This window comes from Cryptomeria japonica, chromosome 10 (genome assembly GCF_030272615.1).
Source record: "Cryptomeria japonica chromosome 10, Sugi_1.0, whole genome shotgun sequence".
Lineage (NCBI taxonomy): Eukaryota > Viridiplantae > Streptophyta > Pinopsida > Cupressales > Cupressaceae > Cryptomeria > Cryptomeria japonica.
In genome coordinates, this window is record NC_081414.1 from 729756342 (window position 1) to 729828430 (window position 72089).

The 72089-nt window shown below is 33.7% G+C and overlaps 4 protein-coding genes and 4 non-coding genes across 8 annotated transcripts; all 8 read left to right on the forward strand.

Annotated features, from left to right (window-relative positions):
• Window positions 1–2751: 2751 nt before the first annotated feature.
• LOC131045533 (protein LURP-one-related 5-like) lies at window positions 2752–4085 on the forward strand. The gene is made up of 3 exons (XM_057979127.2): window positions 2752–2997; window positions 3653–3874; window positions 3960–4085. The coding sequence occupies exons 1-3, from the start codon at window positions 2752–2754 to the stop codon at window positions 4083–4085; spliced, it is 594 nt and encodes a 197-aa protein (XP_057835110.2).
• A 5203-nt stretch (window positions 4086–9288) lies between these two features.
• On the forward strand, window positions 9289–20373 carry LOC131859157 (protein LURP-one-related 5-like). The gene is made up of 4 exons (XM_059212719.1): window positions 9289–9529; window positions 18784–18941; window positions 19936–20157; window positions 20248–20373. Exons 1-4 carry the CDS (start codon window positions 9289–9291, stop codon window positions 20371–20373), a joined length of 747 nt encoding a protein of 248 aa, XP_059068702.1.
• Window positions 10510–10705, forward strand: LOC131859683 (U2 spliceosomal RNA). Its single transcript, XR_009359295.1, has one exon. It is a non-coding gene; the product is annotated as a U2 spliceosomal RNA (small nuclear RNA).
• Window positions 20374–25737: 5364 nt separating the features above from the next.
• Window positions 25738–25931, forward strand: LOC131859688 (U2 spliceosomal RNA). The gene has a single exon (XR_009359301.1). It is a non-coding gene; the product is annotated as a U2 spliceosomal RNA (small nuclear RNA).
• A 13316-nt stretch (window positions 25932–39247) lies between these two features.
• Window positions 39248–40693, forward strand: LOC131045504 (protein LURP-one-related 11). Its single transcript, XM_057979088.2, has 3 exons — window positions 39248–39493; window positions 40117–40338; window positions 40424–40693. The coding sequence occupies exons 1-3, from the start codon at window positions 39248–39250 to the stop codon at window positions 40547–40549; spliced, it is 594 nt and encodes a 197-aa protein (XP_057835071.2). The 3' UTR covers window positions 40550–40693.
• A 10210-nt stretch (window positions 40694–50903) lies between these two features.
• Window positions 50904–51098, forward strand: LOC131045594 (U2 spliceosomal RNA). The gene has a single exon (XR_009105841.2). It is a non-coding gene; the product is annotated as a U2 spliceosomal RNA (small nuclear RNA).
• A 31-nt stretch (window positions 51099–51129) lies between these two features.
• LOC131859687 (U2 spliceosomal RNA) lies at window positions 51130–51326 on the forward strand. The gene has a single exon (XR_009359299.1). It is a non-coding gene; the product is annotated as a U2 spliceosomal RNA (small nuclear RNA).
• A 12967-nt stretch (window positions 51327–64293) lies between these two features.
• On the forward strand, window positions 64294–65844 carry LOC131859579 (protein LURP-one-related 12-like). Its single transcript, XM_059213504.1, has 3 exons — window positions 64294–64371; window positions 65200–65421; window positions 65512–65844. Exons 1-3 carry the CDS (start codon window positions 64330–64332, stop codon window positions 65662–65664), a joined length of 417 nt encoding a protein of 138 aa, XP_059069487.1. The 5' UTR covers window positions 64294–64329; the 3' UTR covers window positions 65665–65844.
• Window positions 65845–72089: the final 6245 nt, after the last annotated feature.

Below are 72089 nucleotides of genomic sequence, written 5' to 3' on the forward strand. Positions count from 1 at the left end.
AGTAGCATAGCAGAGTGTGATCATGTGTTTTGTGCTTAACCGAAACTATACTCGGGAATTTGTTGATGCTATTAAATAGTTCAAACTCTCTTGTATCTCTTATAATTATTTTGTAAGGCAGTGAGTCTTTCGAGTTGTAGCCCTTATTGTAAACTTTGAGCAATGAGCTCTAAGCAGTGTGCCTGAATGCATGTGCATTCCCCTTATGTAATATTGTTATACTTCTAACAAAGTATATTAATATTGTGGGTTTGAATCCCATCATGGTTTTTCCCTTGACCGGGTTTCCACGTAAAAATCTTGGTGTTATGGTGTTGTTGATATTAACTTTGTGATTCTGCACTTTATTTTTCTTCATTTGCATTAAGTGGTTAAAAAATCAGGTTATTAAAGTTAAAATTATTGAACACCGATTCACCCCCCCCTCTCAGTGTTTTCTTGATTCCAACAATTAGTATCAGAGCCTAGTTCTTCGGAAGGAGCCTAACAATTTGAGCACCCACGCTTGGTAGAGGTAATTTCTAATTCATATTCAATTGACTAAATTTGAATTGGGCATTGGGATTTTGTGCCTGGATATAGATGCTAAAACTATCTACTAGTTTCTAGAATATAATTTTTGGTTTTTCTCATGGCTAGCACTGATTTGAGAGGTAGTATATATATATTTAAAAGTTTTGTAGGTACCATTATGTTACCAAAATTTCTCCAACAATATATTATTTTTTTTATCTTTGAGATCTTGATAATACAACTAATTCTAATTTGAAGGCTAGTTTTTTTTCTAAAATTGTTTTCATTGGGCAATAATTTGACAATATGTTTTTGTGAGTTGTATGTCAATTGCATGTACTTCCATGTCAATGCTTGTGTTCTTTTATTATCTAGAATTGTTAGATATGTCTCCCTATATTATCTCCTCATATATTAGTGTAGGAAGCATTTACAACATCAAAACCTCCTTTCGATTTTTTTCAATCCTTGTTAATTTTAAACTATCTCTATTACTAGATGACACCTCTATATTCTCACATGCTAATATTTTTTAATTTCAAACACCTCGTTTTGATATTTAACTTCATGATAGACCTTGGGATTCTACCCCGAAAAATATAACATTGTTTGATTTAGAAATTCATAATTTTTTCACCTTTAGGCATGGAGGTTATGGTTTCACCAAAATGTAAAGAAATATATTGTTTATCTTAAAACTTGAGAATGCGGGCTAGTGTACAAAGTTGAAGGCTAAAAATGTGGAAGCATTTTTTTTAATGATAAATAGAAAAAACAAATATATAGCACATCTAAAAGATCTAAGACTTACCAAATATTTGTTCCTTTCTACATATATTTGAGAAACTAGATATTTCGTTGCAAGGGATTGGGTATCTGGTCCCTACAAGATATTTAGTACCAAGAAAACCAACAGATAGCTTGTGCGTAGGACTATAAATTTGGTCATGGTTCATTCTTCTTAGGACTAGGTTTTCAATCTTGGCCAAATATCTAATCTACGTAGATATCTAGTTCTACTCATACAACCATGCATTTCACATGTGGTATTATCTATTGCCTCTACTAATATGTGGGATACACTCACTTATGCTCATATATTTGTGAATGAGAATTTTGTTGTGCTAAAAATAATGTTTGGAGATTATAGGAAAAAGTTTGATGACCGTGAATACACATAGGCATACAATGGTTTGATATGCATAATTTTATATTCGATGCTTGCTAATTGAATAACATAATTTTCTTTGCATGTGTGATTCTTGATTTCCCTCAATAATGGTTGATACTTCAATCTAAAATGACCTAGGAAATGCATATGAATACAAGTTCTTGATCACTCAATTCGAAATATTTGATGTGTAGATCAAAAGAATAACAATCATATTTTAAAAATGTCAAATTTTAAAATAAAGTTTTAAATTAAAAAAAAAAACAGAATACAATGTATCATATAATTGAAAAGAAAAATACTATAAATGAAGATGATGACTTGACTTGAATACTAAGATTAATAAGAATATCAAATAGATTGAATTGAACATTATAATTACACAATTACACGATGTTTAAATAAGTAACCTATGGGCTGGAGATACTTTTTATGTAAATTGATCACCTGTCTCATACGTTTTCAAAATAAAAAATCACCATTCTTTATAGAGTTTGGACTATGGCGGACGATCAACGGTCAACATTCTTCAAAATTAAAGTTGCACTTTCTGAGTTGATCACTTGAACAGTTCAATGTATATGCACACATTTATTTTGCAGTTGTATCTTCAAAGCAAGCCCAAATGCGTTGTACTTACCAACAGGAAGTAAAATTGTATAGAACTTTCTTGTCCTCCTTCTATGGGTATAATTCTATATGGGTATAATTGTAAAGAAGAACTGTCTTATCCTATATGGGTCTCATTCTCTGTACGTAAATTAATTGTGCCAAAAGTTGGCTGTGACGTTGACCCACTTTAGACAAGGTATGACAGCCATATGTGAGCTTCAAGTTGCAGTAGCGTTTTCTGTTCCCAATGCTTAATCCACAATAATGAATCTATCCACATTCATGTAGGTTCCATGATTTTAATGATGATCAATAAGCCCAAATTACCAAAAAAAAATGAAAAACCCAAAATGCTGTCTCAGAGATATTTATAGAGGGAGGAGTAGGCTTTAGTTTTAACAAATTTATTGTACAGACAGTTCTCATTGTTGATAATTTTTCTTGATCTCAAAAAAATGAGTCAAGTTCATCCTGACTCTCCCTTGTCTCCCCATGTTCGTATTGATCATAAATTTTGTTCAACCTCAACTACTGTCTTCACGGTTTGGAAGAAATCTCTCTTACTAAATGGCAAAGGATTCACTGTGTTTGACTCGTTCGGACATCTGGTTTTCAGAGTGGATAATTATGCATCCAACACTAAAAATGAAGTATTTCTCATGGACGATGCAGGCCAGCTTCTTCTCACATTGAGGCGCAAGGTATCCTTTTACTTTATTTTTTTAATTTTTTGGTATTAGTTAATTTTCTGCTGTTTATGTAGTATTCAAAAGATTGTAAGATTATTTTTATAGTCAATCATTGATGTTTTAAATGATGTTTAAAATCTCATTCAATGGGTTGAATTCAAGCAACATATTTTAAGCTTTGATTTGTATATGTATGTGTCTCATCTAAATCATACTGATAGGTAGACCCTTTAAGAAAAGAAAATGTGATTTAAGTGAACCATCTAAATAAGTCAAAGCTTAGAATGTACTGTTTAAACCAAAATCACTTAGTGATTTAGAAAGAGGATGCAAAGATGTTTTTGATCATACTCAAATCTATCATCAAGAAGAGGATAGTGAATTTACATTTAAGAACAGACTCAGTGATCCATTATTAGAAAGAGGATGTAAAAATATTTTAGATCATACTCAGTGATCTATCATATGAATTTACATTTTGAATCACTTTCAGTGGTCCGTCGTCAGAAAGAAGATAGTGAACCTCTTCCTAATGATGAATTACTGCATGTCATCTGAAATGTCAATTAAAAATCATACACAACTGCAATATTTTGATTATTGATTTCTTTGTCAATACGATCAACATCATCTTCTATAATCTCTGATATCAAGATTTAATTCACAGAAATGGAGTGTTGGTAAAAGATGGGAAGCATTCAGAGGAGATCCCATGGAGTCTGAGAAGCCCGAATTTAGCCTTATAAAGTCGCTGGGATTCTCAAACAAAATTACTGCCAATGTATTTACAAATGGAAGTAGAAAAACCAAGGTTTGCGATTACCAGATCGAAGGGTCGTGCAAGTCATCCTGCACAATATTCAGTGCTTCAGGAGAGATCATTGCACAGGTATTTTCACGACACAATCTTTCTCCAATTTATTAGAATGGCTTTGGAGTGTGAGAAAGTGATAGAAAGTGTTTGCAAAGTGCAGGTTAAACGAAAGGAAGCCAAATCAGATGTAATGCTGGGGAATGATATTCTGAATCTGGTTGTGGAAGCGGGAGTAGATCAAGCCTTTGTAATGGGGTTGCTTATTATCTTTAATCAGATTAGTTGATTAATTAGAATTTTGAGGATAGGATGATCAATGGTGAGAAGCAAGCTGGCATCTTATGGCGCTAGGTATTCTGTCAGAGAGGAAGAACTTACGCAATATGTGCATTGTAATTGTATATATATTAAATATTTTTTGTAAGTTACAATTAATTATCAAAGCCCCACTTGGGCGCACCATTTTGTGCATTGGGTGGGGAGTAGCAACAAGTGGCCAACTTTTTAAGTCACTCTTCACTTTAGTTAGGAAAGTTGAACTTTCTATGTTGATTCACTTTTTATTAAATTAATTATTAGTTTATAAAATTAAAATATAATATTTGGAAAAGAAATAAGGCTAATATGAATCGGTAATTTCTTTTTTTCAAAGAATTAAACTAATATATTGTTAATAACAACAATAGTTATAGTGTATTTTCAAGCTTAAAACTTCACCTAAGATCGACACTCTAAACACTAGAAGAATTATAGTAACATGATGACATAAAAAATATGACATATATGATCTACATCCCATGCCCTTAATAGACAGGGCAAGAAGACTTAGGAAACCACCAATGGTTTCTCACAGACCATCAACAAAAATGTAACAACTGCCATTAGTTGCTACTAATTTTTTCTTTTCTTTATTTCATAAGTACCAAATTAATCGACCAAGCTTCTTGTTCTAACTTAGAAGTGTAGACTTCATAATTTCTTCATTCACCATAGACGAGACAACTCTACACCACCACCTATGCTTGTGCTCAAAGGTGGTAAGATCTTGAGATCAAAATCTCCATTAGACCTAGATCTACGTCTCAAGGGTTCATTCTAGATGACCCTGCTTGCATATTCCTTCGAGGGATAGTTTGCCCTTGAAGTTTAGAGGAATTTCACCCTCTCCTCTTTTATGAGTTCTTTGATCTCTCTTTGATCTAGATCTATTTATTAAAATTAGCACAACAATAATAAAGAAATTTCTAATTGTCTTCAAATAATATACATACATACACAATTACATAGGGGGTCATATCCTTCCAAATAATACCGAATTCTATAGAGAGTGACTTGAGCACACATCACATATACACAAGACGACTAGCTCATTCATGTTACAAATACACTATGAGTAGCTCCAACATACATCACATGTACACAATGACTAGCTCCAATATACATCACATATATTTAGTGATTAGCATTTACATAGTGAGAGATTGAAACATCCACAATGGATAACTATCACTTGCTCATAGTGCATCCCAAATAAACATAATGTTGGTGCATTGTGCACTACATCGTGGGTCACATCATTTTCCTTGGTCTTCTGCACCAACATGAGCAAGTGGGAACATGATTCAATGCATCCCATGCTACATCAAGTCTCTATCCTCATCCTAACAAGGTCAAGTATACCATTTTCACATCAAGACATGCTAATTATATAATGTGATTGGTCTAATTATTACCTACCTATTCTTCATTAGAAACTCTCTTCCCTACAGTCCATCGACATCCATCACCAACATGCAACTAGCCTCGAGGCCTACATGCTACTGGAAAAATATGCCCAATACCCTAGATCAATGTGAGGTATCCTTTGCCTGTAGGCAACTTGCGTTAACCATCCACTAACTAGGTGGTATGATTGACAGTGTACCGACATGGTGCACTCCTTGACTACTGTCAATCTTGAGCAGATAAGCTTATCTTATGCAAGCCATAAGATTTATTCTTCGTTGATCACCTCGAATAGAGATGACTAGTCTACGTGCTAGAGGAATACAATCCTCTGTCTATGCTCTCGTAAGAACATATCTCTATTTGTTGTCGTAAAATTCAATACATGTACATGGCTTACAACTATAACTGGACGAGAGGTTCCTAATTCAGAACACGTAGATTATAATTGAGACACGTCTAAGAGTATTTTCATAAATTCTTATAGGTCTAGGATTTAATTTCACTTGGATCCAACTCAAGATGGCCTCTACTCAATACATAAACAAACCAAGTATAAGGTGGTCTACCCTTTCAATTTATCAACTCATCATTAAAAAACACAATATATATTAAATATGAGTTATAAGGCATTCTTAACTCTTCCATAATCTTCTAATGCCTTTTCAGCCTCATTTGAAGCCTACTAAAGAGGAAAGTCAACACATTAGGAACAACCCTATACCTTGGAGTTATCCGCCCTAGTCCCTTCCCTTGCGGACTTGAGGTCACATGGGCATCCTTCACCCAAGCACCACCTATGTTCCCAATTTCAAATGGTTCAAAGGCACACATATTTCTCTCGATGTGGTCTCTTTGAAGGACCTTCACACTAGTTTTCTCATAAACAAGATTTCATTATTCAATAACACAACACTAGATGAAACATCATAACTTAGTCCCTATTTTACTACCCCATACTACAACACTTCACTTTAAAGATACTGAGGTTTTTGACTCAAGTCCTTTTATTATTATTCATAAACCAATTTGAATGTCCCTAGATTGGTTTTATCAACCTAAGGGCTAAACTTATTAATTAACCTAAAACTGACATAGTCCCCACAACCCCTAAGAAGACTTCCATCGAAAATTCACATAATATATTTAATTGAGAGGTTCTTCTACCTTTGGAGTCAATATATATCTTGTAGTCATATAAAGTCTTTCCCCCAATATCCAAATACCATTGTAAATTTATATAGGTTATATTATCATTACCCTAAATGAGGATAAAATGGCATTAAAGTAACTTAATTCACCTATTGCCCACTACTATAGAATTTCCCCAAATGACCCATTAACACATGTATCTTGGAATATTCTCAATATAACCCTATCTCTAATATCTTCAATATTACAAGTATCCAAAACTTCACGGGTCTTACAACATAAGTGAAGCCTTGCCTTAGTCATTAATCCTACCCAATAATCGATCACCCAACACAAACATTAGTACCCCTTTTATTTGAATTAATAAAGGACTCATATTTTAATTAATTTATTAAAATGCATATGGAAGTCCTATAATGCATAATATAATGAGACACACTAAAATGAGTGCTAACTAAGCATGGAATTGGACACCCTAATTAAAGGTGTACAATTTACAACACTACAATAAGAAAACCTAAAAAATAATTGAAGAAACACTATGAAAATTCTCATAGAGTATAATCAACATCACTATTATGAACAAACCATCCATGAAACCCCAATGCTATAAAAAGACATAAGTTGGATAACCCCCCATCTATAGAAGAACCAAAACTTGAGAACATACCTCACAAAATGGCTCCCTATATTCCTAGGTGTGAATCATATAGTTTCCATATTTTCCATATCAAATAGGTAGCATCAAAGAGATAGAGAGCTCTAACCATCCATTAAGAGTGATTCACCATTGAATTCCTTAAAACTAAATACAAATATTTTTTGAAAGAGTGCATGTTCTACATGCCATAAAATTTGACAAGATACAAAACTATATGATAAACCAATTGAGTCAAATTAATTAAGAGAAATATAATGTTTAACATAATTTGAGTCCATATGTCAATTGCTAGCTCAAATGAAATTATTAAAACCCACAAGGCTTACCTTTAACTTTGTATTATTAGGTATTAGTCTATAGATAAATGTCATAATATTTTTATAGTAGTTTTTGTTAATGGATCTTCCTCATATTCTTGAAACTGAAAGCTTAAACAATTTTTTAATTGCACTAGTCATCTTAGATGGTCATCCTCCCTATATCAAAAACATGAAATCTCTAAAAATTATAAAAAAATAAACAAAATAAATATCACTCACTACGATTAATATTTGGAAGAATTAAATTTCACCTATTTATCTAGTTAAAAAATAGCAATTAAAAGACCAAACAATATGTACTACTTGGTTTTAACATTCGAAGAAAATATCTCGATGGCTCTCTTGCTTCTCCCCAACGACTCTCCCGCCTCTCTCGATTTGAACGCTACTGTCGGTGCCTCTGGTTCGACGGTGATTTCTACTTCTACGATGTTATCTGATGCGGATGTCTGTGGCGTTCCCTCATCTTCGGACTCCCCCCCCCCTTCCTTCTCGCATGGGGGCTTCTACTCCTGTGATTCACGGTTTGTTTGATGTTGTTGCTGTTGTTTGGTCTGATTCTCCTCAGGTGGTGGTTGCTGAGTTCCCCATGTTCCCCATGGGGTTTTGCCTGGTGCAACACCCACACCCCCCGGTTCTCCAGCTATGGGCACTACTACTGGCGGCTCTCTGGCTTCTGGGGATGCGGCTTTGCCAACTGCTACTGATGTTGTTGGTTCTTTGCCCAAACCTGTTGGCAAGCATAGCTTTACTTGTGTGGCCAAATCTTCCACACAAACCTCGAAGGGGGTCCTTCCTCTTCCATATGTTAAATCCTCCCCTGTGGTGGTTTGTGGACAGGATGTCATGGACAACATTGGGTTCTACCAATGTTGTGCTCTTGTGTGTAGATTCTATGGGCTTTGGCCTTCTCTATTGGACCTTCATCACTGGGTAAGTGACTCTTGGCGGCCTTTGGTTGCTCACAATATTGAGCTTTTCCCCTGTGCTAAAGGCTTTTTTATTGCTCCCTTCACTTCTTCCGCTAATTGGGATTTGGTTTTGGGCATGCTGTGGGCTTGGGGAGTGCACTCCCTCTCGGTTAAGCCTTGGACAAATTCTTTTAACCCTCTCACTGATCCACTTAATGTGCATCCAGTTTGGGTTAGACTCGTCAATCACCCTCTTCATTTTTGGGAGTACTCTTGTTATGAGGCTATTGGTAACTCTATTGGCCATTTCTTGAAGGTCGATGAAGCTACGTCCTCAATGGACCACACTACCTTTGTCTGCATTCTTGTGGGCATTGACATCTCCTTTCCTCTCCGGAGAGATGTGATTCTTATGGTGGGGGATAGGCCTTGGTCACAATTGCTGGATTTTGAGGGCCTCCCCTTCTGCTGTAGGAGATGCTTCTCTATGGGTTATCTTGCTTTAGATTACTCTATTTCATGACACAAAGGTGTTTCTACCTAGTGGAAGAATGCTACTGCTGATCACTTAATAGTCAATGCTCTTGACTCTGCATCTGTTGGCTCCTCTCATGAGGATGATGTCGATGTCGTGCTCCTCATGACTACTGATGCTCCTGTTGCTCCCCTTGTGGCCTCATCTCCTGAGGTCCCCTCTTCTGCTTCTCCCGTTCTGCAACCATGATCCCTTGTTGTTGGATCTGCTTTGTTGTTGTTGTTTTGTCGCAACTTGTTGCTGCTCTACAACAACCTCCTGTTATTTTGTTGCAACACTCTGTGGACACCTCTGTTTGTAACCCTGCGGGGTCCATTTCAGTTGATCTCTCTTTTGATGGACCTAATGACAACATTGCCTGGACTGTGGTTGCTCGCAAGCGGAAGGGGAAGTCTTCTCCCCTGCCCCAAACACCCCCCCGTTGGGGTTTGGGTGGCTCTGCCCCCCCTTGAGTGGGGTCCTTTTTGTTCTCCGATTGGATAGGATTCCTTGCCTATCCGACTATGTTTGATTCTAACTGGCTTTGGGTTTTTGTTCTTTTTGCCAACATCATCTCTCTTGAAGTAGTTGTTGTCTATTGATAGTTTTTGACTATATTAAGGGTTAGCGCCCTAGTTATCATTGTTTTACTAATAAAAAACAGACCAAACAATATATGTTAAGAATAAAAAAATAGTTTTAAATGATAAACTTCCTTGCCCACCATTCCTTTCTTAAATAGGACCTATATTATGTGTATATAGTTATTAAAAAAATAATCATTTTTTAATAAAAATTTATAATAAGAAAAATATTCCATAACGATGTTCATATAAATGATAAGGGAAGAATATCATTACAATTATTGAATGGTTGTCATTTATAGATAAAAGTGGCCCCATGCATCTATTCACCAAAAGAACACTTTTTTTATACAAATTTTAAAATTTGCTTAAGATATTTTAAAAAACCTTAAATACACATTATAACCATCCAAAGAAATGTTTAATTATAAGAAATTCCAAAGGATTTTCAAATATTTATATGCCTATTTCCAAGGAAGTGATTTCCAATGTTGCATGAATTCCATGTTCAAAGTTGAAAAAGCAATTTGTAGAAAAACAAAAACTGTCTAGAGCTTCCTGTAAGCGGATCGAAATCAGTGTTCAGGCAGCAGAGAGTTGCAGAATTTGTAGTGGTAGTATGTTATCTCTTTGAATGGTGCAGGGCAAATAACTGGATTTTGGTAACACTGTTGAAATGGAATGGGAAGAAATGATTTGGAGGTGGAAAGAAGAGAGGAGGTAAAACGATTATTACAGATGTGGAGGATGGCTGTACAGTCATATTAATCCCACACGTAAGAAACGTAAGATGAGGGGAAGAGAGGGCTGAAAGAAATAGGTAAGGGAAGTGACTTGCAAATCATACCTTTCTCGGCCTTTTGGCTAAGATCAAGTGTAGTATCTGTTCTTATCAGTTTAATATCTGATACGTGGTTCAATGAACCACACGATATTAAATTAATTTTTTCAGGGGGAAAAGTCCAAAAGATAGCTTGCTATCAGGACCTTCGAGCGTCGCTTCTGTATTGCACTACAGCAGAAGCCTGGCGCACCCCACACCCAAAGCAATCAACAAATTAAATTTATTCATTCTGTATTCAAAAGTTAAATTGTTCTGTAGTTGAAATTTATTTCATTTATTGACAAAAATATATAAGTATATTTTTATTTTGCTTTTGTTTTGCATTGAATCATCAATTTTATCTTCAGCTATAGCTTTTTTAAGTAATTCATGTGCTTTTTCAATTGTCGTTGTAATCTAATTCCATATTATTGTTGTGAATTTATTCAGACTAAAAAAATGCATTGTAATGCAGACTTATGCTTAAATAGAAGGTTTGTACTTGTGAGGCGTTGATGGGGTTGTTGATGGGGTTGTTAGATCTGATTAACAATTTCAAGTAAAGATTTTGTTTGTGGTGACATATATTTATCTATTTGTGGAATTATTATGAAATTAATTTGATTATTTTGAATTTGAGTATTCCTAACATAAATTAATATCAATATTGAAACTAAGAAAGCAAGTGTATGGTAGTTTAAAAATAAAAAATGAAAAATTGAAAATGATTGTTTTCTCTAATGGTAATGCAGGAGTCAATATATTAGAACATTTATAGATCTCAACCTTATAATTTTTTTGTGAGAGAAATCGTCAACTTTATCTTGTACACAATCCTTCAAATTTTAACTTCTATCAGAAATATTCTTCTTTATATTGTTCCTTGTGTTCTTTTTAAAAGCCATCTTTATCTTTCTTGTAATCTTATTTATGATTCATTATCTTCTTGGAATTTATTATTAAATTATTTCTCATGTGCTTAATTTTCATAGTTGTAATCTTATTTTTAATTGTTATCTTATTTATTTCCTAATTATAACATTTTAGTAGAATTAATTGATAGAATTTTTTTTTAAGTAGAATTAGCATAATAGGTCTCAAAGAATTAGTCAGATAAAATTTTCTTAACAATTTCAAAAAGGTAATTGCTTCCATCATCACTAACAATATGTGTAACCTAATCATTAGCTTACTAGAGAAAGGACCTACTAGTTGAACATATTCCAATGGATGCATAACATTTGTTAATTTAATGCCTAATATGTTTTACAACATTGTACCAATAGTTGTGACTTTAAAGTTGTTTTTGATTTAAAAAAACAACGTTAACTAGGGCGTTGACCCTTAACAAAAAACAACATCAAGAGAGATGATGTTGGAAGAGAACCACAACCCAAAGGCAAAAATGAACAAACACGTGAACCTAACCAACCAGGGAACAAACCCCACTCAAGGCGAGGGCAGGCCACCCAAACCCCCATGAGGGGGGGGTATGGAGCAAGGGAGAAGATTTCCCCTTATGCCTGCAAGCAACCACAACAACAGGTTGTGACAGAACAACAGAAGTAGAAGCAGATCCAGGGGGTGACTTTAAAATTGTTATTGACGATGATGACTACCCATAATTGAATGAAATGTATCCCTTAGATGAAACAACGAATTATGTGATGCCACATCGGTCTCACTTTTTTTTGGGCTATTTTGAACACCTTGGCAAAAAACATATTAATGTGGCATCATATTTGATGATGTGGCCCTAAAACCTTAGTTATAAGGAAGAGATTTGTCAAGTAAGCTGCTGTAAACAAACTGGAAGTGATTCAAAATTTTCAAATAAAATTTTATGAAGTGCCAAGTTAAAGTGCTCAACTACTAGATCTTCTTTCATAAATTGTAAAAATAATTTCAAACTAGAAACATGCATATAGAGAGTTGTATTATATTATTAAACAAGAACGGATCCATTCCTAAAAGTTCTGTAACTTTGCTCTGATCGTGGGGATGCCACCTTCAAAACCGATTCGCCCCCAAAGTCTTTGCCAACTGCCAACTGAACAAGACCACCTCAAAACCATCTCAATCAACTATCACCCTCCTCTATATGCAGACCTACTTAGAAGGATATATTTAACCTATCTTTAATGCCTGCAAATCAAGCTTTCCAGGACTAGTTTTGAATAACAGACATGTCTATCACTCTACATGACATAACCATCAGATAAAAATTGCCTCAACACTTTGACATTAAAGTTGGGGACCCAAAGAACAACACAGTTTCACCCCCTTTGCTGGTTACCAACATCACCCGAACAAAATTCTTCTCCATTAGCTGCCAAATTGGCAAGACTATCTGCCTCCTTCAAGACATGATTGATGAAGACGGGATTAAATTTGTTGTAGATCCCCAATGCTGCATCTAACAAGGCCTGTAATTGCCCGCAAAGAGTGCTCCCTTTCCTTTCCTTGTCGCATTAATTACTAAGAGAGAATCGCCTTCTACTTCCACTTTATCCCAATGCAAACTTTTACATTTTCTTAGACCCATGATTAACGCTTGAAATTCTTCTCATTATTGGAACCTTTAGAAAGGGGTTTTTGCCATGAGAATAATTTTCGCTTTCCAATTCTTAATTAAGCACCTTGCTCCCAAAATGTGTGGAGTTCCCATGAAAGTTCATTTGGAACCACCCATCTTATGGTACCTTCCAAACTACCTTCTTTCTTAATTTGAGGAATCTTCAATCCAAATGACACTTTTCCCACCTATCGTGTGGCACCTTCCAAACTACCTCCTTTTACCTCCTTTCTTTATTTGAGGAAGCTTCAATCCAAACCACACTTTTCTCCTTTCAACATCAGATACAATGAAGGATGAATCTCTAAGATTCATCTCCCTTAGTCTACTATTAACCACCTCAACTATCCCAACCTCTACTTTACTCAAAAAGGATGACAACCCCATCTTCTATCCATGATAAATTCTCCTATTTCTTTCCTTCCAAAATTCCCATAACAAAATTATCCATAAGCTTGAGTACAATGCCTTCCTATGTAGAACTAGCCACTATTTGAAGGTCTAAAATGTCGTTCAAAAGTCCTCCAACCCATCCAAGTCTTGCCCAAAGTCAATGCTAATAAATTTCTTCATTGTTTTTACATGTTAGACATCTAGATGGACAACTTAAACCCATACTCCTAAAATTTTCCAATGTCAAAATTTTCTTTTGCAAAGCTGCCCAAGTAAAGGTTCTAGCTTTGGATGAACAAAGCTCATTCCAACAAAGTTTGACAGGTAATTTTGACCCTTCAAGGTCCCTATATATCTCCAAACACCTATACATGTCTTTCACATTGTATTGACCCATCTTTGAACCATTCTTCAAAATGATATTCACCTAAATTTTGACAAATGATTTGATATGCCTATACTCAAAATTCAAAGATGATTCAAGAATAAGAATTGTACTAATTTAAATCTAATTTCTAAACTATGTTTTTTCAAAACTAGTGAACTTTAATTGAGTTAAACATTTACTTTTTTAAGAAGTACTCATATTTTTCAATGAAATATATTAGATATATATGGATGTATTCTCCTCCTTATGGTTTCATTTAGTATTTTTGAAAGTCATTTGATGAAAAGTTAGATATTATCACATAGATTATTATGTATGTTATTTTTTTATTAAATTTTGAAGTGGACAAGGCATGCCTCAATAAATTATCATAAAAATTAAAATTAAATATTTTTAAAATGTGTATATTATCACATAGTTTGTTATGTGTATTATTTATAGCACATGAATATATTAAAAAGAAATAAATATTACAAACTTAATTAGTTCAACTATAAATAAATTACATAGTTAGAAAGATAACTAGCTTAATGTTTTAATAATATTTTTATAAAACGTTATGACAAAATGTATAATTCTAATCGCAGTGGTTTACCAACCTTTATATATTAATTTTAATAACTTTATGTCCCTATCTCCATGCACATAGCTAGAGGTATCTAAGGATGATACATCATGTAAAATTATAGAGGAGTCCTAGTATTGTCTAACATGTTGCCCCTAGAGGTTGAAATATTGATAATCATCATGTAAACTACCTATAGAGATACAAAAAAAGATAGCGGTAGAGTCATTGTCTAAAGAATAAAATGAAGCAATATAAACATGAAAATAATATCAAAATTTTATAATGCTTGCCAAATTATTTTTTTCTCAATTATGCATGCGTACATTTTTTATCATCATGCATGTACTTATAATGTGAATAAGCAAAACAAAATTTCAAAGAATTATCTTCGTATCCATGAAATTCAAACATCATATTTACTATAATGATATGATAATTATTAATAGTATCAAACAATTCTTCAATAGATAATGAATTGCTAAAAGTATGCATTGGAATATGAAAAGGTTAGACGATGAGAATCATGAGTTGTATGAAGGATATCATTATCACCACAAATGGAACACCATGAGTAATCAAAAAAAGGTGAAGCATCTTCTTTGGGGTGTCATACCTAAATACATCAATATAACAGAGGGATGTATTTAAGCTAAATCACTAACATACAAAGTTTTCACCATCTTGGATCATATGGGAAAATGCAGTGGGTTTATTAACAATAGATGAGAATAGACTTACAAGATTCATAAAAAATGTTCAAATTAAAATGGCTCGATAATAATAAAATATAACAATGAAAGAATAAATGACTGATTTAGAAATTTATGTTTTTTCCAACCTTAAAATGATAGCATGGAATTTATAGGCTCGCCAAAATGTAAAAAAATGTATTAGTCGTTTTAAAACATGAAAATGTAGTTTAGTGTATATAATTGAAGGCCAAAATTGTAGGAGCAGAGTTTTTGAATAATTATGACAAACCTAAATATAAGACCAAGCTCAAATGTCTAAACCTAACCAAGTATTTGTTCCTATGAGGGGATAAATATTTAATTGCAAGAAACTAGGTATTTGGTACCTATTATTAATCTACTACTAAAAAATACCTATACAAAGCTTTTGCATAGGACTAGATATCTAGGCACAATTTATTATTAGTAGGACTAGCTTTTTTATCTTGACCAAATGTCTAATATAGGTAAATTTCCAATCCTTCTCATAGGAACATGTCCTTGTGCCAACTTATCTAGATTGCCTCTATTAATAGGTGGAACAAACTCACTTTATGTGCATATATTTGTGTATGAGAACTTTGTTGTGCTGAAAATAAGGGTTGTGGATTGTCTTAGACAAAATTTTGATGACCTTAAATACACACATGTTCATAATGATTATGTATACATAATTTTCTATTTGACTCTTGCCAATTAAATTATAAAACATGATTTCCATGTGCGCACCTTGATTTTTCTCAATAATGCTTGATAATTCAGTCTTATAATGCTCTTGATATTATAGGGGAAGGGGTCCATTACCGTTCACTGGATTTTGCTAATTAAAAGTCCATTAAAAAATTATGGAGTGGACCAATAGTGAAAAAGGGTTAACAATTAAACTAATTTTCGTAGTGCATGATTATTGGGGCATGTGTGCATAAGTATTGGATCAATTGAGTAAATTTTGTGGTTGTCAAAGTGAATGGTTAACTGGGCAATAGGAAATATGTATGGGATGCCAACTTTTTGACTCTTACACACATAACGAATCCCACAACATTCATCGTAATTACCTAGAAGCTGGAAAACAATAACTATAAGCACTTAAGTTATATACGAATACAACAAAAAATGTCAAAATCTAATGTACTATTCGGAAACTTAAGATATGCGAAATTTCGTACCCTTCCCTTACTCTAATATCAATACATTAAAAAATCTAAAATTGGCATTATATTATTTAAAGAAAATAATCAATGTCTAAATCAGTAGGTCAACTCTATAACCTGTCTTCTACGTATTCAAAAGAAAAATGTAGCCCTTCTTTATATAATATGGACCACAGTGGGCGATCGACCCCGCCACATTCAAAATAAAAAATGCATTTTCTAAGGTCTTCAATGCACACCCAAATACGTTGTACTAATCTTTTATCCTCCCTCTAGGTATAATATTCTCTACATAAATTAATTGTGCCAATTGCACACTGTGACGTTGACCCATATGTGTACGAAGCAATATAAGCATGAAAAATATCAAAATCTTATAATGATTGCCAAATTATTTTTTTCTCAATTATGGATGCAAATTTTTTTATCATGCATGTGCTTACAATATGAATAAACAAAGCAAAAATTTAAAGAAGTATGTTCATATTCATGAAATTCAAATATTATATTTACTCTAATGATATGATCATTATGAATGGTATGAACCAATCTTTCAATAGATAATGAATTGATAAAAGTATGCATGGGGAGTATCAAAGGGTGTAGAGGAAGAGAATCATGAGTTGTATAAAATATATCTTTAACACCACAAATGAAACATCATGAGCAATCAAAAGAGGTGAATCATCACCCTAGGGATGTCATATCTAAATATATCAATATAATAGAAGGATATGCTTAGAGCTAAATCACTAACATACAAAGTTTTCACTATCTTGGATCATATGGGAAAATGCAATGAGTTTACTAAGAATAGATGAGAATAGAAAATGTCCAAACTATAATGGTTTGATATTCACAAAATATAACAATGAAAGAATAAATGATAGACTTAGAAATTAATAATTTTTCTACCTTAAAATGATAGGCATGGAAGTTATAGGCTCACCAAAATGTAAAGAAATATATTACTCACCTTACAACATGAAAATGTAGTTTACTGTAGAAGTTGAGAGCTTAAAGTGTGGGAGAAAAGTTTTTGAATAATTGTGAAAAATCAAAATACATGATCAAACTCAAATGTCTAAGACTAACCAAATATTTATTTCTTAATAGATATTTGAGGGACTAAGGGTGGGGTCTTATGGAGGGGGGCTTCCTAAAAAATAGAGCTCGAGCTGCTGAGCTTTTTTAGGAATATTTTAAAGCTCGCGGTCCCATGAATTTTGTTTTGCACTTCACCTTAAAATTTCAGCTTCTAAATTTAAGGATGTCATGAATTTTGTAGTGTAGATTAACTTAAGTTTAAACTCCTAAATTTAAGGAAATTGGTAGTTAATAAATTTAGTTTTTTTTCTAAAATATATGTAATTGACAAATGGCATAATACATTTTAGAAACTAGGTATTTGTTCCTAATACATTTTAGTTTTTTTTCTAAAAAATTCATGAGACTGCCTCTTCCTTAAAAATAGAACTTAAGCACCTTCCATGAGACCCCTGCATAAATATTTGGTTGCAAAAAACTAGGTATTTGCTCCTATTATTTATCTACTACTAAAACAAAACCTACAGAAAGCTTTTGCATAAGACTAGATGTCTAGGCACAATGCATTCTTACTAGGACTAGGCATTTTATCTTGATCAAATATCTAATCTAGGCAGATGTTCAATTCTTCTCATAGGAAATAGGCAAAAGTTTGATGGCCTTGAATATGCACAACATGTAATAATTATATATGCAAAAGTTTGATTCTTGCTAATTAAATAAATACGTGTGCTTTCCATGTGTGCACCTTGATTGTTGTCAATGATGATTGATTCTTCAATCTAACAATGACCTAGGAGATGTCTATAAATGCACATCCTTAGTTATTCAACATGAGGTATCTGGTGTGCAAGTCAGATAAATAATGATTATTCAAAGGGTACTTTTCATCGCCTGTGTCTTACTCGCATTCGAAAGAAAAATGCAGCCTTCTTTATAGATTATGGACCACTGTGGGAGATCATCCCCGCCGTATTCACAATTAAAATTGCATTTTCTAAGGATTTCAACGCATGCCCATATGCCTTGTACTAATCTTTTATCCTCCCTCTCTATGGGTATGATTTTCTCTACATAAATTAATTGTGCCAGTGACAGTCTCTGACGTTGACCCATATGTGAGCTTAATCCACAAAAATGATTTTATCCATATTCACTATGATTTTAATGATGATAAATAAGTCCAAATTGCCTAAAATGTAAAAACTCAAAGTTCTGTCTCAGATGTTTTTATAAACGGAGGAGTATGATTTAGTTTTAATAATTTATAGTGCAGACAGTTCTCAGTGTTGATAGCTTTTCTTTTTTCGAGTCTCTGATAGTAAGCAGGACAATCTGTGATATCAAAAAATGAGTCAAGTTCATGCTGATTCTCCCTTGTCTCCCCATGTTTTTATTGATCATAAATTTTGTTCAAACTTGTCTACTGTCTTTACAGTTTGGAAGAAATCTCTCTTAGTAAATGGCAAAGGATTCACTGTGTTTGATTCATTGGGAAATCTGGTTTTCAGAGTGGATAATTATGCATTCAACGCCAAAAATGAAGAACTTCTTATGGATGGTGTAGGCCAGCTTCTTCTCACATTGAGGCGCAAGGTATTCTCTTACTTTCATTCGTTTATTTTTCGGTCTATTGTTTTTAGAGTTAATTTTATATGTTTTCTAATTGATATATTTTAGATAACATTCAATGATCCATCATCAAGTAGAGTATGTATAGACATTTGGGATCACATTCAGTGATCCATTCTAGTAAGAGGATAGTGAATTTACATTTTAGATCACACTCGTCCATCATCAAGAGAGGATAGTAAACTTATATTGATGGTGGAAGAGTGTGCTCCAAAATGTAAGTTCATTATCCTCTTCCTGATGATGGATAACTGAGTTTGATCCCAAACATCTATACATCCTCTTCTTGATGATGGATCATTGAATGTGATCTGAAACATTGATTAGGAAACATACACAATCAACACTAGAAATTACAATATGTCAAAAAAAAAGATGTATAGACGTTGCAGATCACACTCAGTTATCTATCATTAGGAAGAGGATAGTGAACTTAGATTTGAGATCACGCTCATCAATGGCCAGCCTTAAACCACACACACTGAGCAACATATTAAGTCTAGAATATTTAATTCAACTCTGAGAGTAACACTTCTAAGCTTAGAAGTGTAAGCTTAGCGTGTGTGATTTAAGCCATTCGCTCATTCCATTGTCAAGAAGAAGATCGTGAACCTCTTCTTGATGATGGATTTTTGACTGATCCATTAATTAAAACACATGCACTGTTGATTATGAGGTTAACTTATCTTTTTTATCACATTCAATGATCCATCATTATAAAGACGATAGTGAATTTACATTTTAGATCACACTCAATGATCTATCTTTTGAAAGAAGATAATGAATCTCTTCTTGATGATGGATCATTTAATATTATCGAAAACATTGAATAAAAATCACACAGAATTGATTTCAGAAACAATTTTTTTTATTGTTTATTTCCTGTCAATATAATTATGAAGATGACTTTTATCAGCTCATGTATCTATAATCTCTAATACGTAGATTTGATTAACAGAAATGGAGTGTTGGGAAAAGATGGGAAGCATTTAAAGGAGATCCCATGGAGTCTGAGAAGCCCACATTTAGCCTTATAAAGTCGCTGGGATTCTCAAACAAGATTACTGCCAATATATTTGCAAATGGAAGTAGAAAAACTAAGCTTGGCGATTACCAGATCAAAGGGTTGTGCAAGGCATCCTTCACAATATTCAGTGCCTCAGGAGAGATCATTGCACAGGTATTATGAGGATACAATCTTTCTTAAACTTATTAGAATGGAATGGCTTTGGAGTTTGAGAAAGTGATGGAAAGTGTTTGCAAAGTGCAGGTTAAACGAAAGGAGGCCAAATCAAATCTAATGCTGGGGAACGATATTCTGAATCTGGTTGTAGAAGCGGGAGTGGATCAAGCCTTTGTAATGGGGCTGCTTATTATCTTTCATCAGATTAGTTGATTAATAAGAATTTAGAGGAGAGAATGATCAATGGTGGCAAGCAAGCTGGCTTCTTATGGCCTGCCTCATCTGTCAAGGGGAAGCACTTAATGCAATATGTAATTTTATATATTGGTTATTTTGTATAAAGTTGCAATTCCCTATCAAAGGATAGTTAGTGCTCCATTTTGTGCATTGGGTGGAGAGTAGAAAGCCAGTTGCCAACCACTTTACTCTTAATTATTTAGTTTTTGGCACATAAATGATTATCAAATTTAAGAAAAAAAGTATAGAGTTTTTGTTAACTCATTCACACTATTACGCTTCACCCCTTCTTATCATTGTAAAATGTCTCTTGGGATTGATTAGTTTATTCATTTCACTTGCCTATCTACATCAACAATTCCATATATGTCAATGAATTATCCATATTATTAGTACCATGATAACATAAATTGTAATTAGAAGTTTCACCCAAATATATAAATACCCTCATTACAAAATTCCAATGCTCTATATTGGAGCTACAAGAAATTTGTATTGTGTGAATTCTTCATACCTACTTTTTCCAATTGGATTTAACATTAGTATAACTTCTATCCACTAATAAAATTTTGTCCGCTTGTGGTTTTCAAATGTAAGGTAAGCTTCTAAAAGAACATGCCACTTCTATTTCTTGTTGTCACATGAAATCCTTCGTACTATATTTATCATTCCCTACTTGAACGCATCACAGTATACCTAATTCAAAATATTCCATATATTGTGGGGTCAGAGCATAAATATATGTTCGTCTTAAGCCACATAAAACATGGATTGAATTATGCACCCAAGCACAAGGGTTCACTCAAACCCACATGGAAACACCTAGCACGACATAGTAGATGTGTGTTTCCACAAAGGTATGTTGTCATATGGAAACTCCTAGTCACCTATATAAGGCTAACGTTGCCCATTTATGACACTATTCATTTTCATGTTCATAAATATGATCTTGGTGAGCATATTCAAGGAAAGATTTTAATATATTTGAATACATACCTATTATATAATATGATGTCTATTATATATAATATAAAGTAAAATATATACTGTAGCATCGTAAATTGTACACCTTTATTAGTGTGCCCAATTTCACACTCTCCTAGTACCTATTTTACTACTTCCCTTTCCTCTATATATTATGGGACCTTTATTGATTTAAATTAATATTATGGGTCTTATTCCACTTTATTACATCATCACACTCTTATTTGGGCCCTTACTTCTAGGTGTGCCCTTTATCATTTATCCTTAATCCTACCCCAATTTCAACTCTCAAAGCATATTTTTCTTACCTATGCATTATGGTTTGAGTCACTGAGCTAGATTTGACATTAGATTCTCATTATCTTGCATCGCTAAATTTTTTTTAAAAAGTTGATATGACCAACTTGTTGGGATTCACCCTGGTCTCACACTTTTTTTTCTCGAATTTCGAGAGGATAATTTGGCGGTCCTATCTAATCCAAATTCTGCTTCATGCAAAAATATATCAAATCTAAGTCAACCTAATGACGATTTTAATTATGAAATCCTTATATAAGGCATTCCTCTCAATTCATTTCCATAGTCTTATCTTATGCTAACATTAGCTTCCAATTCAAAAGCAATTCTCCTTCTTCAAGAGCAGATCTGATTCAAGGAGCAACAAACTACATCTTATGTGATTTATCATGTCATTGCATCAACACATGTATGACTTATCCTAAGAAAATTGCATCACCTATTGAAGGTATAATCATCTACATTCAAACATTTCAATTCCAAGTATTGCCTCTACCCTCAAAAGGCACACTTTCGATTCCATTTCTATTTCAATTAAGGTTAATTCTAAACCTGGGGTTTGACTTAAGAGAAACCCCTATCCACGACACCCTTCTTTTAGTGTGCAGTTGACAGATTCAAGAGTTGTGAAAGCAAAAAATGATAGAGGATATAGAGAAAAATTGAACTAGCTTTTGCAAAAGTTTTAGATTCCTCTCAAGACCAGAGCACTAAAGAGGGAGCAGGGCGCTCACGAAGGACCAACGAAAATTTCCGCCCTAGTCTTGAGAATTTTTCTAGATATTTCACTAGTGGATTCAATGTGTCTTGCCATTCTCAAGAAAGACCCAACTTGCCTATGTTTGCAGTTATAGGACAAGGGTGAATCCCAGCTACCCAGTCCTAGAAAATTAGCGCAAAGCTTCTGGAACATGTTCTGATTTTATTCTTTTGCCCAAATCCCTGTTTAGGGTTTTTTAAATATATATGTTTAAGATATCTATACCAGTTTTAATACTAAAGTAGCAAAATTTCAACCTAAAATAAATATGTGTGTGAGTTCCTAAAAGAGTAGGTGCATCTAAGTGGTTGGATTATTTCGACATAGATTCAAGTTTTGTTCAAGTTGTTGTAAATTTTTTATGATCCCCACATCTTCTACAATTGATCATGGAGTGGAGGTATACTATTTATATTTTAGCAATAGCTAGCTTAGATCTTGCATTACCAAAATTTGATTTTTATTTAACCTTAGCTTCTAACATAATACCCACCCACTTAGGATATTCATAAACCCTCTTCATCTTATCTATCACTAAACTTACATCTATTGTTGCATTTAAGTAAAAATACAAAAGTTAGTTTTGTATCATTATGTATCAATCCACATATAAATGTCATAATGTTTTTATAATAGTTTGTGTTAGTGGGTCTTGACTATATCCTTGAGACTAAAAGCTTATTCATTTTTTTTTTTTTTCATTAGTCATCTTAGGTAGACATCCTTCCTATCAAAAACATAGAATCTCTTACAACTATAAAAAGGTATAGACAATATAAATACCATTTGTAATGAGAAATATTAGGAGAATTCAATCCCTCATTAATGGAAATGGGGGTTTGACACCCTAAAATCAAGGCAGGAGGCCAAATGGATGCCCTCTCAATTTGAATTATACAAATTGAATTTTGATGGAACAACTTGTGATAACCCTAGGGCCTTTGGTGCAAGATTTTTTTGTAAGAGATCAGAAAGGTTTAACTTGTGGAGAAGTCCATAGACATTGGCGAAAAGGACAAACAATGAAGCATAAATTCAAGTTGTAATTATTGGACTACAGTTGAGACTGAAACTTGGTATCTCAAAGATTGAAATTGAGGGTGATCCAACAATAGTTATAAATGTCATTCATACTAATAAATTACATAGTTAGATGTTAGAGACTTTACTTTTTGATGCAAAGGTTGAATGCTACCCTTTGATTTTCTCAAACATGCAATCTGATATTTTCTCTAACATCTACTTTGTTTTGCCTCACTAACATCCATATGTAGGGAAATGTGTTTTGTTTCTCAAGAGGATCCTGAGTATGGAACCTATGAAGGGCCTCAAATGGCTCCAATACTTCATTGTAGAGAAAAATATGGGTTAATGTTCCACAAGTGCATTGTAATATGTAAAGGACAACTAGTAATTTTTGTAGTACAGTCTTAGATAGTAGGCATCTCTATTCTATATATTCAGGAGCTTAATTTTGTCCTGCAACAAATAAGGTAAGCAAAAATCTTCATTTTGCAATTATGTGAGGTATGTAATGGTGGCAAATGTACTAGAATTTGGGAGAAGACCCTATGCCTGCAGTTTACCTATCCAAAAAAATATGTTAACAATAAAAAATAGTTTTAAATGATATGTTCCATTGACCACCATTCATTGCCCTATATTATATACATATAGTAAATCACAAAAAATAATATTTTTTCTTTTGAATAAGAAAATAATACCATAGCATTTTTGAGTGATCATCAATTATAATTAAGATTGGTACTCATATAAATGATAACGAAAAGATACCATCACAATTATTAGATGATTGTCCTTTATAGTTGAAAATGACACCCATGCAACATCTATTGGCCAAAATAATATTTTTCCTTTATGAATTTGAAATTTGATTAAATAATTTTAAAAACCTTAGCTATGCATTTACCACCATTGAAAAAAATATATTTAATAAAAAAGTTCCAGAGGATTTTAAAATAATTATACCTCTATCTGTCAAAGCCTTGGGATATCTATCGATTAAAATATCATCAGTGCTTTGTATTATTGAGTAGAAGCTACTGGAGCTAAATTTGAAGGTCAAACTCATCAGTCAATGAAAATTTTCATGAAATTTATGACTCAAAGTTGTTATTAGAATCTTAAGGCATGCCATCTGTAAAAGAAAGAAGCATCTATCTAAACTAAAAACATATACAACGGTAATACTTTAGGATATTTGATAGTATGCCTGAATTTCCTTTTCATGGAATAAGCTCTTCTTAAAGTTTTGGATGTAATTTAGGGCAAAAATGCATAAGTATTTCCATACAGCCATGGAATTTAGCCCACAGATAGAAGCAGGGAAGTGGGTTTAACTATAGTGTACCTTTTTAAAAAATAAATATTTTGAATGCAACCTCAAAGCATTTCTTTAAAATTGTGGTCTTAATCAGATCTATCAACAGTATCAAAGCCTGAAAAGCACAAACCTTTTGTTTCAGCAGTCTCCATAAATATAGATCCCAAATTCTTCTGAAGGTACTTGTAAATGTCTCAGGGGCATTTCCCAATATTTGAAACTGTGTATTTCCTGATTGTTACCCGTGACTGACACAAGTGTAACAAACCAATCTGCTATCAATTTGGGACAAAATTTTTGCAAATTGTATTGCTAAATCAAAGGAAGATTCATGAATTTGAACCCCAATTGCTAAACCAGGGGAAATATCTGAAGGCAGCTGCATCTCTTATTTAAGTTCAAGGAAGTAATTTTCAGGTAGCAGAGTTAGTTTGGGTCGTGGGTTTGTTTCCCATAGGTTCCGGGTTCGACTCTGAGGCTCGGGCTTACCCAATGCATGTGGTTTGCGGGCTATTGTGTGCATCCCCAAGGATTAGTCTTGTCTCAGCTCACTCCTTGGATGTTGGACTGGGCCGCGGGTATACCCTATGGTCACCAAAAAAATATTGCATGAATGCCATCTTCAAAGTTGAAAAACAATTTGTAGCAAAACGAAAACGTGTAGTTCTTCTTGTAAGAGGATCAAAATCATTCTTCAGACAATAGAGAGTTGCAAAACTTGTAGTGCTAGTATGTTATACATTAAAATGGTGCAGGGCAAACAACTGGATTTTGGTAACATTGCTGAAATGGAATGAGGCGAAATGATTTGGAGGTGGAAAAAAGAGAGGAGGTAAAATGATTATTACAGATGTGGAGCATGGCTGTATAGACACATTTATCCCACATGCAAGCAAGGTATGATAAGGGGAAGAGAGGGTAGAAAGAAAAAGGGAAGGGAGGGGACTTAAAATTTATACCTTTCTCGGTCTTTTGGCTAAGATTAAGTGTAGTATCTGTTCTTATCAGTTTAATATTTGATGCCTGCTTCAATGAACCACACCTTATTAAATTAATTTCTTCAGGTGGAAGGTCTAAAAGATAGCTCGCTATCAACTGTATATGATAGATTTTGAAAGGATACAATATGTTGGTTATGGTCTGCTTGTCTGGTTGCTCTCCTTCTCGAATTCTGAGAAGGCCTACAGAAGCTCCCAACAAGCTTTTTGATAATTTATCAACTAGTTATATCAATACTGTAATTATGCATAATTAATATAAATCTAGCTTTGCCTTTACTGATCAAAATAAAAAAGATAGCTCGCTATCAGGACCTTCGCACCTTCGTGTATCGCTTCTGTCTTGCAATTGAAATTCATGTCAATTTCAAACAAAAATATGTAGATTAATTCTTCAGATTTTGCCTTATTTTGTTTTGCATTGAGTTATCAATTTTATCTGCTTAAGTAGATGAATGGTGTGAGCTTGCTTATAATCTTATTTAAATTTATCGTCATGTGCTTATGTTTTGTCGCTGATTCAATATTATTGTTATGAATTTCTTCAAACAGAAATTCTGAAGAAAGACATTCTTACAGAGTTGCTGAAATAGAAGATTTGTGTTTTGAGGCTTTGATGGGGTTGTTAGATCTGATTAAGACCACAATATTAGGAAAATGCTTCGAGGTTGCATTCAAAATATATTTGTTAAAATATGTACAACGAAGAATACTTCAACCAATCCCATTTACCCGCTTCCACCTAGGGTTTAAATTCCAAGACTGTATTGATGCATTTAAGCATTTTTGCCCACGAAAGGGAAGTTTTTAGGAAGAAGCAAATATTCTGCAGTATTTTCAATTTAGATAGATGTTTCTTTAAACATCTCATGCCTTAAGATTTGGATGACAACTTTGAATATACTCTAGCCAAAAGAGGTCCACTCACAAGATACACTCTCAGGGAAAATACTTCACAATATCCGAGTCTGTCAGAAAATCTTCTTTCCATTTCATGTGATACACTTTTAGGGCAAAAATGCATAAATATGTCCATATGAGTGGGGAAGTGGGCTTATCTGTAGCGTTTATGGTTCTGTACACTCAACAAAGAAATATTTTGAATACATCCCTAAGCATTTCCTAATATTGTGGTTTTAATCAGATCTAACAACTCCAAGAAAGCTTCAGAAGCACAAATCTTCTATTTCAACAGTCTTTATAACTTTTGATTTCATATTCTTATGAAAGTGCCCAAAGAGGAGTATTTACCCAACATTTGAAATTGTGCATTTCCCCATGGCTAAATCAGAGGAAATATTCAGTGCTCCAGGTCGTTGGGGATGGGAGACAAAGGGCCAAAGTTTGGGGACAACAGGGGTTGGTGCTGATATATTTATACATATACTTATAGTACATAAAGATGATTACATGATACACCATTACAATGAGTAGCAAATAGCAATAGCATTATGTCAAAAGACAAAATGCCAAAATATCAAAACTCAAAATGTAGTGAAGAGAAGCCTCTAATAATCTGCAAGTGCAAACTCTTTATCATCGAAACTGCTAGAGTCCCCATGGTCAATATCCCTCAAGCTCACACTAACTAGCCCTACATCCGAAGTGGTAGCATCATCCTCATCAATCTGTGATGGCTCCTCTGGCTCTACATCCCATCGTGCTACTAGACACTCCTTGTACACAAGTGTCTTGTGGTCCATGAGACGCAAAGCACTATGTACAGCTGCAAGCTTCTCTTCTCTTTTAGAGGTAATTTTGTTCCTCTTAAGAGAGTGGATGAAGCTATATGTAGACCAGTTCCTCTCAGCAGCTAAAGAACTGGAAACCTGGGATAGCATACGGATAGCTAGAGTGGTAGTCAAAGATTTCGGGCCATGACAATTCCATCACAAAAGTGAGTTTGCCCATGTCATAGTTTCTATATCCATCCAAGAGTGGCAAAATTTTCTCATTGAGTGTGAATTATGCCAACATCTCTAGAGTCATACATCTTCTCTATGCACCTAAAGAAGCCCGCTTTCACCTCATCATCCTAAATCAGTGTCACTCTACTCAATCTAGCCTTGTACCACTTAGGGTTCAAGGCATAGGCAGCCATATGCAAAGGAGTGTTCAACTTGTCTCATTTGCATTGAATGATTGGTCGGATGTGCTCATTGTAGAATGCTAGAGTGGGGTCCTTCACGCGCACTGCAACCCTCATCTGGTCAAACATAGAATCGATGCACTCATGCACCTCTCAAAGTTTAGGTGCATCCTCATCCCCATATCGGATGACCTCAAATACTGGAGAAATGATAGAGACAATGGATTTCGCATCAATCCAAAACACATCATTCTTCACTATCTCCTTCACCCTTCTCCCCTGCTCTATCTTGGCCTCGACCCACCTATTCCACTATATAGTCATAACCATGTGTTGCAATGGGAAAAGTTGGAGAACTGGTAATCAGGTATCTTGAAGACTGGGGAAATTACTTCACGATTTATGGCAAGAAGGGTTTCACCATTGTCTCTCCTAATGGTTTCAGACACTAGGTCGTATCTAGCAATACATTCTCAAATCAATTCTGGGCAAGGAATGGCTGGGGGAAAAGCTGTCGCTTCTATGAGACCGCTACTCAAAATCTCCACACCAAAAGACTTGTCAATTCCCTTGAACACCCTCTCTTTCAACCCCTCAATATTTTCCCCTTTTAGGTCAGTATCGCTAAATGTGGGTTCAATGGATGCTAGGCTAAAAACATTCCCAAACAAATGTAGTGTGGACTTCATAATTTAAAACAATAAGCCTAAACCGGTTGCAGCAAAACTTTCTATGAGAGAGAAAATGCAAGCAAAAACCACTGGAGAGAACAAGAAAAGGACTCACCTTCATAGTTGAACAACCAAACAACGACTAGCAGCAAACAAGACTCCTATCGAGGAAAAACAAAAATGCAGTAGCGAGGAACAAATGCAGAGCACTAATAATCCTTCATACCTTATTAGTGATGGCAATGATATGGAAAAATTGAATGCAATAATTCCAATTTTCAGTCTGAGTGTGTTAAGTTTATGGATTGGACATCGCACACATGCATTGAATCATGGCGGGGTTTTTGAAGTAACCACCAGTGCCCGAAATGATTGCTTACTTCGAAAATCCAAGAGTTGACACTACTTAAAACATGGTTCAACTTCCACATATTTGGTAATGAATACACCATCACATCATTAAAATCTATGGGGCCCACCAAATTCGTACACATATGAACATCCTGAACAAACTTCATGGGGGTTCAAGTAGTTCAAGATGTACGCTGTGCTCAAGTAAAATCTTGCCGAGAAAATTAATTATACCAAGCTGCTGACTATTTGTGCTATATTGAACATGTTGAGCACGTTTGAACCTCTTGCACTTGGTTCAATGAGTTCAAAACCTGGAGAGAAATAAAGTAACACATCACCGAACAAGAAGCTTTTAGAGAGCCACTGCAAGACACTTGAAGAAAGTATTAGTATGAAAAACCTCCCTGAATACCTAGGAACCTATGGAACCTAAATGAACCTGTTGAACCCAGTTTGAGATGGTTCAACGTGTTCACAGAGTTCAACCAATTACCTAAACTTGACATTTGTGATTGAAAAAGGATTTACAGACGTACTAAGGACTTGAACCGAGGTGTCACAAGAAAGATTAGGACTCTGAATGGAAATTTTATAGGATGACTCGCTCTTATCATGAGGAATAAATGATGCAGTAACAAGTACAAAGACATAATAAAAGATAGCCAATAAGGAATGAAGAGCTAGAATAGTTCAAGCAAGAAAACTTACAAAATAATTGAAGACACGCTATGAATTTTTTTATAGAGGATAATTGACAACGCTATTAAAAAAACACTATCTGTCGAATACCAATGGTAGAAAAAGACATAAGTTGGATAACATCGCCATCTATTGAAGAATCCAAACCCAAGAACAAACCCCATGAAATGCCTTCCAATATTTTGAGGCATGAACCATACAATTTCCATGTTTTCCTTATCAATCAGGTAGCATAAAGAAATAGAGAGCTCCAACCATCACTTAGAGCCAATCACCATTAAATTGCTTCAAACTAAATACAAATATTTGTGAAAAGAGTGCACATCCTACATGCCACAAAAAACTACAATATTTAATTTCTTAAAAAAATTACTGCCTCCCATAGTGGTTGACAATTACAACCCTCAAGCTCAATCACCTTCCATTAGCATTAGAGAAAAAGTCAATGTGAGAAATGAAAAATATTTGACAAATAATTTTAGCATCCAACCCCTCATTCTCATAGAAGGAACTAAGTTTTTGATTTTGGAAATAATTTTTTTATGGAGGGAAGCTTACAACCTTCTATAGAGAGATTATCCAAGTCCTAACATTCCCAACACAAAATTTGGTCAAGCCCAAAGAGGAATCATCAAGGATTATATCCAACACGTAACACAATGCATGGATCTCTAATTTTAGTTGAGCAGCGTTATAGTGGAAACTAGTTGTGCAATATAGGTCCTTTGTTTGAATGCGATAGCGATAATTGATCTACTAGCCTCCTTTTAATTACTTAAATTAATATTTTTGAGATATTCTTAATTTTTTATTAATTAGAAACTTTGATCATGATTTGATGATATCTTATTCACCAAACATTTATTAGAGATTTTGGAAAATTTGAAACCTTGTATATGATTCAATAATTTTGTGAACTCAAACTAGATTCAGTGATTCTATGAACTTAAACTAGGCCCAACACTTGCTCTCTAAAAATTCTTGGTTGAATATTTTCATGAAATTAAAAAATTTAAATGATAATTTATTGATTTTACAAACTTCTAGACCATCCAACATCGAGAGCTTAACACTATTTATTACAATTTTGAGTCAAATATCAACTTTATTGATTATTTCAAAGCTTCAAGAACCTTGAATACCTTTGATGTTTTACTTGTCAACACTTTACAAAGCTTTAAAACTTTGGGCATTAGTTCCAAATGAAAGGAAATAACATTTATTAAAAAGTTAGGATGTTCACAAACCTAGGAAAATATTGGTAAGAAGAACCTGTTGGTTTTTTGGAGAGTTTGTAAGAGCAGAAAAATTTCAACAAGGTGAATTTGTTAAAAAGTCTTGGTAAGTCAAAAAAATCAAGAAAATATTGATAAGGTTCAAGAAGACTCAAAATTTCTAATAATGGAAAGACAAATGCTTTAGCACTTGAGGGTTTTCTCTCTACGAGGCTTTATTAAGACTAAAAATTTGACTAAATTATGTTTGAAAAAAATATTGAGCCAAAATTTGTGAGAAATTACTATTTGGCATATAATTTATCAACACCATCACTTTAGCAATCACTTGCATAAACTTCATTAGTTGACAATGATGGAAATCACTAGCTCCATCTTCATTAGCCCTATCTTAATTAGCAATATAATTTATCAACACCATTACTTTAGCAACCACTATTCTAAACTTCATTATTTGATAATGATGAAATTCATTAGCAAAGATCTTAAATATCAAAGGAATCCATAGTTTGGTAGTGGATATCTAATGGTTTTTAGAGTCAACTACTATAATAAATGTTGATAGAAAGATATCTACTAGTCATTATGGTTGACATCTATCAACAGTCATTAAATTTGACAAAGAAAGAACACTCAACTCAACATATATCATTGTACCTTGTTATGTGACCTATTCATTATGATATGCTACATTTATCATGCCAAAACCAATGACATAATCTACTTGAATGGTGATAGTAAAATATATAACTAAATATTTTTTTGGTTTAACTTGGGTCTAGTTGTGTATACAAAGGAAATAAATTTCATAAATATAAGGAAATATATTCTTTGAGTTTAAATCAAGTGAGAATTACACAATAGTTACTATGAGACTAAAGTTAATGGTATAAGTTAAATGATGCACAGGTGGATGGATACTTAGGCTGATTCAAAAATATTTTTTCAAATCACCAAGATAGATACACATTTAAGGGGTTCTTTCTCCCAACTTACCCAACACACTAGGTTCCCTAGACCTAGTCAAAACTAAACTAACTTATTGAGAACCAAAAAAACCCTTGGATTATCAAGGGAAGCCATTTAAAACACCATAGGACATTGATACAGACCTTTCCAATTCATTTTATATTTTATTTGACATGTGGGATGATAACATGCTTCACAACCACCCCAAATTCCTAGTAGCCCTCCATTTTAGAACAATTGTTAATATCTTTTGATATAGACATATATTAGGACTATGAAATGGTGTTTGGATACCCTTTTTGGAGTTATAAAATATATCTCAAAATTATCCTAGGTTGTTTTGGAGAGTATGCATAAAAAATTGACTTCTACTGCTGCTCTAAAGCCCCAATTAGCCATATTTTACAAAGCAAGTGCCTTTATTTTACTCTCCAAAATTAAAAAAATAATATGGAAAGGTTTCAAAAATCCCCAAAAAACAATTTAAATAGGTTTTGGGCACCCAATCATTCAGGTTTAACACAGACCCACTCAAACCCTCATTTCTTCAACCTAACACATGGTGATGTTAGGCAATCATTGCCACAAACATTCTTCAAAAGTTGAACCCTGGAAAAAATGAACAAAAACCACTTTTATAACCCCTATATATACCATTACATGATATTTTGGCTTCTGATCTCAATGGAATGACGAGTTATTCATTTTTCTCAGTCTAAGCCCTTAAAACTAGGGTTACAGGGCAGTTTTTAGAAAAAAACTCACCAAATGCACAAATCAAAACCAAATCTCACAAAAAAAATCTTGAATGAAAGTTAAGAAATATGGATTTCCAAAAATTCCAACCTCACATTTTGATCTATGCATACCAAAAAGTTATGCATATTATAGTAGCACTGTTGCAGGAATTTGCAGAGAAAACTTTATAATTTTATTGATTTTTCTTTCTCAAAACATACATACCAACTCTCCAACCATCATTAGACCTTTACAAGGTAATTTTATATATTTATTAAATGGTTATGACCACTCAAACCAACTTTCAAACTACATGGCCATTGGAAACATGATTAACACTAAAAAGTGTAAAAGTTGCATTAGCAATTTTTGAGCAACTTTGATAACTTTTGCTCCATATACCCAAATGACTCAAAATATGGACTTAAATAGACCAAAAAAATCAACTACAACCATTTGTGACCCCCTTGGAATGGTTTGGCCAAGGTTGACCCAATCAGGACCTAGTAGGACTACAAGGCCTGAATGGAGTAAAAAACCTCACAACTAAAAGGAAATGATTAAAAATAACATGAAATAGTCCATAGGAACTTATTTAGACACATTCAACATTAAATAAGACTAATATATTAGATTGGCCTCATAGAGGCATATGATCAATTAGGTGCTCTTGCACCATACACCCCCCCTAAGGGAAAACTCATGTCCCATGAGTACCATCCAACACCATGCTATGATTGAACTCCTTGGAAACCTATAACAAAAGGATACACAATAGAATACAAACTCATATCAGATATAGAAGGGTTACAAATCAGTGCCATTGTTGGTTCACACCGAGAGGTACAATATGGGGCTTGCATTTGCACTCTTTCCATTGCATTTCCAGTCCTTTCCCTTTGAACTTGTAATGTCACCAAAATGTAATGGTGGGTGAAAAATGTGTGAACGAGAGATCAAGAGGAAAACTACCATTTCCCTCCAAGGAGAGATGAGAGTTTCACTATGGATCTTGTAAGGAGAACATTTTACTTCAAAGATTATGTTAAAGGGTAGGGTTGAATCCTGAACTATTTTAAATTTGATGTGATATTCAAAATTCGATCAACTTTGTAAAGATCCTAACTTTTCATGCTTAAAAGAAGCACATTGATGTACACTATAATTTTGTCTTTTTCATAATGAATAATAGGAATGCAATTCTTTAAAAGGTTAACACTTTGGAGAATGTTACAAATGTGTTGACAAAAGATGTGACCATAGAAAAGTTTAAGTGATTTTATGAATCTATGGGCCTCTTGACCCTGACAAATAATGTATAGTTTGATAAAAAATAATTTGTTTTACTCTTACAAGGTATACAAGTGAAATAATGTTAGAATAATTGTCATATACTTTGTAGTATTATAATGTCTAAAGTATTTATTTAATTGTTTACAGCCACATATATTTGGGATGTCCCACATCTAGTGACACTTGGTATTGCTTTCAGACTAACATAGTGCCAATAAGTTGCTAATACAATTATGGAAACTTGTAAGGTATGTAAGAATTAATGAAAAATATAAAATAATTATGATATAGTTTTAATTTTAGACTTAAGAGAAAATGATGTAGTTATGGAAAATGTAACTTATTAAAGTATTTGAGCACCCACATCTGGTAGAGGTAATTTCTAATTCATATTCAATTAACTAAGCTTGAGCTAGGCATTGGGATTTTGTGCATGGATATAGATGACTAAATTATCTACTAGTTTCTAGAATATAATTTTTGGTTTTTCTCATGCTTTGTGCTAAATTGAAAGGTAGTATATATATATTTTAGTTTTGTAGGTACCATTATGTTATCAAAATTTCTCCAACAATATATTAATTTTTTATGTTTGAGATCTTGATAATACAATTGATTCTACTTTGGAAGCTAGACTTTTTTGAAAAGAGTTTTCCTCCGGCAATAATTTGACAATATGTTTTTGTGAGTTGCATGTCAATTACATGTCCTTCCATGTTAATGCATGTGTTCTTTTATTATCTAGAATTGTTAGATCTATGTCTCCCTAAATTATCTCCTCATATATTAGTGTAGGAAGCATTTACAACATTAAAACCTCTTTTCAATTTTTTATCCTTGTTAATTTTAAAGTATCTCTATTATTGGATGACACCTCTATATTATCATACTAATATTTTTTAATTTCAAACACCTAATTTTGATATTTAACTTCATGATAGACATTGGGATTCTACCCTGAAAAACGTATCATTGTTTGATTTAGAAATTCATAATTTTTCTACCTTTAGGCAGTGAAGTTATGGTTTTAGCAAAATGTAAAGAAATATATTCTTATCTTAAAACTTGTGAATGTGGGTTAGTGTATGAAGTTGAAGGCCAAAAATTTGGAAGCAATTTTTTTTAATGATATATAGAAAACCAAATATATGGAAAATCTAAAAGACTAGATATTTGATTGCAAGGGACTGGGTATCCCATCCCTACTAGATATTTAGTACCAAGAAAACTAACACATAGCTTGTGTATAGGACTATAAATTTGGTTATGGTTCATTCTTCCTAGGACTAGGTTTTCAATCCGAGCCAAATATCTAATCTAGGTAGATATCTAGGCCTAAGTTCATAAAACCGTGCATTTCACATGTGGTATAATCTATTGCCTCTACTAATATGTGGGATATCCTCACTTATGCTCATATATTTGTGAATGAGAATTTTGTTGTGCTAAAAATCCTTACAACTGAGAGATTCAGGAAGATGGGATTTGAGTGTCCATCTAGATGCATTCTTTGTAAAGCTCACGAGGAAACTGTAGATTATCTCCTTTTAAATTGTCCTTTTTCAGCAAAATGTTGGAGGTGGTTGTGTTCCTTGAACTTGGTTAGATAATAACCATCCCAAATGACATTGTCTCACTTTTCCAAATTTGGCCAAATAGACCAAAAGATGGCATTTTAAGATCCCTATGGGAAATTTCTCCCTCTTGCCTAGTTTGGGAGATTTTGAAAGAGTATAATAGGAGACTATTTGATGGAAAAGCTACAAATATCGAGTTACTTTTATCTTCCTTGGAAGCCGCCATTGTTGAGAATATAAATAGTAGACTAGCTCTCTCTTCAAATTTGGATAAAGCCTTCACGACTTAGGATGGCAGAATTAGGTTCAGGTGGAATGGGATAAAAGTTCCCCTATTTTTAGGGAAGAAGAACAATGACAGAGGAAGTGCAGTTTGGACTCCACCTGAAATTGGCTAGCTAAAACTGAATTTTGATGGGGCACCAAAAGGAAACCCAGGTGATTTTGGAGTTGGTTGTGTAGTCAAAGATCATAGAGGAGTACTAAAAGGTAAGATAGTTGTGCCCACCCCTCCGGATACAAACAACATTGCAGAATTCAAGGCCCTTCTGCTAGGCCTCACAAAGTGTTCCAAAAGAGGCATTAAGAACTTAGTGATTGAAGGGGATTCAACTATTGCTATCAATGCAATCAAAACCACAAGTTCTCCTAGCTGGAGGGTGCAAGCATTGTTGGATAAAATATTAGAAGTCCTACCCATGTTTGACAACTTCTCCTGCAAGCACATCTATAGAGAAGCAAACACTGATGCGGATGCCCTTCCAAGATTGCTTTTGATGGAACTGCACTTTTAGTTGGTGGGTAGTTGAATTTAATAATTAATTGCTCCAGTGTTCGAAAAAGGGATGATCTCATGCAGTTATAGCTTTCAATTTAATCTCCAAGTGCCCATTGATTCTCCCAGGGTCTTCATTTGAATGACTCTTTGTTTAAATTTTAATGCAATGAAATTTTCCAATGACTTTTGTTTTTTGAGTCAAATCACTTTCCCACCGATGCAAGGTTCATGTTGGAGTTTTTAAGTTGGTAGATATGGTGCCTTTTTTCTTTGTCACCGTCGACTCAGATATGACTTTGTGGATTGCGAAGGTATCGCTGAGTTGGATGACATGATGCCCTCTACCCAGACACATCCACCTCAGACAACACTTTTTGCTAGCAGATAGAGGTGCATTTGAGTCTTGACGTATGACTTTTGAGCTAATGGAGTTTGCTAATCTGAGATCACTAATGGTCCAAAATAGGCATGTCTAAGGTTGGATTAATGAGGTCATCAAAATTTGTCAAATCTTTCTAAAAAGGAGGAAAGGACATCACCATCTGAATGTGGAGAGATGTGCTATCCTACTGGCAATTCTCCAAGGACCGATCATTTCTTTTCCACATGTTGGAAGTAGGTTTTTTTGCCACCTTTCCCCTTTGGGCTTACTTACTCAAGGCAATTTGTATTTATGAGTATTGGAAGAAGCGAGAATGTTGGGTAGTTACTTTTTCCTTTGTCCATCATTTTGTTTGCTCAAGAAGTTTCTTTCGACCTCTAGTTTTCATAGTTGCAGAGAGAGTTTTTTATCAGGGTCCCTCGATAAAAATGAAAGAATCTCCCTTTGGCTTCATAGTTAGAGCTTACCCAGAGACAATTTCCTGCTTTGGGGCGGATACTCCTAAATCCCTCTCCTACATTAGTCGCCAAGTATCCTTTAGAGAAATCATGGATTTGAGACTCAAAAGACTCCTTCAAATTTTGGAGCCAACAGTCAAGTTAATTCTTGGCCATGATCATTTGAGCATGAAGGAATATCCAAGAGATAATTCCCATATTTCTTCAAGGTTTGTGGCATGTCTCCTTGACAACTCGGTTCCTAAGGAAAAGGTGTTGGCATTGACATCTCATTTGTTTGAGCATGATGTGTTGGAGGGCCTCGATACAATCCTCAACCATGCCATTCTTGGCACTGGAATGCCCCGCCCTGGAGACATGATCCTATTTTCTATTTCGGGTGAAACCATTAACTTCTACCCCTCTTTTGGACCTTAAAGGCCCTTCCTTAAGGCATCATAGAGATTTCGTAGCAATGATGGCCAAGTTTCTTGATAGGAAGTTGTTGGGAGATGAGTCAGATAACGATGACAGGGAGGATGAATATCTAGACTTTGCCGGATTAAATGGTTTCCTTTCGCCAAAGCTAGAGCGTGAAGGGTTGGTTGTTCCTGGTAGTAGGGATGCTCTGCAACGGGTTTGTGGTCGAGGGTGTTCAACCATGCTAGGCAAAGGTAGAGGTCGCCTGAGAGGCAAGGGTCGCATTCGAGCTGAAGCTTCAGCCTAGGGCTGATTGAATTTTATGAAAAATAGATATGGTCTTTGGTTTTGATGCAAAGTTTCTAATTTTATTGTTATCAAAGATCTATGTTTTGTTGATATTTTCAAACTTAGCAGTTAGAAGGTTTTTAAAACTTTAGACTTCTGAGGCTATTAGGTTGCCTCCTTTTTTGAGAATTTGATGATCATTCTCGACGGTTCTGCTTCTATAGAAGAATCTGGTTTTTCTAGGGAGATTGCCCCCAATTTTTGAGCAATCGAAGTTTTGACCATGACATGTAATCATTCTAATTTTTAATATAATTTCCTCTGGCTCTGCCGTTTACCAATCAAAATAAAATAAGATGTTTGAGCATCATAGGAAAAAGTTTGATGACCTTGAATACACATAGACATACAATGGTTTGATATGGATAATTTTATATTTGATGCTTGCTAATTAAATAACATAATGTGCTTTCCATGTGTGAATCTTGATTTCCCTCAATGACGCTTGATACTTCAATCTAAAATAACCTAGGAGATGCATATAAATGCAAGTTTTGGGTCACTCAATTTGAAGTATTTGATGTGCACATCATAAGAATAATAATTATATTTTAAAAATGTCAAATTTAAAAATAAAATTTAAATTAAAAACATAACAGAATACAATGTACCATATAATTGAAAAGAAAAATACTATAAATGATGACAGATGATGACTGTAAAAAAAAAAGATGAAATAGTAATTGTCTAATATAGGATTAATAAGAATATCAAATCAATTGAATCAAACATTATAATTACACATTTACACGATGCTTAAACAAGTAATTTATGGGTTGGAGATACTTTTAATGTGAATTGATCGCATGTTTTGGGTGTGAGATCCAAAATAGAAGTTCCATTCAAAGGTTACTTCTCATTTACATTCATCACCTCTGTCTCATACCTTTCAAAATAGAAAATCACCATTCTTTATAGAATAAATACCATGTGGGACGATCAACGGTCAACAATCTTCAAAATTAAAATTGCACTTTCTGAGTTGATCACTTGAACAGTTCAATGCACACATTTATTTTGCAGTTGTATCTTCAAAGCAAGCCCAAATGCATTGTACTTACCAAGAGGAAGTTAAATTGTACAGGAGAACTTTCTTGTCCTCCCTCTATGGGTCTAATTCTATATGGGTATAATTGTAAAGAAGTACTCCCTTATCCTATATGGTTCTAATTCTCTGTACGTAAATTAATTGTGCCAGAAGTTTGCTTTGACGTTGACCCACTTTAGATAAGGTATGACAGCCATATGTGAGCTTCAAGTTGCAGTAGCATTCTCAGTTCCCAATACTTAATCCACAACATTGAATCTATCCACATTCATGTAGGTTCCATGATTTTAATGATGATCAATAAGCCCAAACTGCCAAAAAAAAGAAAGACCGAAAATGCTGTTTCAGAGGTATTTATAGAGGGAGGAGTAGGATTAAGCTTTTTTCAACTTTCTGATAGTAAAGCAGGAAAAGCTGTGATCCCCAAAAATGAGTCAAGTTCATCCTGACTCTCCCTTGTCTCCTCATGTTTGTATTGGTCATAAATTTTGTTCAACCTCGTCTACTGTCTTCACGGTTTGGAAGAAATCTCTCTTGCTAAATGGCAAAGGGTTCACTGTGTTTGACTCGTTGGGACAGCTGGTTTTCAGAGTGGATAATTATGCATCCAACGCTAAAAATGAAGTATTTCTCATGGACGATGCAGGCCAGCTTCTTCTCACATTGAGGCGCAAGGTATCCTTTTACATTACTTTATTTATTTTCTGGCATTATTTTTTTGCAGTTTATGTATTCAAAAGATCGTTCGAAAATCAATTATGTATGTCTTCTAAATGATCTTACATTCACTGTATTGGGTTTAAACGATACACTGTAACTTTAGGTAATTAATCTAAACTCAGATTAATAGGTGGGTTCTTGTAGAGGAGCAAATATGATTTTAGATGTGTCATTTAAACAAGTTGAAGTTTAGAGTATGTTCTTTAAGTCAAATCATTCAGTGATGTAAAGACTTTTGGACCATATTCAATGATCCATCATCAAAAAAAGGATAACGAACTTACATTTCAGATCACATTCAATAAATTATCATTAAAAAGTGTATGTAACGACATTTCAGATCACACCCAAATGATCTATCATCAGGAAGAAAATAGTGAACTTACATTTCTAATCCCAATCATTGATCCATTAAAATTCAATAGTGAATCTCATCCTTATAATAGGAACACTGAGTGTGATCAGAAACGTCATTAAAAATTCAAAATTGATTCCACAAAAATCTTTTGATTATTTGTTTCCTATCAATATGATTAAGATAATTTCTATAATCTCTGATATCTATATTTGATTCACAGAAATGGAGTGTTGGTAAAAAATGGGAAGCATTCAGAGGAGATCCCATGGAGTCTGAGAAGCCTGCATTTAGTCTTATAAAGTCGCTGGGATTCTCAAACAAAATTACTGCCAATGTATTTACAAATGGAAGTAGAAAAACCAAGGTTTGCGATTACCAGATCGAAGGGTCGTGCAAGTCATCCTGCACAATATTCAGTGCCTCAGGAGAGATAATTGCACAGGTATTTTCACGACACAATCTTTCTTCAATTTATTCGAATGGCTTTGGAGTTTGAGAAAGTGATGGAAAGTGTTTGCAAAGTGCAGGTTAAACGAAAGGAAGCTAAATCTGATCTAATGTTGGGGAATGATATTCTGAATCTGGTTGTGGAAGCGGGAGTAGATCAAGCCTTTGTAATGGGGCTGCTTATTATCTTTAATCAGATAAGTTGATTAATTATAATTTGGAGGAGAGAATGATCAATGGTGAGAAGCAAGCTGGCTTCTTATGGCGCTAGGTATTCTGTCAGAGAGGAAGAACTTACGCAATATGTGCATTGTAATTGTATATATATTCAATATTTTTTGTAAGTTACAATTAATTATCAAAGCCCCACTTGGGCGCTCCATTTTGTGCATTGGATGGAGAGTAGCAACAAGTGGCCAACTTTTTTACTCTATCACTTTAGTTAAGGAAGTTGAACTTTCTATGTTGATTCACTTCTTATTAAATTAATTATTAGTTTATAAAATTAAAATATAATATTTGTAAAAGAAATAAGGCTAATATGAATCAGTAATTTCTTTCTTTTGAAAGAATTAAACTAATATATTGCTAATAACAACAATAGTTATGGTGTATTTTCAAGCTTAAAACTTCACCTAAGATCGACACTCTAAACACTAGAAGAATTATAGTAACATAATAACATCAAAAATATGATATATATGATCTACATCTCATGCCCTTAATAGGTAGGGCAAGAAGACTTAGGAAACCACCAATGGTTTCTCACAGACCATCAACAAAAATGTAACAACTGCCATTAGTTGCTACTAATTTTTTCTTTTCTTTATCTCCTAAGTACCGACTTAATCAACCAAGCTTCTTCCATGTTCTAACTTAGAAGTGTAGACTTCATAATTTCTTCATTCACCATAGACGAGACAACTCTACACCGCCACCTATGCTTGTACTTAAAGGTGGTAAGATCTTGAAATCAAAATCTCCATTAGACCTAGATCTACGTATCGAGGGTTCATTCTAGATGACCCTGCCTGCATATTCCTTCGAGGGATAGTTTTCCCTTGAAGTTTTGAGGAAGTTCCCCTCTCCTCTTTAACAAGTTCTTTGATCTCTCTTTTATCTAGGTCTATTTATTAAGATTAGCCCAACAATAATAAAGCAATTTCTAATTGTCTTCAAATAGTGTACATACATACACAATTACACAGGGGGTCATATCATTCCAAATAGTACCCAATTCTATAGAGAGTGACTCGAACACACATCGCATAAACACAAGACTACTAGCTCATTCATGTTACAAATACATCGTGACTAGCTCCAACATACATCACATGTAGACAATGACTAGCTCCAATATACATCACATATATTTAGTGATTAGCATTTACACAGTGTGAGATTGAAACATCCACAATGGATAACTATCACTTGCTCATAGTGCATCCCAAATAAACGTAAAGTTGGTGCATTATGCACTACATCGTGGGTCACTTCCTTTTCCTTGGTCTTCTACACTAATGAGCAAGTGGGAACACGATTCAATGCATCCCATGCTAAAATCAAGTGTCTGTCCTCATCCTAACAAGGTCAAGCATACCATTTTCAAATCAAGATATATGCTAATTATACAATGTGATTGGTCCAATTATTACCTACCCATCCTTCATTAGAAACTCTCTTCCCTACAGTCCATCAACATCTATCACCGACATGCCACTAGCCTCAAGGCCTACATGCTACTGGAAAACTCTACCCAATACCCTAGATCAATGCGAGGTATCCTTCACCTGCATACAACTAGCGTTAATCATCCACTAACTAGGTGGTATGACTAAAAGTGTACTGAAATAGTACACTCCTTGACTACTGTGAATCTCGAGCGAAACCCATCAGATTTATTCTTCGTTGATCACTTCAAATAGAGATGACTAGTTTGTGTGCTAGAGTAATACAATCCTCTACCTATGCTCTCGTAAGAACATATCTCGATCTGTTGTCATAAAAGTCAGCACTTCTAAATGGCTTACAACTATAACTGGACGATAGGTTCCTAATTTAGAACAAGTAGATTATAATCAAGACACTTCTAAGAGTATTTACATAAAGTCTTATAGGTCTAGGATTTAATTTCACTTGGATCCAACTCAAGATGGCCTCTACTCAATTCATAAACAAACCGAGTATAAGGTGGTCTACCCTTTCACTTTATCAACTCATCATTCAAAAAGACAATATATATTAAATATGAGTTATAAGGCATTCTTAACTCTTCCATAATCTTCTAATGCCTTTTTGGTCTCATTTGAAGACTACTAAAGAGGAAAGGTCAACGAGTTAGGAACAACCCTATACCTTGGAGTTATCCCCCCTAGTCCCTTCCCCTACGGACTTGAGCTCACATGGGCATCCTTCACCCAAGCACCACCTATGCTCCCAATTCCAAATGAGTCAAAGTCACACTTATTTATCTTGACATGGTCTCTCTGAAGGACATTTGCACTAGTTTTCTCATAAACAAGATTTCATTAATCAATAACACAACACCAAATGAAACATCATAACTTAGTTCCTACTTTACCATCACATACTACAACACTTCACTTTAAAGATATTGAGGTTTTTGAGTCAAGTCCTTTAATTATTAGTCATAAACCAATTTGAATGTCTCAAGGTTAGTTTTATCAACCAAAGGGATAAACTTATTACTTAACTAAAACTAACATAGTCCCCAAACCCCTAAGAAGACTTCCATCCAAAATTCACATAATATATATAATAGAGAGGTTCTTCTACCTTGGGAGTCAGTAGATATCTTGTAGTCATATAAAGTCTTTACCCCAATATCCAAATACCATTGTGAATTTATATAGGTTATATTATCATTACCCTAAATTAGGATAAAATGGCATTAAAGTAACTTAATTTACCTATTTCCCACTACTATAGAATTTCCCCAAATGACTTATAAACACATGCATCTTGGTATTTTCTCAATATAACCCTATCTTTAATACTTCAATATTACAAGTATCCAAAACCTCACAGGTCTTACAACATAACAAAAGCCTTGCCTTAGTCATTAATCCTACCCAATATTCCATCACCCAACACAAACATTAGTACCCCTTTTATTTGAGTTAATAAAGGACTCATATTTTAATTAATTTATTAAAATGCATACAAAAGTCATATAATCTATAATATAATCAGAAACACTAAAATGAGTGCTAACTAAGCATGAAATTGGACACCCTAATTAAAGGTGTGTAATTTACAACACTACAATAAGAAAACCTAATTTTTTTTTGAAGTTCACTGTGAAAATTCTCATAGAGTATAATCAACATCACTACTATGTACAAACCATCCATAAAATCTCAATGCTATAAAAAGACATAAGTTGGATAACCTCCCCATCTATAGAAGAACCCAAACTTGAGAACAAACCTCACAAAATGCCTCCCTATATTCCTAGGTGTGAACCATATAGTTTCCATATTTTCCATATCAAATAGGTAGCATCAAAGAGATAGAGAACTCCAACCATCCATTAAGAGTGAGCCACCATTAAATTCATTAATTTAACTAAATACAAATATTTTTTGAAAGAGTGCATGTCCTACATGCCACAAAATTTGATAAGATACACAATTATACGATAAACCAATTTAGTCAAAATAATTAAGAGAAATAAAACGTTTAAGATAATTTGAGTCCATATGTCAATTGCTAGCTCAAATGAAATTATTAATAACCACAAGGCTTACCCTATTTTTTGAATCCTTCATCTTAGATCTCTTACCATTTTATCTTATTCCATTAGATGAGTGCACAATTTTTTACCAGATTTTTTTGTAAGCCCATAATTAAATGGCTAAACAAAGGGCATGCACTTTTTAGTTTGCAATGCTATTGGAAACATAGTTCTCATGCATATTGATCTTTGTAGGATTTCACTAAATGAGAAAATGCATGCTTTCTATCCCTTGTGTGCTAGCATGTCCTCTTATAGATTTGCAATGAATTTGAGGGCCTAGTTAACTTTGACATGACCCATTTTCAAGTCATAAAGCCTTATAATTGTCAATACATAAAAAAATCACATATCTATAAAGACAACGAAGGTATAAATTAATTACATGTGACTAGTTCAACTAAATGGTAGTGGGATTAGAAGACTTGGCAAAGGCGGGTGAAACTGAATGATTTATGACTGAATGGGCCAAGTATAGCCACAGGGTATTAACTTTATACATCCAATCTCTACATCAAATTAAGGCTACATGTTGAATAGGCAACATGTCACACATTTACTAAGTAGCATATAGATAAGAAAATTAGGAGTTATCGAGTTTAAGATTATTAGTCTTCAAACATTGAAAGAGAGCCAAAGGTGGTCACTAATGGTATGACCAATGGGTGAACTCACAATACTGGTTCCCACTTTTTGACCAACTTTGACACTTAGATGAACATTTTGCAAAAAACCTTCACTTTCCGACACCTATAACTTTTAAATCGTTAAGAATTTGAAGATGATGTAAACTAGTGATTTGTAACATCCTTTTTGTAGATTCCAAATATATTTTTTTCAAATTTTTTTCAATAAAATTTTATTGATTTTTCCATCTCCCTCAAAAGTAGTTTTTTATAGGAAACACCATTTTTTAAGAGTGATGTGCATCCCGAAACGTATAAATTTTTTTCTATTAATGATAAAAACTTATCTCTTTTAAATTTTGGTTTGCAACATCAATACCCAGGGCATGCAGTTGGTCTGATAGTGATATGTTGAATATTTTTTATTTTATTAAGTTTTGAAGTCCGACTAATTATAATTTAGATATAGGTGTATGTTTGAACACATAACTTGCTCTATATATATCAAAATTAAGTTGTTTTTTTTTGTTAGAAAGAAGACATCAATACCTAGGGCATAGATATTTTTCAGAATTTTTTTGAATTAGTTTGTTATTTTTCCCAATGCATTGAACAAAGAAGTTCATGTTCAGTGAAAAACCTACATTCATAAAAAATAAAATAAAAATATATTAATAAACTTAAATATATTAAAAATTATACTATTTGGAAAGTTTATAATAAGGACTAGATCCTCAAGAAAACAAAACTTCTAAATGAATTCGTTTGACCCCTCAAAAGCTAATGTAAAATTGGTTTTTTATCAGCATTTGATAGATGCAAAGGAGACTCCATTGCAAGTATGATTTAGAAGTAGAGAGGTTCTATCCAAGAAATTTTGATCTAAGAGCCTTTGATCTAACTCTCTTCAATTAATTACTTCAAATGGGACCTCTTAAAGCTTAAATAATTATATTTTCCAAAAAATGTATGATTTTAGCAAAAATCAGGATGTACCAAAAAGTGGGAACCAACTTTGTGAGTTCACCCCAATGTGTTGTGACTAACTATAATTGACCATGTCACCATTAGACTTCAATACTTCATGGTGTCCTAGACTAGCTCAAAGAGAAATATAAAGACTAATTAGGAGCAACTTGATGTGCCTCATTTTGAAATGAAGGGCATCAGGGCATAGGTCAAGAATACAATCTAAAGGTTTTAACCTATATATGGAATATTTTTAATTTGGTATACTGTAATACATTTGTGTAGGGAATGATAAATATAGTAAGAAGGATTTTATGTGACAACCAAAATGGAAGTGTTGTATTCTTTTAGAAGCATACCTCACATTTAGAAACCATAAGGGGAAAATTTTTCATTAGTGGATAAAAGTTATATTAGTGTTAATTGCAATTACAAAAAGTAGGTATGAAATATTTACATGCTTCAAATTTCTTGTAGCAAATATTTCAATGATATATTAATTTAACATGTACGCAAGCCACAATTTCATTATACATGAGATTGAATTAAAGAGGCTCTATAGAATAAAAATACATATTTGATTTTGACATTCAAACACATTTTTTACCAAGTTTTATTTTTAGTGGTTATATGAGAATATTAAAGTTCGAATATTATTTTGCATTTAGATACAAAAATTATTCTTTGCATAAATGAACTAAGTTTTTTCTCTTATACTATGTCTTCTTCGAGAAAAAATATTACTATTTGACTAGGAACAAAGATATCCTCTTCTTGATGATGGATCATGGAGTGTGATCTGAAACATCAATTCAAGAAAGTTGAGATAAGTTCTGCCAAAAATACTTTACTATAGCAAAGAATATGTAAGTTATTAAGGCAACATTATTTACTTAGATTAATACATGATGTTTGATTCTCAAGAAGGTGTGTTAGCCTTTTCACTTATTTATTTCAACATATGCATTTACTATTAACATATGTAAGTGAATATATCCCAAATCCTATCAACATGAATATGTTTGGTTACTCTAGTTATCCATCCAAAATCCATGTATATCCTACCTTCAAATTGGGGATATTTATATTGAGTACATATCTTTCATGGTTTGTAACCGCCAAATGGTTTTACTGAATTGATTGGGTTTTGAACCCATCTAAAAATATTTATAGATCCCATCTAAGATACCTTTTATTTTACAAACCTCATGCTCCTCAATTTGTTCCTATTATTTCTATAAAGAATCCTCTGTCATATTTTGGAATGTCTATTATGTTGGAATTAGAAATTGTTGGCATATGTGCAGAATATGTTGACATGATGATATTGTGTTGTCATTGATGTCAATATGCTCAAAGAGAACTGGTATGATGTTGTGAACCGACATATGTGAAAAAGTGAAGCGGTATGCTTGTTCAAGTGAGCCGGTATGATGTTGTGAACCGGAACCAGTATGTCAGACTGAGAACCGGTATAAGGAATGTTTTGTATCTCAGGTTCATATGGCATAACTACCGGTTGGTGGTCTCAGCTTCAAGGTTTCCGGTTGAAGTGTTTCGAGCTTGTGTGTTTCAACCGATGGCATTGTGTGATGAGTTAGCATTGTAATGGAGATCATATCGTGTTGCTACGTTAGCCTCGTGCACATGAAGGATCTTGCATGAAGGAGATTGATCCTATCTACCTCGGGAATGTGCGAAGTCTCTGCAAACGATGGAGAACGCGTGATGTGTTATCACCTCCAAGAAGCAGCGAAGAACAAATGATGGAGAATGTCTTGAGATCTGTTCAAGACCGTTGTATTCAGATGCAAAGTGTTCAATGGTCAGGATTGAACCGACTAAATTTCTCAACCTAATTGTTTAGGGTTTAGGGTTTATGCTATCGACCTATCTGTTTCCTATAAGGTTGATGTGGTGTTTCATGCTGAGGTTGTTGGCAAATGTTGTGTGTGTATCTATGTGCAAAGATACGCGATTCTTGCTAGACCAGTTGAGAGGATTGATACATGCATAGTGTGTGTGAAAAAGGAAGGAACTAAAGTGGATCTACATTGGCATTGAGTGCTATTACCAGATCATTGTAATACCTGTTGATCTCATCACTTCAACAATTGAAAAATCCCTTAACAGGGTAGCTTTAACCAGCTTGTTGTAAATCCTTTAACAGGGTGACTCAAAGCCATTGAGTTCATAAAATCCTTTAACAAGGTAACCTCTAACAGGGTCTAACCCTTAACTAGGTATTCTAGCCATCCCTTAACCGGGTGATCCCAAACAGGATCGGTTCCTAACAGAAACTATTATAACAGTCTTTAACCGGACTAGGCTTCTAACAAAGTGGACTTCTAAAGAGTTGAAAACAGCCTGTGGGTCTTCATCCCCACCGTGGTTTTTCCTAGTTGGGTTTCCACGTGAAAAATATGTGTCATATGTGATGTCTTTTTCATGTGATGCGTTGTTGTTTTCTGTCAAGCGGTGAATCATGTTGATCTAGCAAGTTATTATATTTCTGATGATAGATTATTTGTTTATGCATAAGGACAAAGTGGAAATGAGGGAGTAGGTTGTGTGGAAAGCTAAGAAGAATTACCGGTTCATGTCTTTCACAGTTGCATTGTGTTTAATCGGTAGTAGTTTGGTTTGGACTGGTGTTAGGGATTGCCAATAGTTTACAATCTGCAATCAAACCAGTTTAGGAAAAGTTTTTGTGCCTGTACTGATTCACCCCCCCTCTCAGTACCGGTTTGGTACTCACTATTCATCATTGAGTTATCATAAATAGTTTGTCTTCCATTTGAGTACATGAAGGAGAGTATGACAAAAAGTCACAAGTTTCAAGCCCCAACTTCTCACATATAGATCTCATGTGAATACGAATATGTAGATTTCTTAAATACCAATCCAATATCACTAAATGATAACATGAAATTTAAGTTTCCTCTAATATTCCTTATTTGGGACCCATGTATACAGGTTGATGGACAACCCGATCAAGATTTAAATAGGTTATATGTGTAACAATTTTGAGTTATGTTATGGATTGAGAATATGCAAAGAATAATATACATAGAAAGATGGTAAAAAAATGACCAAATTAGAATCAAATAATTAGTTTATGTTATTCTTATTTTATAAATGATCTATGAGAATAGGTGTATTGGATATGCCTTTTTATCATCTCCTAAAGTTATAATTGACAAATAATGGTTAACTACATTAATATACAAAGGGGAAGGACTATGAGGCGGAATTTAGGGGAAAATGGTTCATATTCCCATATCAATTGTCACAACTAGTGGTAATGAGTGAATCCATATTCAAGGAATGATGATTCATGAGAATTACAACAATGGTAGACAAATCAATTTAAATATCACCTGGAAATTTGATAGTAAAGCTTTGATTTTGATTTATTTAATAATTCCACAGAATTTATTCTTTATATTAAATTCATGCATGTGTGTCATCTTCAAAATTAATTTAGAAATGACAATTAGAAATTATAACATCTCATTTATGTGGTAGAATGAATTTTTATTTTAAAGTAGGTTTAATATATAAGACAAATCAACTTCATATAATTTGGCATAGCTAAATAGGATGAATTAATTTTATGAATTGATGATATTTACCAAGTGTACAACACTTGAAAAAAATTCTATGCAAATTGATAAAAAGGATAAATAAGATTACAATAGTGTTCAATACCATCACAATAACACATCTACAAAGTAATTTAAATTTTCTATCTCATGATAAAGAAATTAAAGGGAATGCGTATTCATAGTTGATTGAATGGAAACTAGTGGATTTTAAATGACACCTTATTTGAACTTCCTAGGTCCATAATAAGGATATAGTTCTAGGTTATCTTGGAAAAGAAAACTTCTAGAATTATTATTTAAGAAATAAAGGGAATATAAATATAGCTATTTTCTCATTACCATATGAGGTATCATAAAATATGGAAGAGAGAGTGCCAAATAAATCAATGCTAAAGAGTTTCATATAAATCAATGTCATGGTTTTCAAAGTCGTGTTGTTCAATTTTCTTCCTTATAGATATGATTTCTAGAGATGTGACTCAAATAGAATTCTACCGAGCTCTTACTTTTACTAAAATGGATTTGAGAAATAAGTTTCAAGACAACTATCCTTTAAAATTTATTTGGTAACTATCTCATGTTTTTTTTCAAAATATATATAAATTGTTTTTTACATAGATATATTTAAGATACCTTTCAAATTGGAAGAAATTTTTGTATCTTTAAAAGAGTAGGTGCATTTAAGTGGTTAGAGTATTTATACATAGATTCAAGTTTCATTCGAGCTAATGTAATTTTTTCTTAATGATCCTCAACATCCTCTTCAATTGATCATTGAGTAGACATATATTATGTTTGTTTTTGCAATAACTAGCTTAGGTAAGTGAATTACTGAAATCTTCTAATATAATACCCACCCACTTAGGATATTCATAAATCCTCATCATCCTTATCCATCTCTAAAGTTGCATCTAACTTTGCATTTATATAAAGCTACAAAAAGTAGTTTTCTATTATTATGTAGTAGCCCATATATAAATGTCATAATGTTTTTATAGTAGTTTGTGTTAATGAATCTTCATTATATTCTTGGAAAAAAAGAAACAATTTTTTAATTTCACTAAACATCTTAGATGGTCATTTTCCCTATATCAAAAACATAAAATCTCTTACAATGCGGGGACAACATTTCTGCACAACTGTACTTCTAAACAAAGGAAGATTCAGGAATTTGAAGCCCAATTGGTAGATCAGAGGAAATATTCGATGGCAGCTGCATCTCTGGTTTGACTCCGAGGAAGTGATTTCCAATGTTTCATGAATTCCATTTTCAGAGTTGTAAAAGCAATTTGTAGCAAAAGGAAAACGTCTAGAGCTTACAGTAAGCGGATCAAAATCATTCTTCAGCAGAGAGTTGCAGAATTTGTAGTGGTAGTACGTTATCTATTTGAATGGTGCAGGGCAAATAACTGGATTTTGGTAACACTGTTGAAATGGAATGGGAAGAAATGATTTGGAGGTGGAAAGAAGAGAGGAGGTAAAACGATTATTACAGATGTGGAGGATGGCTGTACAGTCATATTTATCCCACATGTAAGAAACGTAAGATGAGGGGAAGAGAGGGCTGAAAGAAATAGGTAAGGGAAGTGACTTGCAAATCATACCTTTCTCGGCCTTTTGGCTAAGATCAAGTGTAGTATCTGTTCTTATCAGTTTAATATCTGATACGTGGTTCGATGAACCACACGATATTAAATTAATTTCTTCAGGGGGAAAGTCCAAAAGATAGCTTGCTATCAGGACCTTCGAGCGTCGCTTCTGTATTGCACTACAGCAGAAGCCTGGCGCACCCCACACCCAAAGCAATCAACAAATTAAATTTATTCATACCTTTCTCGGCCTTTTGGCTAAGATCAAGTGTAGTATCTGTTCTTATCAGTTTAATATCTGATACGTGGTTCAATGAACCACACGATATTAAATTAATTTTTTTCAGGGGGAAGCTACAAAAGATAGCTCGCTATCAGGGCCCTTCGAGCGTCGCTTCTGTTTTGCACTACTGCAGTAGCCTGGCGCACCCCACACCCAAAGCAAATAACAAAATTAATTTATTCATTCTGTATTCAAAAGTAAATTTTGTTCTGTAGGCGAAATTTATGCCATTTACTGACAAAATATATAGATTAAATATTTAGCTTAGCTTTAAGTAGATTTTTATTTTGCTTCTGTTTCGTATTCAATCATCGATTTTATCTTCAGCTTTAGCTTTTAAGTTTTAGCGTCGCTTTAAGTAGATTTTTATTTTGGTCCTGTTTTGTATTCAATCATCAATTTTATCTTCAGCTTTAGCTTTTAAGTAATTCATGTGCTTATTTTCCGTCGTTGCAATCTGATTCCATATCATTGTTGTGAATTTGAATTTCTTCAGACTGAATAAATACATTCTAATGCAGACTTATGCTGAAATAGAAGGTTTGTGCTTCTGAGGCATTGATGGGGTTGTTAGATCTGATTAAGACCACAAATTAGGGAAATGCTTCTTGGATTGTTAGATCTGATCAAGATCACGATATTAGGAAAATGCGTCTTGGCTGCAATCAAAAGAAATAAAAATAATACAGGTAAGCGCGCTCCTTTTTGTCTTAAAGGAAATTTTTCTGAAGATTCAAATATTTTGAAGTATTTTCAGTTTAGATAGGTATTTCTTTAAACACGTAGTCTCTTAAGTTTTGAATTACAACCTTTTCAAAAGAAATCTTGGCATGAGATGCAGGAAAATACTTAAATCTGTCTGAAAATTTCTCTTCCATATCATGTGATACACATTTCAGACAATATACATAAATATGTTCACAGGAATGGGGAAGTGGACTTATATTTAAAAACAGATTAAATTTAATTTAATTGAAAAGTAAAATTAGTTTGGTTCTCTATCTATAAAGGTTTTCATACAAATAATTATATGGATGCTCTAGCTATTCTGGTTGCGCTAATCCGTAGTTGCTCTCATGTTGGCAAGATTCTCAGATTGTTAGTTGACAGTGCAAAAACAGATTCTCTTGTTTTATAACTCTTTTGAGTCGGTTATTTTCAGTCATATTCCCATGGAATGGAATTGGGTGGCTGAATGCCTTGCTAAACGGGCTTCTATATTTATGGAAGGCTGGTCAATTGAGGACTTTTTCTGGTGTTGTCAACTGGTGGATCAAGATAAGTCTTTCTAGTTTTTTCATTGGTGGGTTGTTTGCCTTCTGCCTTCTTGATGTACTTCTCTTTATGTTTTGAATAAAAAATTTACCCCCCTTTATTATCAAATGTATTAGAAAAATATAAAATTTCCACTATCACTAAAATAAATAATATATCTTATGTGATTGAATTTAAGGCTGGTTAAATGGATTTTGCCTAGGTTAAGGGATGAACTAGGCTGCCATAAATGAATAATGAGATATCAATCATTTTCTAGTGGATTTTTTCTAATCAATATATTATTCTTAAAGAAATGTCTATTAGCTATTTAGTTAGCATTTGTTTTAAATGAAATTTAATGGAATTGTTTTTAGGCTTTGCAATTAAGGATTAATCAACTTAGATTAGTGTTGTGAATGTTGGGTATATGAAGCCCAATAGTCACATGGTTGTTTGTCTTCTCCAGAAGACTCTTCATTTCATATTTGATATGTTTATATAAATGGTTGAGTTCGGCCAATACATGATGTACTGTAGTATTGGATATTGGTTAATAAGAATTCTCCCTACATTTCTGGTGGACGTAGCCATTTAGTGGTGAACCATGTTAATCTTGTGTCTTGAGTTCTTTGTTGTGTCTATTATTCTTTCTGTTGTTTTATGTTCACTATTATGTGTTTTCTCTGCTCATTTTTAAACTAACAATTGGTATCAGAGCTTAGGTGAAGTGATAGAGCAGAGATGGAAAGGTAGCTAGATAAAGGATTGAAAATTCTCGAAAAGATGCAAAAGTTTGAAGTTAGAGAAATTAGTTGCTGGTATTGTGGCAAGCGAGGCCACGTAAAAAGAAATTTTTGGTTTCTCAAGAAGGCTAAAAGGCAGCCAAAAGATGACACTGATTCAGTCATCGAAGATTTTCTTGCAAATTTAGACTCAGTGGAGAGTAAAATTGTGCAAGAAAAAGTTATAATAAAATATCATGTTCATTGGTGGGATGGTTGGAAAAAGGAGGAGACTTCGGTTGAAGAAGAAAAGGGTTTGAAGTATTTGTTGTTTGAAGATTTTCTTGATTCAACTGAAGATGAGGATGCTGAAGAGGAGAACACTGAAGCAAGTGAGGATGAAGTTGATGAGGTTGAGACCAAGACTCGGGAGGATTATGAAAAAGAAAAATTTATGAGGTTGAAGGAAGAGAATCTCTTACTCACTGACAAACTGATTTGTATGGACCAGAAGTTGATGGTTTTGTGTCGCATCATGAATATTGAAAAAGATAACTTTGAGAAAGAATGAGATTTTTCTGAAGAGACTATATTTCAGCAAGAAGAAAGTGATGAGAAGCTCCTGACAGAGGACTCTTTCCTCACAAACATGCATGCCTTGTTGATAGGAAAGCCTTTCTTTGGTGGAAATAATCCACAAGAGGATTCAAGGTGCTTGGCGATTGAATATCCCAAGAGCTCTGGGATTATAGAGCTCACAGAGGCTCGAGAGAGCCTCTAGCTCAAGGTTGCGCAAGATCCAGAAGACTTTGAAAAGGTTGAGGATAAGGTCTTTGAGGAAAATGAATTTCAAAAAGAACAAAAGAGTGATGATTTATTGCTCCAGATTGCAGAAATAGAGGCGAAGTAGAATGCATTGATTGCAGGTACTACACAAATTTATGTACAAAATACAACAAATTCATTTGATATGGAGCCCGTTGGTGCAAGGTTTGTAGCTGGAAGCTCAAAATCAAGTCCCATGGCAGCCCAATTGCATAAGAATATTGCATCCAGTGTTGGTCAAATGAAGAGAGAACATGGGTTCCAATTTGGCCAGTTTGATGGCAGTAGTAATGATTCATTTGATTTGTTTATGTTGGATGTTGTGGGGCCGAATGAGAGTCGGTGTGTTCCAGTTATGGGCACTGAGGCAACTGTGAGAATTGGGAGTGATGTTTGTAGGCTATTCACACTTGTACGAGAGTTTTATATTTGGGTATTAAAATATGATAACAGTGATCTTCTAGATATTCTATTACGGGGGAGTACAAGAGCAAGAGACTTTGATGGAGGAGTGTATTATGCATCTGCAGATAGTAGTGTTCCTGATTATGGATTACCAGATGGAGTAGTTAGAGAATATGTTTTTAACTCTGATCTGACTTGGAGAAGATTAATTTGCACTGTTCATGAATAGAGTTTGGCAATATGAAAATCTTCTCAAGAGCAGGTTGTAGTATGAGCTTTGAAGTGGAGATGCAGGGAATGTTACAAGCTGTGTCGGTTGGACTTCATGGGGGAGATTTTTGGATATATGAAGCCCAACAGTCACATGGTTGTTTGTCTTCCCCAAAAGACTCTTCATTTCATATTTGATATGTTTATATAAATGGTTGAGTGCAGCCCATACATGATGTACTGTAGTATTGGATATTGGTTACTAAGAATTCTACCTGCATTTTTGGTGGACGTAGCCACTTAGTGGCGAACCACGTTAATCTTGTGTCTTGAGTTCTTTGTTGTGTCTATTATTCTTTTTGTTGTTTCCTATTCACTATTATGTGTTTTCTCTGCTCGTTTTTAAACTAACAGTGAACACAAGTGTATAAAAAGATGTTAACAACTTCAAGTAAAGATTTTGTTTGTGGGGTGACACATATTTATCTATTTGTGAAATTATTATGAAATTGATTTAATTATTTTGAATTTGAGCATTCCTAACATAAATTAATATCAATATTGAAACTAAGAAGGCAAGTGTATAATAGTTTAAAAATGAAAAAGAAAAATTGAAAATGATTGCTTTCTCTAATGGTGATGTGGGAGTCAATAAATTAGAACATTTATAGGTCTCAATCTTACATTTTTTTTGTGAGAGAAATCTCTACTTTATCTTGTACGCAAATCCATAAATGAAGGATGTGAACTTTATCACAAATATTCTTCTTTATATTGTTCCTTGTGCTCTTTTTAAAAGCCATCTTTATATTTCTTGTAATCTTTTTTATGATTCACTATCTTCTTGGACTTTATTATTAAATTATTCCTCATGTGCCTAATTTTCATAGTTGTAAGCTTATTCCTAATGGTTATCTTATTTGTTACTTGGGAAATGGCAATTTTTCCTTGGTCCTCAAGGAGGATGGCCTCCCTAGGGGTTCCAAAATTTGTAACAACATCATGAGTTGCAAGGATCCTTTATCCCATGGTATGAGGTGGATTATTGACAATGGTAGGAATATCCTCTTCTGGGAGGACTGTTGGTTGGGAGAGAAGCCCCTTGCTTTCTCCTCCTCCCTAAGAAGGCTCTAGGAGGCTGCTAAATGTTTCTTCAAGGAGAGGGTCAGTGATTACTTCATCAACAACACTTGGAGGGCTTTAGTGGATTGCTGCATTGATCAACCCTTACTCCTCCTTGCTACTAGAGAGCTTAGAGAGCTTTTGGCGGGCACCCTCCTCCCCTTCTTCCTTAGGGAAGATAAATTCATTTGGAAGTGGGACCCCTTTGGGGATTTCTCTATCAAAACTTCTTACAACAACTTGCTGAGGGAAATTGATCATACCATTAACTGGAATGCGATCTGGAACACCCAACTCATCTCACCTCCCTCCAATGCCTCTCCAGCCTCCCTCTTTTTGAACGCCCCTAGTTCTATTGTGGATGTCTGGAGTTCAACTTTCCCCCCTGCCTTGCATGGGTTCGTCGACTCCTACGATTCATGCTTCTGTTGTTTGGTCGAAGACCCCTTTGACAATTTTTGATGCACCTAGTGTTGCATCCACCCCCCTGGTTCCCTGATTGTGGATCCCGCTGTTGTCGGCTCTCTGGGTTCTTGGGAAACGACCTTGCTGCCTGTCGCTGATGCTGTTGGTCCTTTGTCCAAACCTGCTGGTATGCATAGCTTTTCTCATGTGGCTAGATCTTCCGCCCAACCCTCTAAGCAGGTCCGTCCTCTCCCTTGTGCGAAATTCTCTCCTAGGTGGTTTGCGAACAGGATGTTGTTGACAACATTGGCTTTTACCAGCGATGTGCTTTGGTGTGGAGATTCTATAGGCTTTGGCCTTCCCTACCAGACCTTCACCGCTAGGTAAGTGACTCCTAGCAGCCTTTGGTTGCTCTCAATATCGAGCCTTTTCTTTGTGCTAAAGGATTTTCTGTTGCTTCCTTCACTTCTTCTGCAGATAGGGATTTGATTTTGAGCAAGCTTTGGGCTTGGGGAGTGCACTCCCTCTCTATCAAGCCTTGGACAACCTCTTTCAACCCTATCAACTGAACCACTTAATGTGCGTCCAGTTTGGGTTCAGCTCATCAATCTCCCTCTTCATTTCTGGGAGCTCTCTTGGTATGTGGCGATAGGTAACTCTATTGGCCGTTTCCTGAAGGTCAATGATGCTATGTCCTCAATGGAACAAACTACCTTTGCCCACATTCTTGTTGATATTGACATCTTTGCCCCTCTTCCGAGTGATGTGGTTCACATGGTAGGGGATAGGCCTTGGTCACAACTGCTCGATTTTGAAGGCCTCCCCTTTCGCTATAGTAGATGCTTCTCTACTGACCATCTTGCTTCGGGTTGCTCTTTTACACAACACAAAGGGGTTTCTACCTGGTGGAAGAATGCTACTGCAGACCACTTAACAGTTAATGCTACTAATTCTACGTCTACTGGCTCCTCCCATGAGGATGATGTCGTGCCCACCATGACTCCTGTTGCTCCTATTGATGTTATTGTGGCCTCATCTCCAGAGGCACCCACTTCCGCTTCTCCTATCCAACAACCCTCCCCTACTGTTGGATCTTCTTTTGCTACTATTATTCTTTCACAACTTGCTACTGTTGCTGTTATGCACCCCCCTTTAGCCCTCTTCCAGCCTTCTGATGTCACCGGTGTTGTTGACCCTATGGGGGCCCTCTCAGTGGATCTTAGCATTGCCTAGTCTGTGGTTGCATGCAGGCGTAAGGGGAAATCTTCTCCCTTGCCCCATACCCCCCCTTGTGGGGGTTTGGGTGGTCGTCCCCCCCTTGAGTGGGGTTTGTTCCCTGGTTGGTTAGGTTCCGTGTTTGTTCCTTTCCGCCTTTGGGTTGTGGTTCTCTTCCAACATCATTTCTCTTGATGTTGCTTTTTGTTAAGGGTCAATGCCTTAGTTAACGCTATTTTTTTAATAAAAAACATTTTCGTAGAATTAGCATAGTAGGTCTCAAAGAATAAGCCACATAAAATTTTCTTAATAATTTCAAAAAGGTAACTGCTTCCATCATCACTAACAATATGTGTAATCTAATCATTACCTTATAGGGGAAAGGATCTATTAGTTGAACATGTTCCAATGGTTGTGATAGCATTTGTTGATTTAATGCCCAATATTTTTTACAACATTGTACCAATAGTTGTGACTTTAAAGTTGTTATTGATGATGATGACTACCCATAATTGAATGAAATGTGCCTTTAGATGAAACAATGAATCATGTGATGCCACATTGGTCTCACTTTTTGGGGGGGCTATTTTGGACACCTTGGCAAAAAGCATATTAATGTGGCATGGCCCTAAAACCTTCGTTATAAGAAGGATTCAAAATTTTCAAATAGAATTTTGAAGTGCCAAATTAAAGTACTCAATGACTAGGTCTTTTTTCATAAATTGTAAAAATAATTTCAAACTAGAAAAAAAAACATATATATATATAGAAATTGCAATTAGCATGGAGCGAAGCACCTAAACAATTACCCCAAACCCTATTGCCCCCACCACCCAAAGCACAGTTAAACAAGGTCCTGTTCCATGTTCGCCATCTCTGAGTGAGCTTCCCAACTCAACACAAAACAGAGCCCCTAAACTTATTCGTTGAGATGACAATCATTTAAACAAGAACCGATCCATCCCTAACTTTACTCTGATCGTGGGGTTGCCACCCTCAAAACCGATTCACCTCCAAAGTCTTTGCCAACTGCCAACTGAACAATAACTCGAAACCATCTCAATCAATGACCACCCTCCTTTATATGCAGACCGACTTGAAGGATATATTCAGCCTATCTTTAATGTCTGCAAATCAAGCTTTCCAGGACTAGTTTGGAAAACAGACATGTCTAACACACTACCAAACATAACCATCGGATAAAACTGCTTCGACCCTTGACATTAAAGTTGGGGATCCGAAGAACAACACAGTTTCACCCCGTTTGCTGGTTACCACCATCAACCGAACAAAATTCTTCTCCATTAGCTGCCAGCAAAGAGTGCTCCCCTTCCCTGTTGCATTAATTACTAAGAGAATATCGCCTTCAAAACTTTTACATTTTCTTAGACCCATGATCACCGCTTGAAATTCTTCTTCATTATTGGAACTTTTAGAAAGGGGTTTCTGTAATCAGAGTAATTTTTCCTTTTCAATTCTTAATTATTTCTTGTGGCACCTTCTAAACTACTTTCTTTCTTAATTTGAGGAATCTTCAATCCAAACCACACTTTTTCCACCCATCCTATGGTGCCTTCCAAACTACCTCCTTACTTAATTTGAGGAATCTTCAATCCAAACTACACTTTTCTCCTCTCAACATCCCTTATAATAAAGGATGAATATCTAAGTATCATTACCTTTTAGTCTATTATTAACCACCTCAATTATCACAGCCAGTACACTTTATTAAAAAAGGATGTCAACCCCATCTCCTATTCGTGAATTTTTTTCCTATTTCTTTCCTTCCAAAGTTCCCATAACAAAATTATTTATAAGCTTGAGTACAATGCCTTCCTATGTAGAATTGGCAATTATTTAAAGGTCTAAAATGTTGTTCAAAAGTGCTCCAATCCATCCAAGTCTGCAACAAAGTCAATGCTAATAAATTTCTTCATTGTTTTTACATGGTAGACATCTAGATGATGACTTAAACCCATACATCTAGATGGACGACTTAAACCCATACTCCTAAACTTTTCCACAGTCAAAATATTCTTTTGCAAAGCTGCCCAAGTAAACGTTCTAGCTTTGGATGAACACAGCTCATTCCAACAAAGTTTGACTGGTAATTCTAACCCTTCAAGGTCCCTATATCTCACCAAACACCTATACATGTCTTTCACGTTGTATTGACCCATCTTTGAACCATTTCGCAAAACGATATTCACCTAAATTTTAACAAATGATTTGATATACCTATACTCAAAATTCAAAGATGATTCAAGAATAAGAATAAGAATTGTACTACTTTAAATCTAATTTCTAAACTATTTTTTTTCAAAAATAGTGAACTTTAATTGATTTCAAACATTTACTTTTTTAAGTACTCATATTTTTCAATGAAATATATTAGATATCTATGGATGTATTCTCCTCCTTATGGTTTCATTTAGTATTTTTGAAAGTTGTTTGATGAAAAGTTAGATATTATCATCACATAGTTTATTATGTATATTATTATTTTTATTAAATTTTGAAGTAGACAAGGCATGCCAAATTATCATAGAAATAATTAAAATTAAATATTTTTTAAATGTGTATATTATCACATAGTTTGTTATGTGTATTATTTATAGCACATGAATATATTAAAAAAGTTAAATAAATATTACAAACTTAATTATTCCAACTCTAAATAAATTACATAGTTAGAAAGATAACTAGCTTAATGTTTTAATAATATTTTTATAAAATGTTATGATGAAATGTATAATTCTAATCACAGTGGTATACCAACCTTTATATATTAATTTTAATAACTTTACATCCCTATCTCCATGCACATAGCTAGAGGTATCTAAGGATGATACATCATGTAAAAGTATAGAGGAGTCCTAGTATTGTATAACATGTTGCCCCTAGAGGTTTAAAGATTGATAATCATCATGCATGCATACATTTTTTATCATCATACATGTTCTTATAATGTGAATAAGAAAAAAATAAATTCAAAGAAGTATCTTCGTATCCATGAAATTCAATCATAATTACTGTAATGATATGATAATTATGAATAATATCAAACAATTCTTCAATAGATAATGAATTGATAAAAGTATGCATTGGAATATCAAAGGGTTAGACGATGATAATCGTGATTTGTAAGAAGGATATCATTATCACCACAAATGGAACATCATGAGTAATCAAAAAAAGGTGAAGCGTCATCTTTGGGATGTCATACCTAGATGCATCAATATAACAAAGGGATGTATTTAAGCTAAATCACTAACATACAAAGTTTTCACCATCTTGGATCATATAGGAAAATGTAGTGGGTTTATTAAGAATAGATGAGAATAGACTTACAAGATTCATAAAAAATGTTCAAATTAAAATGGTTCAATAATAATAAAATAAAATGATTGATTTAGAAATTTATGTTTTTTCCTACCTTAAAATGATAGCATGGAATTTATAGACTCGCCAAAATATAAAAAAATGTATTAGTCATTTTAAAACATGAAAATGTAGTTTAGTGTATATAATTGAAGGCCAAAATTGTAGGAGCAGAGTTTTTGAATAATTATGACAAACCTAAATATAAGACCAAGCCCAAATGTCTAAACCTAACCAAGTATTTGTTCCTATAAGGGGATAAATATTTGGTTGCAAGAAACTAGGTATTTGGTACCTATTATTAATCTACTACTAAAAAATACCTACACAAAACTTTTGCATAGGACTATATATCTAGGCACAACTTATTAGTAGTAGGACTAGGCTTTTTATCTTGATCAAATGTCCAATATAGGTAAATTTCCAATCATTCTCATAGGAACATGTCCTTATGCCAACTTATCTATTGCCTCTATTGATATGTTGAATACACTCACTTATGTGCATATATTTGTGTATGAGAACTTTGTTATGCTGAAAATAATGTTGGTGGATTGCTCATAGACAAAAGTTTGATGACCTTGAATACACACATGTTCATAATGATTATGTATGCATAATTTTCCACTTGATTCTTGCCAATTAAATTATAAAACATGATTTCCACGTGTGCACCTTGATTTTTCTCAATAATGCTTGATAATTCAATCTTATAATGCTCTTGATAGTGTAGGGGGAGGGATCCATTACCATTCACTGGACTTTGCTAATTAAAAGTCCATTAAAAAATTATGCAATGGGCTAATAGTGAAAAAGGGTTAGTAATTAAACTATTTTTTCGTAGTGCATGATTATTGGGGCATTTGTGCATAAAAATTGGATCAATTGTGTAAATTTTTTGGTTGTCAAAGTGAATGGTTAACTAGGCAATAGGGAATATGTATGGGATGCCAACTTTCTATCTCTTACGCACATAACGAATCCTACAACATTTGTCGTAATTATCTAGAAGCCAAAACAATAGCTATAAGTACTTAAGTTATACAACAAAAAAATGTCAAAATCTAATGTATTATTTAGAAACTTAAGTTGTGCAAAATTTCGTACCCTTCCCTTACTTAATGTCAATACATTAAAAAAAATCTAAAGTTGGCATTATATTATTTAAAGAAAATAATCAATATCTAAATTAGTAGGTCAACTCTATCACCTCTCTCTTCTACGCATTCAAAAGAAAAATGTAGCCCTTCTTTATAGAATATGGACCACACTGGGCGATCAACCCGGCCGCATTCAAAATTAAAACTGCATTTTCTCAGGTCTTCAATGCACGCCCAAAGACGTTATACTAATATTTTATCCTCCCTCTATGGGCATAATATTCTCTACATAAATAAATTGTGCCAGTTGTAGGCTATGACGTTGAACCATATGTGTACGAAGAAATATAAGCATGAAAAATATCAAAATCTTATAATGATTGCCAAATTAAATTTTTCTCAATCATGCATGCATAATTTTTTATCATCCATGAGCAAAAATTTAAAGAAGTATCTTCATATCCATGAAATTAAAATATTATACTTATTCTAATGATATGTTCATTGTGAATAGTATGAACCAATCTTTCAATAGATAATGAATTGTTAAAAGTATGCATGGGAGTATCAAAGGGTGTAGAGGAAGAGAATCATGAGTTGTATAAAACATATCTTTAATATCATAAATGAAACATCAGGAACAATCAAAAGAGGTGAAGCATCACCCTTGGGATGTCATATCTAAATATATCAATATAATAAAAGGATATGCTTAGAGCTAAATCACTAATAGACAAAGTTTTCACCATCTTGGATCATATGGGAAAATACAATGAGTTTACTAAGAATAGATGAGAATAGATTTACAAGATTCATAGCTAAAATGGTTTGATATTCACAAAATATAACAATGAAAGAATAAATGATATATTTAGAATTTCATAATTTTTTTACCTTAAAATGATAAGTATGGAAGTTATAGGCTCGCCAAAATGTAAAGAAATATATTACTCATCTTACAACATGAAAATGTAGTTTACTGCAGAAGTTGAGAACTTAAAGTGTGGGAGAAAAGTTTTTGAATAATTGTGACAAATCAAAATACACGATCAAACTCAAATGTCTAAGACTAAGCAAGTATTTATTTCTTAATAGATATTTGAGGGACTAAATATTTGAATGCAAGAAACTAGGTATTTGCTCCTATTATTTATCTAATACTTAAACAAAACCTATACAAAGCTTTTGCATAGGACTAGATGTCTAGGCACAATGCATTCTTACTAGGACTAGGCATTTTATCTTGATCAAATCTCTAATCTAGGTAGATGTTCAATCCATCTCATAGGAACATGTCCTCATGTGAGCTTATCTATTGCCTTTATTTGCGAATGAGAACTTTGTTGTGCTGAAAATAATGTCGGGGGATTGCTCATAGGCAAAAGTTTGATGGCCTTAAATATGCACAACATATAATGATTATGTATACAAAAGTTTGATTCTTGCTGCTTAAATAATAAAGTGTGCTTTCCATGTGTGCACCTTGATTGTTCTCTATGATGATTGATTCTTCAATCTAACAATGACCTAGGAGATGTCTATAAATGCACATCCTTAGTTATTCAATTTGAGGTATTTGGTGTGCAAGTCAAAGAAATAACGATCAGATTTTTTTGGAAATGCCAAACTTGAGAATGGAAATATTAAATTTCAAAAATGACAAACTACAATATATCATATGATTAAGAAGTAAAATTCCATAAATTGTTCGTAGTGAATATCAAAGAAATACAAAATGATAGTTAACTAATATAAATTAATAATAAGATTAATAAGAATGTCAAATAAATTGAATTGAACATTACAATTCTACATTTAAAATTGAAGTATAAAAGCAAAACATGTGTCTAAATCATTAGGTCAACTTATGTCTTGGACGTAGTTTTCATATGAATTGATCCTGTTTTGGATGTGAAATTCAAAGGGTACTTTTCATCGCCTGTGTCTTATACGCATTCGAAAGAAAAATGCAGCCTTCTTTATAGATTATGGACCACAGTGGGAGATCATCCCTGCCGTATTCACAATTAAAATTGCATTTTCTAAGGATTTCAACGCATGCCCATATGCGTTGTACTAATATTTTATCCTCCCTCTCTATGGGTATGATTTTCTCTACATAAATTAATCCACAAAAATGATAAATAAGTCCAAATTGCCTAAAATGTAAAAACTCAAAGTTATGTCTCAGATGTATTTATAAAGGGAGGAGTAGGAGCTAGTTTTAATAATCTATAGTGCAGACATTTCTCAGTGTTGGTAGCTTTTCTGTTTGCGAGTCTCTGATAGTAAGCAGGACAATCAAAAAATGACTCAAGTTCATGCTGACTCTCCCTTGTCTCCCCATGTTTGTATTGATCATAAATTTTGTTCAAACTTGTCTACTGTATTTACAGTTTGGAAGAAATCTCTCTTACTGAATGGCAAAGGATTCACTGTGTTTGATTCATTGGGAAATCTGGTTTTCAGAGTGGATAATTATGCATCCAACGCCAAAAATGAAGTACTACTTATGGATGGTGTAGGTCAGCTTCTTCTCACATTGAGGCACAAGGTATCCTCTTACTTTCATTCATTTGTTTTTCAGGATATTATTTTTAGAGTTAATTTTATATGTTTTCTAATCGATATATTTTAGATAACATTCAATGATCCATCGTCAAGTAGAGTATGTATAAACATTTGGGATCACACTCAGTGATCCATTCTAGTAAGAGGATAGTGAACTTACATTTTAGATCACAGTCATCCATCATCAGGGAGAGGATAGTGAACTTACATTGATGATGGAAGAGTGTGCTCCAAAATGTAAGTTCACTATCCTCTTCCTAATGATGGATAACTGAATTTGATTCCAAACATCTATACATCCTCTTCTTGATGATGGATCATTGAATGTGATCTGAAACATTGATTAGGAAACATACACAGTCAACACTAGAAATTACAGTATGTCAAAAAAAAGATGTATAGAAGTTGCAAATCACACTCAGTGATCCATCATTAGGAAGAGGATAGTGAACTTATATTTCAAATCACACTCATCCCTCGTCAATAAGAAGATAGTGAACCTCTTCCTGAAGATTTATCTTTGAGTATGATTCATGGATTATTAAATATGTACTGTTGATTATGAAATAAATTTATCTTTTTTATCACATTCAATGATCCATCATTATAAGGAGGATAGTGAATTTTCATTTTGAATCACAATCAATGATCTGTCTTGAAAAGACGATAGTGAACCTCTTCTTGATGGCGGATTACTTAATATGAGTCAAAACATTCATACAGAATTGATTCCAGAAACAATATAATTATGAAGATGATTTTTAGCAGCTCATGTCATCTATAATCTCTGATACGGAGATTTGATTAACAGAAATGGAGTGTTGGGAAAAGATGGGAAGCATTTAAAGGAGATCCCATGGAGTCTGAGAAGCCCACATTTAGCCTTATAAAGTCGCTGGGATTCTCAAACAAGATTACTGCCAATATATTTGCGAATGGAAGTAGAAAAACTAAGCTTGGCGATTACAAGATCAAAGGGTTGCGCAGAGCATCCTGCACAATATTCAATGACTCAGGAGAGATCATTGCACAGGTATTTTGAGGACACAATCTTTCTTCAACTTATTAGAATGGAATGGCTTTGGAGTTTGAGAAAGTAATGGAAAGTGTTTGCAAAGTGCAGGTTAAACGAAAGGAGGCCAAATCAGATCTAATGCTGGGGAACGATATTCTGAATCTGGTTGTGGAAGCGGGAGTAGATCAAGCCTTTGTAATGGGGCTGCTTATTATCTTTAATCAGATTAGTCGATTAATAAGAATTTACAGGAGAGAATGATCAATGGTGGCAAGCAAGCTGGCTTCTTATGGCCTGCCTAATCTGTCAAGGGGAAACATTCAATGCAATATGTAATTTTATGTATTGGTTATTTTGTATAAAGTTGCAATTCCTTATCAAAGGATAGTTAGTGCTCCATTTTGTGCATTGGGTGGAGAGTAGAAAACCAGTGGCCAACCATTTTACTCTGTGTAGGCTTTAGAGATTTACCTTTTATTAAAATATTATGTGTATTATTAACTATTTATTTTTATTTTTTGGCATGTAAATGATTATCAAATTTAAGAAAAAAAGTTAAGAGTTTGTGTTAATTTATTCACACTATTACGTTTCACCCTTTCCTATAACTGTAAAATGTCTCTTGGAATTGATTAGTTTATTCATTTCACTTGCTTATCTACATCAACAGTTCAATATATGTCAATGAATTATCCATATTATTAGTACCATGATAACATAAATGGTAATTAGAAGTTTCACCCAAATATATAAATACCCTCATTACAAAATTCCAATGCTCTATATTGGAGCTACAAGAAATTTGTATTGTGTGAATTCTTCGTATCTACTTTTTGCAATTGCAATTAACACTATTATAACTTTTGTCCACTAATAAAATATTGTCCTCTCGTGGTTTTCAAATTTAAGGTAAGCGTCTAAAAGAACATGGCACTTCTATTTATTGTTGTCACATGAATTCCTTCTTAGTATATTTAGCATTCCTTACTCGAATGTATCATAGTATACCCAATTAAGAATATTTCATATATAGTGGGGTCAGAGCATAAAAATATGTTCGTCTTAGGCCACAAAAATTACATGGATTGAATTATGTACCCAAGCACAAGGGTTCACTCAAACCCACATATCATCACTGGCATCACATAGTAGATGTATGTTTGCACAAAGGTATGTTGTCATATGGAAATTCCTAGTCACCTATATAAGGCTAATGTTGCCCATTTATGATATTGCTCACTTTTGTGTTCATAAATATGATCTTGATGAGCACATTCAAGGAAAGATTTTTATATACTTGAATACATACTTATTATATAATATGATGTCTATTATAATATAAAGTAAAATATATATTATATAATATATATTGATAATATATTGGGGAATCTATAGGACACCCACCTAAGAAAAGATTTATAAAGGAAGTATTACATAATAATTCAAACCAACAATATAATTAATAAAAGATATTCAAAGGAGCACTTAAAAACTAGGATAGAAAACAACAAACCAACAAAATAAATAAAGAAAAACTATCAAAATGTTTATATACAAGATAATAAGCGTCATTATTATAATCATACAATCTATCAAATTTTGATGACATGCTAGCTTCTCAACCCTTCCCTTTCACCACTTGTATACTAAAAAAAGAAGGCAGACATTGGGTAATATCACAATCTAGATAAAATCCAAACTTAGAAAGGAAACCCCTTGAATTATGTCCCAATACTCAGAGGCATGAACCACAAATTTTTATCTTGAAATCAAATAGCATAAGAGAGATAGAGACCTTCAACTAATTGATAGAGTGAATCACCATTAAGTTCATTTGAACTAGCTACAAATATTTCCCAAGTAACAAATAAGATAACCAGTAGGAATAAGCTTACAACTATGAAAATTAAGCACATGAGGAATAATTTAATAATAAATCCCAAGAAGATAGTGAATCATAAATAAGATTACAACATGACAAGCCCCAACCATAACTCATATATTTTTCTTTAGATATACCTAGAGATTTAAACCTATCCTTACCCTTAGATTTAATATCTTCAAGCTTCTTCTTGTATTCCACCTCCTTAAAATTGCCTCTACCAATTGGGGCATCAAAAGAAGTATCATCCATGAACTTCTTTTTAATTTCCTTACTTAACAAAAGACCTATGATATTTTCAAATATTAGTGACACAACATCTATCAATAGACATTATTAAGTTTTCCCATGGATCACATAGAGAACAAAGTAATACATTGCACTTATTCCCTTCATCTATATTGACTCCTATTGATACAACTTGTCTAAGTATCATATTAAATTTATTCGAGTGTTCAATTACTAAGTCTTCCACTTTCATCTTCAAATAATTTATAACTTTTTCTTCAATTACAGCATATTAACTAGACTCTTAGATTAATATAACATTATAGCTATTTTCTTCCATGATGAATTTGCAGTATGTTCCTTAGAAACATTCGTTAAAAAGAATCTCACATAGTTAAATAGTACTTCTAGCTTTCTTATCCAATTTTATCCAATCTTTATCAACCATATCTAAGAGTTTGATCAAAGAAGATGCTACAAACCGTGTACCTTTTTCCACTTAAAGATCTTCTATATTCAACTTCCATAGTTTGAAGTTTCAATTATTGAAACTTTTAATCATAGACTGGGATTTTCAATCCAAATATCTAATACTATTTTTCTTCTTAAAACATCCTTTAATACCCCCTTTGTGATTATTTGTGTATTCTCCTTTGCAGTTATTTGTGTGTGTTGTAAGAAGTCAACTGTTGTAGGGTTTACTATTAGTGTAGGTTTTTATTTTCCTAATTGGATATTTACTTTTCCTTAGTGCTTGGTTTTTCTTAAACTTTTATTAAGCTTGCTTAGGTTAATAAAGCATGTTTAACTAGAATATGATACCGAGATGTCTCATTCCTTAAAGGGTGGAACATATTCTTTTTTTAGACTACTTGATGGTCACAACATATTGGTTGGATTTACAAGGTCTCCATTCTCTCCTTAGTTCTATATAAAATCACTACCTAGCTTCTATTTGACATTCTTTTTCATAAATTGTGATGCTCTTGCATAAGTTGCAATTCATGTACTTTGATTCATGCAGTCATTCTTTTGTAGCTTTGCTTTGAGATCCTAATGTAATCTTGTCATCTTGACATTTACACATCTCTTGGAATCACGGGTCTATAATTACTTTTATTTTATTTTATTTATTCATAGTTTCATAGCTTATATCTCTCAAAGAAAGATCTTGGTTGTTCATCTATTTCAGATTTTGAACATTTACCAATACACACACAAGGGTTTTAAATCCCAATAATGTATTAGCTTCTTAAGCAACTACCATTCTTTGATACCTAATAATGATGAATTACACCCATGCTACTACATACGACCAATAGATTGATATTAAAGAAACTTATTATTATGTGCACCAAAATTTATCAATAGCATTTGAAAAACCTATCTAATAACATTCACAAAATTAAATTAAATAATATTCATACAAAATATTACACAAGACTTAAGTATTTACTTGTGAATCCCTTATAGGAGAGTGTTGGGAAGAGACACTGCATGCATGTTGAGATATTATCATTGATGGCAACTCATATCAGATTTGGCATCTGCGGTTCATGATTCATTCATACCGGAAGATCGATTGAGGTCCCATGAGAACAGGTTAGCCGGTAGTGTACAACATCTTCTTGGATTCATTTGTATTATATATTTTATGTTGCGGATCTTGGAGAAGCATTTTGGTCATGTGATATGCATTATTCTAGGTTTATGACCTCCGATGTTAAGTATTGAGTAAGTTGGAAGATCCAATAGACAATTTTCAAGTAGAACAATGTTCATTAGTAGTAACATGTGAAGATTTTGTGAGTGGATCATGCAAAGTGATTTTGGTGGTTGTTTGCATGTTCAAGATAGTTAAGCCGACATATGGGAAGCATATGGACATTTTGTCTTGCTCCACCTAATTGTTTTTGGATTGATTTGAGCCAACTTGGGTAACACGTTTCATCTTGTGTGTTATGCGGTTTTTGGGCGACATGGAATTGATCTAATTTTATGTTACGAATATATAAGACTGGCCGATTTGATCATTTGGTAGGTCGATGGTGATATGTGAAGTGTGTATGAGCGATTGTGTGCAGCTGCACGTGTGCAGTTGGAAGATTGGTGTTCCTATATAATGTAGAGAATTATAACAGAGCATAGTAGCATAGCAGAGTGTGATCATGTGTTTTGTGCTTAACCGAAACGTTACTCAGGAATTTGTTGATGCTATTAAATAGTTCAAACTCTCTTGTATCTCTTATAATTATTTTGTAAGGCAGTGAGTCTTTCGGGTTGTAGCCCTTATTGTAAACTTTGAGCAATGAGCTCTAAGCAATGTGCCTAAATGCATGTGCATTCCCCTTATGTAATATTGTTATACTTCTAACAAAGTATATTAATATTGTGGGTTTGAATCCCACCGTGAGTTTTTCCCTTAACCGGGTTTCCACGTAAAAATCTTGGTGTTATGGTGTTGTTGATATTAACTTTGTGATTCTGCACTTTATTTTTCTTCATTTGCATTAAGTGGTTAAAAAATCAGGTTATTAAAGTTAAAATTATTGAACACCAATTCACCCCCCCTCTCAATATTTTCTTGATTCCAACAATTAGTATCAGAGCCTAGTTCTTCGGAAGGAGCCTAACAATTTGAGCACCCACGCTTGGTAGAGGTAATTTCTAATTCATATTCAATTGACTAAATTTGAATTGGGCATTGGGATTTTGTGCCTAGATATAGATGCCTAAACTATCTACTAGTTTCTAGAATATAATTTTTGGTTTTTCTCATGGCTAGCACTGAATTGAGAGGTAGTATATATATATATTTAAAAGTTTTGTAGGTACCATTATGTTACCAAAATTTCTCCAACAATATATTATTTTTTTTTATCTTTGAGATCTTGATAATACAACTAATTCTAATTTGGAGGCTACTTTTTTTTCTAAAATTATTTTCATTGGGCAATAATTTGACAATATGTTTTTGTGAGTTGTATGTCAATTGCATGTACTTCCATGTCAATGCTTGTGTTCTTTTATTATCTAGAATTGTTAGATATGTCTCCCTATATTATCTCCTCATATATTAGTGTAGGAAGCATTTACAACATCAAAACCTCCTTTCGATTTTTTTCAATCCTTGTTAATTTTAAACTATCTCTATTACTAGATGACACCTCTATATTCTCACATGCTAATTTTTTTAATTTCAAACACCTCGTTTTGATATTTAACTTCATGATAGACCTTGGGTTTCTACCCCGAAAAACATAACATTGTTTGATTTAGAAATTCATAATTTTTTCACCTTTAGGCATGGAAGTTATGGTTTCACCAAAATGTAAAGAAATATATTGTTTATCTTAAAACTTGAGAATGCGGGCTAGTGTACAAAGTTGAAGGCTAAAAATGTGGAAGCTTTTTTTGTAATGATAAATAGAAAAAACAAATATATAGCACATCTAAAAGATCTAAGACTTACCAAATATTTGTTCCTTTCTACATATATTTGAGAAACTAGATATTTTGTTGCAAGGGATTGGGTATCTAGTCCCTACAAGATATTTAGTACCAAGAAAACCAACAGATAGCTTGTGCATAGGACTATAAATTTGGTCATGGTTCATTCTTCTTAGGACTAGGTTTTCAATCTTGGCCAAATATCTAATCTACGTAGATATCTAGTTCTACTCATACAACCATGCATTTCACATGTGGTATTATCTATTGCCTCTACTAATATGTGGGATACACTCACTTATGCTCATATATTTGTGAATGAGAATTTTGTTGTGCTGAAAATAATGTTTGGAGATTATAGGAAAAAGTTTGATGACTGTGAATACACATAGGCATACAATGGTTTGATATGCATAATTTTATATTCAATGCTTGCTAATTGAATAACATAATTTTCTTTGCATGTGTGATTCTTGATTTCCCTCAATAATGGTTGATACTTCAATCTAAAATGACCTAGGAAATGCATATGAATACAAGTTCTTGATCACTCAATTCAAAATATTTGATGTGTAGATCAAAAGAATAACAATCATATTTTAAAAATATCAAATTTTAAAATAAAGTTTTAAATTAAAAAAAAAACAGAATACAATGTATCATATAATTGAAAAGAAAAATACTATAAATGAAGATGATGACTTGACTTGAATACTAAGATTAATAAGAATATCAAATAGATTGAATTGAACATTATAATTACACACTTACACGATGTTTAAATAAGTAACCTATGGGCTGGAGATACTTTTTATGTAAATTGATCACCTGTCTCATACGTTTTCAAAATAAAAAATCACCATTCTTTATAGAGTTTGGACTATGGCGGACGATCAACGGTCAACATTCTTCAAAATTAAAGTTGCACTTTCTGAGTTGATCACTTGAACAGTTCAATGTATATGCACACATTTATTTTGCAGTTGTATCTTCAAAGCAAGCCCAAATGCGTTGTACTTACCAACAGGAAGTAAAATTGTATAGAACTTTCTTGTCCTCCTTCTATGGGTATAATTCTATATGGGTATAATTGTAAAGAAGAACTGTCTTATCCTATATGGGTCTC

What these genes read in the sequence shown, in the direction of transcription:
- LOC131859157 (XM_059212719.1), top strand. Translation starts at nt 9,289, where the DNA reads ATGATCCCTTGTTGTTGGATCTGCTTTGTTGTTGTTGTTTTGTCGCAA. An exon ending in TTCTCACATTGAGGCGCAAG is followed by an intron (nt 18,942 to 19,935) that starts GTATTCTCTTAC and finishes TTTGATTAACAG; the next exon opens with AAATGGAGTGTTGGGAAAAG. An exon ending in CAGGAGAGATCATTGCACAG is followed by an intron (nt 20,158 to 20,247) that starts GTATTATGAGGA and finishes TGCAAAGTGCAG; the next exon opens with GTTAAACGAAAGGAGGCCAA.
- LOC131859579 (XM_059213504.1), top strand. Translation starts at nt 64,330, where the DNA reads ATGGATGGTGTAGGTCAGCTTCTTCTCACATTGAGGCACAAG. An exon ending in TTCTCACATTGAGGCACAAG is followed by an intron (nt 64,372 to 65,199) that starts GTATCCTCTTAC and finishes TTTGATTAACAG; the next exon opens with AAATGGAGTGTTGGGAAAAG. An exon ending in CAGGAGAGATCATTGCACAG is followed by an intron (nt 65,422 to 65,511) that starts GTATTTTGAGGA and finishes TGCAAAGTGCAG; the next exon opens with GTTAAACGAAAGGAGGCCAA.
- LOC131045504 (XM_057979088.2), top strand. Translation starts at nt 39,248, where the DNA reads ATGAGTCAAGTTCATCCTGACTCTCCCTTGTCTCCTCATGTTTGTATT. An exon ending in TTCTCACATTGAGGCGCAAG is followed by an intron (nt 39,494 to 40,116) that starts GTATCCTTTTAC and finishes TTTGATTCACAG; the next exon opens with AAATGGAGTGTTGGTAAAAA. An exon ending in CAGGAGAGATAATTGCACAG is followed by an intron (nt 40,339 to 40,423) that starts GTATTTTCACGA and finishes TGCAAAGTGCAG; the next exon opens with GTTAAACGAAAGGAAGCTAA.
- LOC131045533 (XM_057979127.2), top strand. Translation starts at nt 2,752, where the DNA reads ATGAGTCAAGTTCATCCTGACTCTCCCTTGTCTCCCCATGTTCGTATT. An exon ending in TTCTCACATTGAGGCGCAAG is followed by an intron (nt 2,998 to 3,652) that starts GTATCCTTTTAC and finishes TTTAATTCACAG; the next exon opens with AAATGGAGTGTTGGTAAAAG. An exon ending in CAGGAGAGATCATTGCACAG is followed by an intron (nt 3,875 to 3,959) that starts GTATTTTCACGA and finishes TGCAAAGTGCAG; the next exon opens with GTTAAACGAAAGGAAGCCAA.